We start from the raw sequence: 69582 nt of genomic DNA, 5'->3' as shown, positions 1-69582 counted from the left end.
GCAAAAGTCATGTGGGTAGAAGCAAAGGAAAAGAAAAGATGCTCTTCTCTAGTTCCCATCAGCAGGCAATGTTCGGTCACTTCCCGGGAAGCAGGGCTTCGGTACGTGTGGCGGTTGCTCTGGAAGACAGATGTCATAAATAACAAATGCTGCCCCCTTCCTCCTCCTTTCTCTTAGCTTTTATACCTGAGCAGACGTCATATGGTATGGAATATCCCACTGGTCACCTTGGGTCAGCTGTCCTGGCTGTGTCCCCTCCCAAGATCTTGCCCACCCTCAGCCTACTGGTGAGGTGGGAGCAGGAATGTTGCAGAGACAGCCTGGGTGCTGTGTCAGCCCTGCTCAGCTGTAGCCAAAACCCTGGTGCGTTATCATACCAGTACAAGCACGGCACTATAAGGGCTGCTGTGGGCGTCAGTCAAACTCAACACAATTGATAATGTCTTTATCCATAGTATCAGTAGCGCACAAGTCTTTGGGAGAATTACAGGTGTTTCTTGCAGGGCAGACAGCAAGTACCTTCTGTGCAAGTCAATGTGGGCAACACTGGCTACGCTTTGACTGTACATCAGTTTGTCCACCTGTGTTGTACCTAGGAGAGAAAAAATCTGAGAGAGATATGGTTTCCTGTTTATCCATATGTAGCCCCAACCTAGTATTTAAAATGGAGATGTAGGCATTAAAAAAATAACATTTTGAAATGATTGTGACAGCTGGAATTATCTCTGCCTCTTTTCATTTAGTTCCCAATTCAAATTTCTGTGCAGGACCTATTTGTGCTGCATAACAGTTAACACTGCAAATTGATGTGATTTCAACACAGCCTCAACCACACAGATGAAACATATACATAAACATATTCCCTACATTAACTAGGAACATCAGCCAATCACTTGCACTGTAAATTGAAAATCACAATTTTATTGTGATTGTATTGGCTAAACACTTTCTGAAAAGCACTGAACACCCTGTGGATGGCAGGCAAGGGAGTGGAAAATAGGTTTTATATTTTCTTAGGGTTTATAGAATCCCCCACCGTTGTCTCCCTTCCCAAGACTGTGTTCATTAATATAACATGTTCACAGGGGACTGAGTACTCGTTCATACCTGTCTCTTTGTACAAAAGGTCAAACAAAAAATCAAATGTGACTCAAGTTCATAGAACCGCTTCAATTTCAGATTAAGGAGACACTGTTGAAACTGGTAGGGCTGAAATGTAACTCCCTCTGTTATCATTTCTGCTCTGTAATGTTGAAATAATCTTAAGATTCCTTTTTTTAAATTATTCAGGGTTAGGGTTTTTTTTTTCCCTCTTTGGAAGCTTAAAGAGAAAATGTGAGTGACAGAAGCCCACCAGTTTTTCTCAGCAAGCCATCTTGGACACAAATTGGAGGAAAAGAATTGTAATAAAGAACAGATTCACTTTCATACTGACTGATGTTTTTTATGTAACATAGAGAAAGAACAATTTTTACAGTGATTGTCATGATTTTGAATGGTGCCCTCCTCTATCCTTTTTTTCTCTTGGGCAATTGTACTTATGGGTGTTAATAGACTTTTTCTGTGCAAATTCTCCTCCTGTAAAACCAGCTACAAACACCAATACAAATTGCCTGCAAAATCCTCTTTAAAGCTCCATTTGTGTCTATATTGAACACACTGATGTTAAAGAAAAACATGAGAATTGTGCTCATTATTACATAGAGATGTTCTTCAGGCTACAGAAATAGCTGTCCCTTGCTTCTGCCTTGGAACCTTATGTTGTTCATCACCTAATACTATTTATCAACTATATACAAATAATTTTGATATAGCTTTACATTTTAAGGCCTTTACTGAGTTTAAAAAAAGTGCATTATATTCTAAGACAGATTCATGATTAATATTTGCATTTTAAAGGTGATATTTACGTGCCATTCTTGGTACAGTATTTTTCTGCAAGTATTGCTGTAATTCACTCTGTTTTATGACAAACATACTGGAACAAACTCCTCTGCATTTCAATTTTATATTGCAGCTTTTATTGGCTCAGAAAAAGGAGCTTCAGGAACTTCAAAGCCATCTAATACATATGTCTGGACCCTTTTTCTCTGACCTTGGTATGAAGCTGTCTTTGTTCCCTCATGTCAGTCAAACCAATAAGAGCAATATGATAAATACTTATATGCATGCATCAGTTCTGGAGTTCCACAAGATGGGCAAATAACTAAATATGATTGCAAAACCCCATCTTTTTTGGCTAAATTTGAACAGCTTGACTCTGAATTCACTCATGGTTATTTGCCTGAGTAAACAGGAAAAATAGCCTGGAGGCAATGGAAAATAGTATCAACAACAAACAAGTATCAGGATCAAGTGTCTGCTCAGTCAAATCCTTTTCTTGTTTTTGTGGGTTTTTTTTTCTGGCTCTAGGAAATGCCCATTTTGAGGGAAGAGGTACTGGCCTGAGTTCAAGCCAGAAACAAATACCTGAATCTTTGAACTGGGCCTTCAGATCCAGAACACCAGGAGCTCAGCAGAGCTCCATTGTTCCTAGGGTTTCCAGACTGCCAGGATTGCAGCTCCCCATTTTGGAGTGCAACTGACAAAGTTATCTCATACACTCCATCCCAAATAATTTTCCTTTTCTATCCACATTAAGATTTCTGTTGCCAGTAGTGCTCAAGAAGCACCTCCTCCTGCTAGTGGATGGGTAGGCAGCAAGCTGCTCCAGTGCTGCTTGGTCACCAGCAGGTTTCTACAGCCTGAGTTTTCATCTGGCTGCTCAGGATTACTTGTCAGTGCGCAGGTAATGGAATGTGCAGAAATGCCCTGGAGAGTAGAGGTAGGACCATGTTTGTCTGCTTTCCAGGAAAGTCTCAGCTCTAGGATGAATGATAGGCAGGAGACAGGTGTCTGAATGACTCCAACAAGGGAACTGAAAGTAGGTTGTTATGCAAAAGATGAGTGTCCAAGCTCTCATTTCTGGAGCCAGTCTTTCTTCCTTGCTTTTTGTTCCTTTAACACCTACATACCTGACTACACAAAGGAAGAAAAAAGCTGCACTGGTCTGAAAACCAGTCTTCCTGGCCAAGCACCTTAACCATTAGAATATAAAAGAAAAATTGGCTGCTACTACTACAGTATCATCAACCTGAATCGGTTTGGATCAGACATTTAATGCTTTACTACCTGTCAGCTTCAGAGCTACTAAAATCTCTTGTCTCTTCAGTAATTATCTATATTTGCTGCTTCATTTCTTCCGCCATCCATTATGCCCTCCCCATCAGTCACACTGCATGCTTTCACTAATCTCTCTAATACTTGTTGTTGCATTCTCCGTTAGTTACAGCTATAAACTGCTAAGCTCCATCATATTTGAATAGTTCGCTTGATATCATATTGTTAAATACTTAAGTTGCAGCTCATCAGTTTAATTTTTAGGCTGCTACATCAGGATTGCTGAGTTTTCAGTGGTAGTAACAGTAGCATCCTTAGAGGATATTAATCGATGGCTATTGCTAATGGTACACCAACTTCATCAGTCTTGCGATGAGGTGAGCATATTTTTTAGAACTGCCAAAGTATCCCACAAAACATAATTTCTCTTTTTAAATCACATCTCAGCAGAAATGGCTAAAAACTTTCACTCTCATACTGACTAAGCAGCTGTGGGATTTAGAAAACCCTTGTGAATTAATCACTGTGATCCCAGGGAAAGAGAAGAATGATCCCCCCCCCTTCCCCCCCCACCCCCTCTTTTGCATTTTAATAGCAATTTTATGTCAGACTTCTTTCTTTTTTTTTCTTTTTTTTTTTTTTTTTTTTACTACTTTTCTCAATCATGCCAAATCATGTCTGGTAAAACATTTAACAGCATGATGAGCAAGTAGGAGCATCTTCCAGTAGCCCTTGAACATCCCTGATGCTTATTGAGAGGTCATCTTTTTTCAACTTATTGTAGCCTCAGAAAAAAATGCATGTAGGGTGGAAAGACTTTTCTGCAGGTGTATTGTGTTCTCTCAGGACTTCTCTCCCTACTTAGCCTTTACCTTGAAGCAATCCAGAACAGCTTTCTTTGACATCTCAATGTAGAGCAAAAATCCTGTGTTTTCTGAGGCTGTTCCTACAGAAGCTGGGAGATCTTTGCTGGAGAAATTTAGGAACGTGTCGAAAAAATATCTGTTGGAGACAGTTGCTATTCTCATTCCTGGAGAATGAGGTTTTTTGAAGGTTTTTCTCCAGTCCCCAGCTCTAGAGAAAAGGATGCTATACAGGTATCCCACCACGGCATCTTAGGACAAGGCTGCTTTGTCTAGTCTTCCCTTACAACATCTAGATGTTAAGATGTGAGAAATAGCAATATTCTGAGGAGAGAAAGAAAGGAACAACTGCTCCTACACTTCTTGTGATTATATGCAGCAGGGGAAACCAGCAAGAAAAACTAGGAACTTGGTGTCTCAGTTATACAGAACCATGTAGCAGCACCCATGAGTGACATAAAATGTCACAGTTAACAGAAATATGATAGATATATTTATACAGGGACAATGCAGCATTCATAACTGTGTATGTATTTGTGTGTGGTCAGCAGTGTCCTTAAAAAATAAAGCACTAGGGCACATGTTAATAAAATGACATTACCATTCTTAAAAGTCCTGCCACACTGAGCTGGGTTGCCCAACTTGACAATGACTCTCTAGGGTAACAAATTACTGCAGACCCTGCACGGTTGGTACAAGGAGGATGCAAAATATATTTTTAGAAATTTGCTGTCAAGCACATAAGTAAAAAAGCACAAGTGTTCTGAGAAGTATGAATTCAAATGTAACCAGTAATAACACCAGCTGAAACAGCCAACATGGCTTCACTAGAGGCAAATCATTCCTGACAAATTTGGTGGCCTTCTAAGATGGGGTCACAGCATTGGTGGATAAAGGAAGAGCAGTTGACGTCATCTAGCTGGACTTGTGTAAAGCTTTTGGCACGGTCCCACACAACATGCTTGTCTCTAAACTGGAGAAGCATGGATTTGACAGAGGGACCACTCAGTGGATAAGCAATTGGCTGGATGATTGCACTCAGAGTTGTGATCAATGGCTCAATGTCCGAGTGGAGGCTAGTGACAGGTAGCATTCCTCAGGGGTCTGTACTGGGGACCAGTGCTGTTCAGCATCTTTGTTGGCAACAGGGACAGTGGGACTGAGAGCACCCTTAGCAAGTTTACAGATGACACCAAGCTGTGTGGTGTAGTCGCCATGCTGGGGGGAAGGGATGCCATCCAGAAGGGCCTTGATAGGCTAAAAAGGTGGGCCCATGTGAATGTTATGAAGTTCAACCAGGCCAAGTGCAAGGTCCTGCACCTGGATCGGGGCAACCCCAAGCACAAACACAGGCTGGGCAGAGAATGGATTGAGAGCAGCCCTGGGGAGAAAGACCTGGGGGTGTAGGTTGACATGAAGGTCAACATGGCCCGGTGATGTGCACTCATGGCCCAGAAAGCCAGCTGAATCCTGGGCTGCATCAAAACAAACATGGCCAGCACATCGAGGGAGGCAATCCTCCCCCTCTACTCCACTCTCATGAGACCCCACCTGGAGTACTGCGTTCAGCTGTGGGGCCCCCAACAGGAGGAGGACAGGGACCTGTTGGAGTGAGCCCAGAAGAGGGCCATGAAGATGATCAGAGGGCTGGAGCACCTCTCTTGTGAAGACAGGCTGAGACAGTTGTTCAGCCTGGAGAAGGCTCCAAGGAGACCTCATAGCAGCTTTCCAGTGCCTAAAGGGAACCTACAAGAAAGCTGGAGAGGGACTTTTGGCAAGGGCATGCAGTGAGAGGACAAGGGGTAATGGCTTGAAACTGAGAGAGGGTAGATTTAGTTTGGATGAAAGGAAGAAATTCTTTACTGTGAGGCTGGTGAGACACTGGCACAGGTTGCCCAGAGAAGCTGTGGCTGCCCCATCCCTGGCAGTGTTCAAGGCCAGGCTGGATGGGGCTTTGAGCATCCTGGTCTAGTGGAAGGTGTCCCTGCCCATGGCAGGGGGGTTGGAACTGGGTGATCTTTAAGGTCCCTTCCAACCCAAACCATTCTGTGATTCTATGAAACACTTTGTTATGTGAAGGTACCACGTATTTGCCCTCTGGCTATTTTGTGAATACACAATTAGTGTAAGAGTATTCTGGTATTAATAGGCATCAATAATTTTCTTAATTGTGGTCTGCTTGCTCTGATTATCTACCAAGCAGTTAGTCCATGTCAGTCTGATATAAAAGGCACTCTAGGCATGTGGATAGAAATATATAAAAAGGTGGTACTCAGCCACAATAATGTATTAGATTGATAGTGTGGTCACTCATTTAACAGGTTGGTCTGTAAAATACTAGCAGGGCTCCCTTTGTTTTATCCAGCACATCTTTTCAGGAAAGTGATGTAGGAGATGTTAGCATTTTTAAACACCTCTTGCTGCAGCCAAGGTCCTGCTGCTTCTCCTTCATGCTGACAGCCAAGACCACTCCCCTTTCTTTCACTGTGAATGCCAATCATAGAGACTTAAGAAAAATATCTTTAGCGGCATGTATGGCTAATATGGAGAGGCATTTTTCTCAGAAGGGGTAAGGTCTTATATTTCATATGACTCAGAATTCATTTCGGTGTGTATTCGCTGTATGTGGCAGGTACAGGCTTAGAGGAGCTGCCAGTTCCTTGGGGAAAGCTGCTAACTGAGCTTTTGCTGCTTCAGCAGGGTACACAGAACATCCCACAAGTTACCAGTGCTGCAGTGCTCACTGGCATCACCTCTTCTGATTTCACCTGCGTCCCACTCCTCCCCTATCTTTGTTGACTGATACTTTGGTTATCGTTACCGGTGAACACACGGAGTAATTTCCTGACAGAGTACGTCGGGGCAGGATACCCAAGACAGCATGTGTCCCTATGTGTATGTGGGCAGGGAGGACTCCAAATGCAGCCCTGCCATGAGCATACAGTGCCTCAAGGTTCTGCCTTTATACCAGCAAGAGAGAAGGGTGCAGGCTGCCTCTGCAGTGTGTGCATGGCTCTAATGACGATGGACCCTCATCTCACATGGCTGAGATCCTCTAGTGAGAGCTGGTGCTCTGAGACAGCTGCCAGTCACTCCTCGGGGTTATGTCTCTGCCTGCATGCAGCATATATTCATGGTCTAGAAGCTCTTGGGGCAAGAACCCTTCTTGCTCCTCTCTTCCCTCTTGTGCAGTCAAAGTCCAGACCAAGCTCTTGCCACTGACGCACTGATAGCAAATAATCCAAAACAAGAGGACATTTGCCTCTGGAATACTTCTGCATCTGTGAACCAATATTTTTTGGCTGGAATAATTTCTGAGTGGAGCATTTTCTGTGTGAACCTTTTTAACATAAATACTTGTGCCTTTCTTGAGCAATTCAAGAGCTACATAGAGAGTGAGGATGCAGAGTTGCCACCTAGGCACGGAATGGGTTAACACTTAGGAGCTCTGATTTGTCCCCTGTGATTTGGTTAAGTTTTGCACAGGACTGCAGCAGATTTTTCTTTTCTTCTCTACACCTGGTGACCCAGCTCCCTTTTCCTGTGTTGGTGACTGGAAGTGATGCCTTGACCCCACTTCTTTACTTTGCTGATGTGACTGTCTGTGCATGGCAAATGATAAATTACACTGCCCTAACTTCCTTCTGGACATATGCCCATTCGGCATAGGTGTGTTTGCTCCTCCAGTACACTTTGCATTTGTGCTACACCATACTGTGTATGTTGTAACAGTTCTTCTTGTTAACTATGATATGTGGCTTTTCTGTAAGCTTGTCTCCAGCATTGTTCAGAGCTTTATCTCAAGCTCCCTTGCTGTTTCAGATCTGCATGGTCTGTCTGAATGAGAAAGTACAGAAAGCTGAAGCAAAATCAGTTGAACAGGTTTTGATTTAAGCAAGTCTGAAAATTGACAGTCTCATAATTTCCTGATCAGAAATTTTGCCCTTGCCCAACCAAAACGTGGCTGAAGCTAGGTACGCTAAACTGAGCTCCATCTTGCTCATGCTTAAAAGAAACAGTTCACTTCAAATGTTGCTTCAGAAGTCTGAAATATATGAATACGTGTGGCTGCTGCCAGGCAAAGTTTGGTAAGTTTCAGCAAGACTACATGACTGTTATAAAAAAACCTCTTATCCAAAGTGGGTCTCTTCTAGAAAGGTCAGGATTCTTCTTCTGAACTCTAGAAGCAACCTAGCATAAGAAATGGACTGTTGGGATATATGGTCAGATAAACTCATGGATAGGCAGTCATCATTTAGGTAGTTTGCTCTTTCTGAAAGTGCACATTTAAGCATGCATCCAGTTTGAAAAGGGTATTTTCAAATATCTAGATCAGAAATTTTGAGAAAAATGGAAGGCTGCTGGCAAAATAAACCTGGTTAGTTTTGCTCCCCATTCTTGTAAATATGTTAAGCAACCCAATAATGCACGGGCAATAGGTAGTTAAGAGTGGGGAAGTAGCCTTCATTCAAGTATTTTCTGACCATGCAAGATTTAAATTCTCTGAATACTGTCCACAGTAATTTTAAGTTATTAAAATGCTCAGAGTAAGGAGATCCCTCTGACAGACCCTTGATGGGAGATAACCACTTTCCTGGCACAGTTTTCTGGCCTTTGGTGGTGGGTGGCAGCAGTAGAAGGCCATTATCCTTTGTAAAGCTTTCCCATTAAAATGGGGTTCAAAAGCGGCGTTTTGGAAAGCAAATGGCTGCTGAGATTTGGGATTCTTGAGCTCAACTTCAGATTCTAGAGGTTTTTGTCCAGCCTCTTCCCATCCCATGAAGGCCTTCTCCAGCTCCTCTTTCATCTGTCAGCTCCCAGTCTCCTTTCCTACATTTCCCTTCTCCAGCCTCAGGAGCTGTCATTCTCTCAACCTCATCCTCACCCCCATCCCCTTCCACTCAGTTCCTCAACCCCTAGGTGCCTCCCCTGCAAAACTCCTGTCTTCTTTTCTTTTCTGATGCTGAGGTTCTTTTCTGATCTCTGGTTAGAGTAGGGAGGTTAGTAAGAATGTGAATGCTAGAAGAAGGAATTTCCTTCCTTTTGCTCACTGTCTCTGAAGCCAGATATATCTTCATGGCACCAGCAATTGGGATGAGCAGTTTCAAAGAAAGTCCCAATTTGGTGCTGTTCTCTTGGGATGGTGAATGTTCAGTGCACAAACACTGGTGCCAGCATCTGTGTGGCTTGGTCAGAGTGGTGGAGCATCTGCAGTGGAAGCAGGATGTGCACCAGGCATCTTGCAGGGAGAAAAAACAGCTCAGGTGGAACAACATTTCAGGGAAACAATAAAAGGGAACCTCCTCTTTCTCTGACCTTTTGCAATACATTAACTTCTGCTTAAGGGAACAGGTGGCAGTATTTCATAGCGATCAAAACAATAGATCATTTCCTTAATACTCTACCCAGGAACTTTCCAGGAAAACAACCTAAATATTCAGCCTGAAGCAAAAAATCCTACTCAGTTTTTCCAGTTTCTAGGAAAACAGAAAAACTCTGGAACTAAATTTAAAAGCAGCATTAATTATAGGAGTTATTACCTGTTCCATCCCTAAAAAAGTATAGTATTTAGATATTCCTGGATTTTAAAAATAAATAGTATTTCTAATCCGTAATTTTTCATTTTAGCAAACAGAGGAAATGGTTGGTGTTTCTAGAGCTGTTCCCCAGTAGTCTTATTCACTGCTCACTTATCTGCAGCTTGGTGCACACAAGTCCAAACAGCATTAGAACATCATGTGTCTGAAACTTTCCAGGTGTTTTGCTGCAACCCAGTCACATACCCAAAGGCCTAGAAATATCAAGCCAATTACAAGACCAGAAGTAGTGATCTTGTAAATAAAGAGAACCAAATAGTAGCCACTTGAAGCACTTGCTCAAGGGCACACTAAGAGAGCTGTCTCAGAGCCAGCTACTGAGTTTGTATCTCGCAAGGTCTTACACATAAGAACACCCTTCCTTTCCCAGCTGTCTAAAGAATGGGAGCTAACTGACTCTACTGGGTAATCATGTGTCAGAGTTAGGGAATTTGAAATGTGGCACCCTCCAAGGCTCTTTTCCTTTCCCATTCCCCATGCTGTAAATATGAAGTCTCTTGGTAAGATCATTACCGAACACAGGACAGAGTATCACCATTATGCTGACGATGCAAGATATATTTTCTGGCTTTGTAGCTACAGGACCTGCTCCATGGGAAATTTTGAAAGATACTGCTAACTGAATGCATCAGGAGTCATTCGTCCCCAAACCTGAGAGGATCCATATTCTTGGCAGAGATCACACACCTCAAGAGGGTACTCAAAAGTCCCCAGCCTATCACCACACTGCATATGCTAACAGAGCCTTTTTTATTATTTTTATTCATTTCCATTATTCCAAGACCCTATTGCAGGACTCTTGACAGGGCAGCTGACGTCATTGCAGCTGTACAGTATCTCAAGGTGATGGGCTATTGCAACACATTATGTCCACCCAGCAATTTTTTTCATCAGCTGCTGCTTATTATTTCTAAATCTTTTACCACGCTTTAGTTTGGCTATATTTAAGAACTACTTGCTGAGCTCTGAACTGGCATGCCTCTGTGCTCATACACCACCCACTGCTGAAAGTTTCTACCATTGAATATGAAGTCAGCTGGATAGCTTAATTCTGTTATGACAGCCTTCCAGAATAAAATTCCTTCCACATCACATCTGTTACCATTTATCCATTCCCAGTGTTATGACTTCAGACTGAAAATATGCCTCGAGTTTCTTGGTTTTAACATTAACACACAACACAAAATAGAAAGTGTGACATATACACTTTAATAAGTGTATGACAGAGTTTGTGTGGAGCTGTATGTGTGCATATGTGCATTCACAACATAGAGCATTTTAAAAATGTAATTAATATTAAACTGGACTATGCAAACAGTACAAAAATATATCATACATATTTCAGGATATCAGTGTTATGCATTTTTATATTCCCATAATAATTTTATAGACAGTCTATGAAATACTGTGTAACATTTCTATTTGCTCTTCTATATGCACAATTGGCATTCCAAATGCTAGTCCAGATTACACTCTCTTGTACTATACAGATGTTACAGAACATGTAAACATTTTATTGTAAAGTGCACATACTGTGACTTGTGCTCCAGAGGGTATCCCCTAATTTAGAATTGCTTGATGAAAAATGAAGATGTTTAGATTTTGTTTGATATTATTTATTTTTGATAGTATAGCAGGAAAGTTAGTGTGCAGGGGATTGATGGATTTGCTATGACAGATCTGGTGTTTTATAAAATCTTCTTCACTAAAGAAATCAGTTCTCCTGCAGTGATGGCTCACGAGAAACTCAAATTACTTCCATTAGCAATGATGCATTGGTAACATTACTGTATTCAGATGCTGGAAACTAATTTTAGCTTAAGATTTATACAGAAAGCACAGGGTTTCCTTGATTCAACTCAGAGTAGCTGATGTGCATTGCTTCCCAGCACAAAGATACATGCAATAATTATATTTTCCTTCCATTTTGCCAGTCTTCCTTCACAATTACTCAGTCACCACCCTGTATTTTTCAGGGTATAAAGCTACTCTTGCCACCAAGAACACTAGGACTCTCCAACGAGAAACGCCTTCCCCCACACATGGCCTCCAAGTCTCACATCTGTCTGTCTGAAGTCATTAATCCGAAGACTTCATTGAAGGCAAGATTCTTACACTAACAAGCTGGCATCTTGGGTTATGCTTGGTTTCCTGGCTCCAGCAGAGAGGAAACAGTCTTGGAGGTTCTCAGAGTGTGTGGAAGATAATGTCCTGACACAGCTGGTCAGTGGGCCAGCAAGGGGAGTTGCCCTGCTGGACCTGCTCTTTGTGAACAGAGAAGGACCAGTGGGTGATATGATGGTTGGAGGTCATGTTGGGCATAGTGACCACGACATGATAAGAGTTTTTAATTCTTGGAAAACTAAGGAAGGGGGTCAGCAGAACTGCTGCCTTGGACTTCCACAGGGCAGATTTTGGCCTGTTTAGGAGAATCCTTGACAGAGTCCCTTGGGAGGTGGTCCAGGAAGGCTGGACAGTATTCAAGAAGGAAATCTTTAAGGCACAGGATCAGGCCGTCCCCATGTGCCAAAAGATGAGCTGGCACGGAAGATGGCTGACCTGGCTGAACAGAGAGCTTTGGCTGGAACTCAGAGAAAATGAAAGTTTCTGACCTTTGGAAGGAGGGGCAGGCAACTCAGAAGGACTACAAGGATATTGTGAGGTTATGCAGGAAGAAAATTAGAACTTAATATATTAATTTATTAGTAATTAATTAGTAATAAGAAATTAATTAGAACCAACTAGAACTTAATCTGGCTACTGCTGTAAAAGATGATAAAAAATGTTTTACAAATACATTAACAACAAAAGGAGGGCTAAGGAGAATCTCCACCCTTTACTGGACGTGGAGGGAAACCCAGTGACAAGGGATGAGGAAAAGGCTGAGGTACTTAATGCCTTCTTTACCTCAGTCTTTAATAGTAAGACCAGTTTCCTCTGGGTACCCAGACACCTGAGCTGGAAAGACAGGGACGGGGAGTAGAACGAAACCCCCATAATCCAAGGGGAAATGGTCAGTGACCTGCCACACCACCCAGACACACACAAGTCTATGGAGCCAGAGAGGATCCACCCAATTGTACTGATGGAGCTGGCAGGAGCGCTCACCAAGCCACATCCCAGTCATCTGCCAGCAGCCCCGGCTAACCAGGGAGATCCCAGTTGGCTGGAGGTTAGCCAATGTGATGCCCATCTACAAGAAGGACCAGAAGGAGGATCTGGGGAACTACAGGCCTGTCAGCCTGACCTCAGTGCAAAGGAAGGTTATGGAGCAGGTCATCCTGAGCGCCTGCACACTCAGTAAGTTTGCAGATGACACTAAACTGGATGGCAGTGTTGATGTGCTTGAGGGCAGGAAGGTATTGCAGAGGGATCTGGGCAGGCTGCATCGATGGGCCAAGGCCCAGCATACGAGGTTCAACAAGGAGAAGCGCCGAGTCCTGCACATGGGTCACAACAACAATGCCATGCAACAATACAGGCTTGGGGCAGAGCGGCTGGAAAGCTGCCTGGAGGAAAAGGACCTGGGGATGTCAGTTGACAACTGCTCGAATATTGAGCCAGCAGTGTGCCCAGGTGGCCAAGAAGGCCAACAGCATCCAGGTTTGTATCAGAGATAGTGTGGCCAGCAGGATGGGGGAAGAGATTGTCCCCTGTACTTGTCACTGGTGAGGCTGCACCTCAAATGCTGTGTTCAGTTCTGGGCCGCTCACTACAATGAAGACACTGAGGAGCTGGAGCGTGTCCAGAGAAGGGCAACAAAGCTGGGGAAGGGTCTGGAGCACAAGTCTTATGTGGAGGGGCTGAGGGAACTGGGGTTGTTTAGTCTGGAGTAAAAAAACCAGAAGGCTGAGAAGATACTGTACCATGCTCTACAACGGCCTGAAAGAGGAGCTTATAGTGAGGTGGACCATCAGTCTCTTCTCTCAAGTAAGACACAACAGGATAAGAGGAAATGGCCTTGAGTTGTGTTAGGGGAGGTTTAGACTGGATCTTAGGAGAAATGTCTTCATGGAAAAGGGTGGTCAAGCATTGGAAGAGGCTGCCCAGGGAGGTGGTGGAATCACTATCCCTGGAGGTAGTAAACAGAGGTGTAGATGTGGTGCTTAGGGACATGGTTTAGTGGACGACTTGGCAGTGCTGGGCTAATCGTTGTACTTGATGACCTTAAGGGTCTTTTCAAGCCTAAATGATTCAATAATTCAATGTTTCTATGATTTTAAGGCAGGATTCTCACACTAACAGGCTGGGTCCTGCTCTGTGGCCTGGCTCCAGCTAGAGCCTTCCCCGCAACAGGCTAGAATGAGCAGGCCTTCATTTTAAGCAGCTGAACTACAAATGCTTCTGAAAGTGGCTTAGTCTCCAAAGCAGAAGGAAGGATCTTCATGAACATAAAAGCACGGCCCTTTCCTATTTAAAATATTAATTAAATATATTTTTTAAATTATTTACATAAATCACTCCTCCTGTCCCTTACCTTTGAAATCTTGGAGGGGACGTGATAGCAGCCTTAGCTCACAGCGAGGTACAATTCAGCCACGCTCAGGATATATGATACATGTGTGTTTCACATGAAATGCATGTTTCCCTGTACAGTAAGCTAACATTTTGCCAGCACCCGAATGAATTACAGTTTGACAGTGGCTGCTAAGAGCAAAAAACTAAGCATATCAAAACAGGTAACATTGAGTTTGTGATTAGACTATGATCATTCTTAACTTGTAGTCTGCAAGTAAAACTAGAGAGAAAAATAAATGTCATTACCTTTCTTTCAAAGCGATTCCAGAGTATTTGGGGGATTTTGAATTATTATTTTTTAAAACAATTTTAATCACCTCCTACAGTCAATAATATATTTTCCTTCTGGAAAACATACAGCTTTCTCTGTTGTTCAAGCTCCCATGGAATTAATTTATTCTGGAGGTCAATAACACATCTCTAAAGCCCTTTACAGCAACTAAACTGGACCCTTGACCTTTTTTCTGGTCCTTTTATGGTACGAAGTACACCTATTAAAAAGCAGCTAAAACAAGGCAAGTGAGATTTTTCTGATTTAAGGAACTTGCTGATTGCCAAATGCCATCTAAGATGGCTCTGTAACATCCCTCAGGAGGAAAGAGGGCTGCAGATAGCAGTCCCAAGCACTATTTCTGTGAGCATCCCTAAACCCCAAAGCAGTTTTTAGAAGCTTTAGAATCAAAGTAGCTAAAAGGCAATTTACTTTAGCTCTGTGCCTGTATCTTTGCTGGGCTGATTAGGAAAAAACAGCCACAGCCAAAAATTTGTCCCACTGTACAAGTCATTCACCCACCACTCAAGTGATAACATTTCTGGTAAGGGAAATGACCGCACTCTCCATGCCAAGATACCTTCAGTCTTGTAAAAAGCGTCCTGGAATTCATTAATGGGCACAGCTAACAAGTGCCTCCTTTTTGTATTTCATTTGACAGAGACATTCTGGTAACAAAGGTGCTTGCTTAAATGAAGGCATATTCACCGATGATTTTAAGGGAAGAATATAGTAGGTCACGCAGCAAGCTGAGGTTTTCACCTCAACAGACATGAGAGCTGATTCTATTTAGGAAGAAAAAGCACAGCTTAATATAACATGACCACAAGCAGCTCTTACCCATGCCCTCAGAAGCCTTGTGTGGTCCAGGACATCTGTGATTCATAAGACCAGTGACAGAAGAGCTGGTGTCCCTGACTGCCTCTTCTTTTCAATGACATGCTGACATTATCAGTGACTTTATAGTATGCCCTTATTAAGAGATGCTGGCAAACTGGAACAATGCTATAGAAGGCAAGAATTTCAGTCTTTAAAAAAATAAGGAAAATTATGTCAATATGGAAAGTAAAGCTACGTTAAAAGAGGCAGTGGATATGTCCCTTACAACAGCATAACATGAAAATGCACAAAAATTAACCCTCCAGCTGCTGAGATGCAGTTAGTAGATCTCCCTATTCATTGTTAACCTTCAGAAGCTATCAATTTATCATGGGATATAGAAGTGGGAGAGAGGATAAAATAAAAGAGAAGAAAAAACCAAACCAAAATAAAAAAATAGAAAAGAGGACCCCAAACTAAAACAAAATGGGAGATTTGACAACTAAGGGTGTGATCCAAATGCATTGCAGTGAAATAGAATATTCTCATCAATTTTACCATACTCTGGACCTGTTCTTAACTGAGAACAAACATGATATGAAAGGGAGAATGTGTACAAAATATATCATACAGCTTTAAATAACTCTTCTCCCACAGGGTGATATATTTACACATGAAGAAGAAAGCAAACAAAATATACAGAGTGGGCTAGTATTCAGGGAAAAGATGAACTGTAGAAGATGACTTCTATAAGCAACAGCAAAGCATAAAATCTCATGCTTAACCTGAATGTATAAATACTATCCAAAAGAGCTGCATGATGACTTCAGTGATGAAAAGTAAATATATTCTTACAAATTCGTTATACCATGGTCAAAGTGCTCAATGGCTCTCAGGATAAAGCCAAGAACAAGTTAATGATACCAAAGGGGATTTATAAAAGATATAAAATAAATGCAAACATAGTCCAATAGTAGGGCTACATTGGTAGCAGAGAGGTGGAGAAAACTCATGATTCCCAGATACATGTATTTATTATTTGTTTTTATTGAAAGCAGAAGGTTTGGCAGAAAAGAAGGAATAAAAAATTGACATTGATAGCACACAAGTAAGAAAAACAGTTGTATCCAGCCAATTAGTCCAGGTTAAAGGCATCCCTGAGTACACACTGAAAATACTAAGCCCTCAAAAATTATTTCTGAAGAGTCATATAGCACAGCAGGTATAGCTTCGAACATCAATAAAGGGAAGAAGAGTAGTTTATTAAACAAGGAGTCTATTTTCAGACATATTCTGTAATGCAACAGAACAGAACAATTGCTGAGGGGAAAAAGAAAATAAACGGAAAAAAAAACCCAGCCCCAAAACAGTCCTCTAACATCCAAAGGATAATGGAACAATAAGCAATAAGCAGCATGGGTTCATAAGGAACATGTCGCGCCAAGGAAACGTGATTGCTTTTTAGATAGAACTGCAGAAATCCTGGATGAAAAGATACACAGCATGATTTTAATAAAGGATTTAATACAGTGTCTCACTAAATCTCCCAAAATGAATTCAAATTACTTTGGACGGAAGCACTGTCATGTAAATTGAAAACCAGTCGAAGGATCATAAACACTGGCTGATGAGAAATGGCAGTGGGTCGCACTAAGTTGTGGGGGAAGTAAGCAATGGGATCTACTGCAAGGTGTAAAGTTGTTTCTTGGTTTAATAACTTCATTAATAAGCCAGAAGAAAAGGTAAACGGCATGTAAATGAGCTCTGCAGATGAAACTACAGTTGGAGTAACATTGAAGTGGCAGAAAACGCCTAACTTTAGGAGGAAAAAAAAAAAAGTAAAAAGACAGCAGCAAGCTACTGCACTGGGGAAGGGACAGATCACAGCAGAAAAACAAGTATCTTGTATAGCCGAAGCAATGGCTTACGCTTACCCTTAGGAACGAAGGGCAGCATACATATGAGGGTTTGAGTGCATTTTGTTGGACACAAAAGCTAATGTATGTTTGGGTTGCATGTTCAGTAGTTTCATGTGGCACAGGAAGGGAGAAAATCCTCTGTGCATGGAGCAAATGTAGGTTTGAAGTGTTTACAATTAAATACGTTTTAGCATTCCAAACCAGAGAAAAATCGTGAGATGCTCACAGAAGAGAGAGATTGAAACGACAACACTGGCAGGTAACAACAGGGTCTAGGGACAAATAACCTCAAGTTGTCTGCTCCATGCTTTCACGGCATGATGCAGCCTCTACACTATAGGCTCTCCTAAACTGTTCTTCTCTTCCTTATATTCTCTCAAGAGAATCCCTTCTTTCTCACTCATGACTTTTTTTCTATCGGCATTCTTGACTCCTGTCCCACTTTGTCCTTCACAGAATCTTTCTCAGCTCCCCTTCCCCACATTTTCATTTCTCCTTATAGCTGCACTGTTGCTTAAAAGCAACTGAGATGTCATTCGACTGCCTCTGCCACCCTGGGATACATGTTATTGCCCAGTCCGGGCTGGACTGCAGGTGGAGTTGGTGGAGGTGGTGCTATGCTGGACAACCAGGGCCATCCCAAGGACAGCAGTACTTCAAAAACTTTTTGGATCTACAAACTATTGCCAACTCTGGAATTTCTCAGCAGTTTCAACTGGAAATGGTGGAGCTTTTATTTTTCCATCAGGTTGTCCACACTAGTTGTGAAACCTTTGCTATGGCCTCACAGATCTTCCTTAGTTCATGGACCACAACTTAGAAGTCACCACAGTTCAGGTCTGAATTTTCCTTGAACTTTGCTTTTGCATTAAATAACAAACTGGAGCAAGTAGTGATTAACTGGAGCAACGTTCCTGATGGTTATCTGTATCACACAGAGAGTCTGACTTGAAGCTCTGAGCACTAGTTTGTACTTTTTAGGGTTTATGGCTCCAATCCAAATGAATTGAAATAGTCAGACTTGGAGATCAAGAAAATGAGAAGGATCATGGCCATTTTCCTGCATGGGGGAGGTAAAAGGACTCTAGTAAATATAGGAAAAAAATATTTTGCATAACACAGCTAGCAAAAAACCCACCACCCCTAAAACCAACCAACCAACCAACCAAATAATCTAAGAATTCTCTGAAATGTAATGATCAAAAGAATTTCACCATGGTGGAAACTTTCAAAAAATCACTGTTAGGTTGAAAGGTGACACCAGCTACCATTTTATAAGTCTGCAAAGGTTTAACCTGTGTCCATAAAACTCTTATTACCCTTCTACATTTCTTACTGATTACAGAGTGAAAAGTTTGGATAAACTTTTAAAAAGGAAAGGTTGGTTGCTTGTTTTTTTTTCCCAATCTGAATTTCATAGCCAGGCAAAGGAAAAAGAAGAAGTCTTTGCATCTCATCTCTAGTGGATTATTGCAACTCTTCATCTGTTTGAGTACTTTCTGCACAGAAAGTTGTGAATATGATCACATGTAAAATGGGATGATGCTAACATGAGAGACTGAAATGATCTGATGCAGAGGGACATGGCTCACGAGGCTTCACCATCATTGTCTTAACCTGTGGTCTGTCAAGGATACTCACTAATAATAGTCTTTCCCACAGCTCCACATCATATAAACCAGGGGTCCTCAAACTACGGCCCGCAGGCTGGATACGGCCCCCCGGTATTTACAGACCCCCCCGCCGGGGGTTCGGGGGGGGAACCAAGCAGCCGCAGATGGCTGCCTGCCGCTTCATCCGCGCTCCAGTCCCCTGGTTAAAAAGTTTGAGGACCCCTGATATAAACACAACTTATTGCCCAAATAACTCACCTTAAAAAAAAAAATAATTGATGACTTCTCTTTCCAACGACTGATGTTGTTAGAGAAGATATTGCTCTGCCTTTTAGATAAAATAGGGCAGAAAAGCAGCCGTGCAAGTATCAACCACATTTTAGTTTTCTGTGCAATATAGATATTTTATCTTTTTATTACTAATAGTAACAGAATGGTTGCTGGTACTTGTCTTGCAAAATAAGGATAACTTAAATATATTTGCACTATGCGATATGAGCACTGATGCTTACCATTTAAAACAGAAAAACTTCAGCAAAAGAGAAAGGTTAAAAGGAAAAGTACTATAATTTAAAATGTGAAACTAGACAGAAACAGCAATCTATACTCAGGAGCCATCATAAACTTTCCTAATGGACATCAATACATGCAGAATGAGAATAGCAATGACAAAAAAAATCCCAATTTTATCGTTAAACTTTTAATTCTTTCCTTAATTTCAATTTCAAACTTTTCAATTTTTATTTATTATTACAGAGCCTGACCCAGGTATATAAGCAACTGAATTCAACAACAAAAGTCCTTCCATTGATCACAAGGTTTTGGTCCGTCTGAAATAAAAATACCAATGATGCCACATGACAGAGATTAAGTTCTGTCTAAACTCAGAGTTCTATGACAAGGTAATACACATCCAAACCCAGTAAGTTGCACCAGGGGAGGTTCAGATTGGATATTAGGAAAAAAAATTCTTCACTGAAATGGTTGTAAAGCACTGGAACAGGCTGCCCAGGCAAGTTGGTTGTTGAGTCACCATCCCTGGAGGTATTCAAAAGATGTGTAGATGTGGCACTTAGGGACACAGTTTAGTGGTGGACTTGGCAGTGCTGGGTTAACGTTTGGACTCAGTGATCTTAAAGGTCTTTTCCAACCTAAATGATTCTGTAATTCTGTGAGATGTAAGAAGACAATATAAACAAATCAGTCTTTTTTTCTGTAGGAAAAGTGTTGTCTTTTTATATTTGCCTAAACAAGGGAGGAAAGTGGGGCATAAGGTAGCTGAGCCCACCATAGTTGAAAACCAAAAAAGAACATAAGTTATTTTGGGAAATACACTCTTTTTCCTCTTCATTGACAAACTGTTGAATATGAACCCTCACAAGAGGTAAAAAGGACAGCAATAATCCCTTCTTGCTGTAATACAGTAACATGTTCAGGCTAAAAACATGACTCATTCAGATAATGAATACTGGAGATGTCAAAAAACCAACATTGCAGGCATTGAAAGACTATTGATTTCTTTATGATAGTTGAAATGTCACCGAAGACCAACAAAAAAGAATGGATGTATTTGGAAACCTTTCAAATGTCATCATTTTATATTTCTTTTTCATGTAGGAACATATTTATTGGTTTTCTTCTTATAGATTTTGGCTGCAAAAAAGATCTCTTGAATTTCAGTTCCCTCATCTAACAGAGAAAAATGCTTTTGTTTTTTGGTGTTTTGTGGGTTTTTTTTTTAATGTGTTATAAATGTCTGCTTGTGGTTTGTGAGTCTATTTCTAGGCTGATGCATGAATTGGTAGAAAGACTGTCAAAACATGTACAAGTCCTTTAGAAGAGAAGTACACTGCGAGTTGTGACAGCCTGAATGAACTGGAGGCTATATCAGAACACGATCGAGTAGGAGCTTTATCCTAAAAGAATATCTTACCATAAGAAGTACAAAATTATTTGAAAGACACAGGACATATGCACCACCTCCCTTCCTCCACAAAAAACAACCACCCCCCTCCCTGCCCTCCCCCCCAAAAAAACCCAAACCAAACTCAGAAATTATGTGCACTGAAGCAAAATTTCACTGAAATATTTGAGACCAAAGAAACTGGGAAAACGCAACCTGCAGACACTTTCAGCATCTAACAAGGCAGCAACAGTAAACAGGGGACTATCATACTGGCAAATTAACTGTTTTTAAAGGCAGCAAAAGAGGACCTTTTTAGACTGGTAGAATTAGGCAGTTATGGTAAGGTTGCAGATACACCTAACTCTACACAAATCTACTCAGTGACATAAGAAACCTCTAGGAAGCATCATTCCTCTGATTCCCTTTGATGTAAATGCTTTAGCAAGACAAAAGCCCAGAACACTTCCATCATGCTCATATAAATACAACAAGCTCCTCCATTCCAGGCAGGGTGGTTAAATGGCTACAAGCTACAAAATCCAATTTTTTTTGCATGTGCTATTCTTTGTAACAAGCCAAATACTTAATGAAGTACGCAAAATGTAACAAAATGTAAGCAGAGAATAATAATTTACAAGACTATTTTTGTGTTTAGAAATCAGTTTTCTCTATTATAAAGCAGGTGAAGTGCTGGCACCGGAAAATCTATGCATGACTTGGTTCTTATCTCACCATTAAAGGACCAGTGATGTAAACCAAACACTGCTTAACCTTCTTCTTCGTGATCCATATTTCTTACAGAAGTACGCAGAAGGGCAATATGTCTGCTAACTGCTGTCTGCTCCTTCCTTATGAAAGCCAGAAGCAATATTCCTCAGTATCCTTTAAGAAGAAGCAGTGAATTTATCATATCTGTTTGTAATGCCCTTTGGGACCCTTCAGGAAGAAAGGCACAGTAAATGTAAGCTCATTATCATCATTAACTCCTTTTATACACCAGCTGAGCTCAGAAGAGACAAATGGCAGAAAAATATAAGGAAAAGAAAAAGATTAAATATATTCATCATTCCCTTACTGGTAGGTTTTGTTGGTTTGGGATTTTCTTTTTTTCATTCCTTGATACCTTTATTAGATAAAACTTATTATTTATTAGGAAGTCTTAAAATTAGCTTGATCATTTAACTCCATGAGATGCCACTTAAGAGTCCTAAGGAAGAATAACAAAATGGCTTGACTTGTATTTTAAGGGACATTCATCACAGCAGTGCCTAACTTACTACACTTGTTCTCATACACTCAGAAATGCCTCAGGGTTCCCACATCACACCTCACCCACATGGGTGAGAGAATGGTTTCAAGGAAAGGAAAAGCTTTCCATTTATCCTGTTTGTGTGTTTTCTGTGAAACTGTGATGGCCAGGGGAGTGGTGCTACACCTAGATTTGAATGGGAGAGGACTCAATAGTTTTAGACATTGAAAGGTTTTATTTTTCATCCAAAATAATACTCTAAGCTCCTTCTAAGGCAGATGTGTGTGAGCCACACCTCCAGAGCAATTTATACCACACATGTTGGACACTAATATCGAGTAACTGACCTCAGGAAGGCACTTTTTTCTCTCTATTGATGGCAAGGTCAGCCTAATTAGTACCTGCATGTAAAGCCTACCTTTTTGCTAGGTAGGTGGATTTGTGCAGCTGTGTTTTTACATATAAACAATAATTAACAATTCATATGAAAGGATGCTTTTGACACTCCAGTTTGATTCAACCCCACTCAGAAAAAGTGGTACTTGTCTCCGTTATTGCAGCTGATAGGTTTTATGCATGTATGTGATGTGTATTTCCTATTACATTACATGTTTTTCTTTGTTGATGATTAATACAAAAAAGACAGGGCCCCAGTCTGCAAGCACATCCCATGTACCTGGGTTCCCAAGACTTTAAAAACTGGCCCACAAGGTAAGAACTTACAGGAGCAACTGATCCACAGTCCTGATTTTAGTTCCTAAAATGGGAAGCTCTGGTAGCTTTGACTAAATTTGTCATCTTTCCATCAAATGGGTTAAGTTGGGGGAAGCAGGGTAGCTTCTCAAATTGCTTTATGGGGAAAGTTTAAAACTTTTAAACCTGTTGGGAATAAGCTATGCTAAAACTCTTAAAAATGGAAACAATTGCAATAAAGAAACATTAAGGCTACTTACGGTGAAATACTTCTTGTATCCGACTTTGGCAAGCCAAGAAGTCACCTAAATTAAGTAAAAATCTAAGAAACAAGGAGAAAGAATTGCAGAATTTATGTGACTGTACAAAGGCAAGAAACAAACCTGACTTTATCTGACTGTACAAAGGCAAATCGTACACACGTTCAAAACAGGAAAGAAATGCAGACCTGCCTCTCCAGGCATGGAAAATACCTGGAGACGCTTCTGACGCCGTTCGGCTGCGGGGGTGACGCTTCCAACACCACCTCCTCCAACGGCACCCTTCTGCCGCTTCATTTGGCATTCCACATGGGAACACCCCGCTCCCCCCAGCTGTTCCCTCTGCCCCCACAGCCAGGTGCCCCCACGGGCTCGTCTCCCACTCTGCCGCCGCCAGCGCCCTCGTCAGCCCTCACCCTCCCCATCGCCTGGGAATCGCGCCGGGGTGCGAGACTCGCCGCACCCGGGCAAGGCGCTTCGCTCGCCCCCCGGGCCCCGCGGCCACCGGCGAGCCGAGGCTGGCAGCCGGACCGCGCCGCTGGCAGCAGCGCGGGGAGAGACGGCGGGCTGCGAGCCGGCGGGCGGCGGCGGGCCCCGGGGGCGCCGCCAGCGGGGAAGCGGCTTTTGCCGGCGCCTGCCCGCACAGCGGGGCTGCGGGAGGGCAGGGCAGCGTGGGGCCGGGCCCGCCTGCCCCGCACCCTCCCCTCGCCCCGCCGCCCGGCTCCCCCGGCGGGCGGACAGCGGAGCGGCTCCGCAGCGCCACCGGGCGGCGCTTGCGCACTGCGGGCCGCGGCGCTGCTCGCCCGCCTCCCCGGCGCGCCCCCGGGAGCCGCGGCGGAGCCGAGCCGAGCCGGGCCGGGCCGGGCCGCACCGGGCTGAGCGGGGCCGGAGCCGCGGGGAGCGGGAGCGGAGCCCGCCGCAGAGCAGCCCCCGCCCCTGCCTGCCCGGGCGGCAGCCGCCCCGCTGCCCCCGGTGCCCGCACAGCTCGGGAGGCGGGGGCAGCCCCGAGGGGTCGGTCCCGCGGCTGCGCCCGGCCGGCCCCGGCAGAAACTTTGCTGCCCCGGCCGTTCTCGCCGCTCTCCGCCGCCGGGCGAGCGCTTAGGCGGCGCGGCGACTAATCCCGGCAAGAGTTTTGCAAAGCTCTTAAACATCCCAAGCTGCGCGCAGCAACCTGTTTTCTGCGAGGTTGCCGGAGAGGAGGTATTAGTGTTCGCAATTACCCGGAGAGGGGAGGCGTTTTCCACAGGGGACCTTTCCTCACCAATAAAGCCACCAACTGCCCGCAGCGGCGGGAGGATGTAAATAGGCAGCGCGGGGCCGGTGCGGCTGCTGGCGCGGAGGCAGCGGTCCCGGGAAAGGGCGGAGCGCCGGAGGGGGATCCTCCCGGCGCTGCACTTGCTACATTAACTCGGCGCGTCGGAGACGGAGACACAACTTTCCGAGTCTGCCCCGGGAGGCGGCGAGAAGAGCCTTCCCGCTGCTCCGCTCGCCGCGCCCCCCGCGCCGGCCGCTTCCCGCGGCGAGCCCCGGCGGCAGCGGGAGCCGCGCTCGGGGGGCAGCGGCGTGGCGGCTGCCCCCGCCCCGGCGAAGCGGGCGGCCCCCGGCGGCCGGGCGGGCATGTCTCCCGCTCCCAGCCCCGCCGAGCGGGGCGGCTGCCGCCTCTAAAAGGGAGCGGGCGACCCCCGCCGCCACCCGGCCATGCAGCCCCTCCGCGCTCCCCTCGCCCTGCTCTGCCAGGTGCTGAGCGCCTGGGCCGCTTGCGCCCTGGCCCCCGCCGCCGCCGCCGGGCTGCCGGCGCCCCCGCAGCGCGCCAGCTCGCCGCCAGCCCCGACGCCCCTCGACGCGGGCGGGCGGGCGGCCGCGGCTCTCCCCGGGCGCGGAGCCCTCCCCCGCGGGGCCGGAGCGGCGGGGCCGGGCGGCGGCTGCGCCCCCCGCGGGGCGGCGGGGGCCGGGCGGCGGCGGGCGCGGAGCAGCGAGCGCGGGGCCGGCGCGGCGGCGGGGAGGGGCGCGGCGGGCGGCCCCCGTTGGCTGCCCCTGAACGGCTCGGCCGGCGGCGAGGGCAGCGCCGGGGGCCGCGGCAACGCCACGGGGCGCCGCGCCCGCCTGCGCAACCCCTTCTACCCGCTGACCGAGGAGTCGTACGGCGCCTACGCCGTCATGTGCCTCTCCGTGGTGATCTTCGGCATCGGCATCATGGGCAACATGGCAGTGATGTGCATCGTCTGCCACAACTACTACATGCGGAGCATCTCCAACTCTCTGCTGGCCAACCTGGCCTTCTGGGACTTCCTCATCGTCTTCTTCTGCCTGCCGCTGGTCATCTTCCAGGAGCTCACCAAGAAGTGGCTCCTAGAAGACTTCTCCTGCAAGATCGTCCCGTACATCGAGGTAATGGCGGTGTGTAATAGGGATGCGCGGGCCCCGCCGCTGCTCCGCCGCCGGCCGGAGCCACGCGCGGGGCCGCCCCGGTGCGGCGGGTTCCCGGGCGCTCCCGAGGCCGAGGCGCCCCGGCGCGGCCCCGCAGCGGCAGGGACAGGGACAGGTTGTGGCCGCGCCGGGTCCAGCGGCATCGGGATTGCCGTAGCCTCGGGCAGGGCACCTCTAGCTCTTCCTTACGCTCGCGCGAGTTCTGCCGAACTTTCCTTCCTCCCTGTGATCCTGAAGGGTGAAGGATCCCCTCAGAGTTAGATTTCGGGGTTTTTTGCTTAGTTTGTCGTTTTCCTAAAGTGAAGCGAGGCGGGAAAGCGGATGGAGGGGGTGAGTGGGGACAGGTTGCAAGAAGGCGATTGTGGAAAGAACCATCAATGGGATGTACGTGCTCATATTTTATACCTGGGCGTTCAAATCTCACATTTATTTAGCTTATCGTTAAAAAAATAATAAAAAAAATATGACCCTAGCTCCATTTAAATCTCGGCTTCTTGGCAATGGTTCAGAGGCTCTGTCAAGGAAGCTGTCAGCCAGCTGGCCAGAGTCCTGCCGGCAGCGTTCAGGTTGTCTGCTTTATTTATTTACTGGAACCGAACGCTCAGGCTTGTTGGTAGGGTGGTAGCCCGTAATTCTGGCTGGCTCTGCTGTATTCCCAAAATCTTATGTTCAACATCATTCTGTAACTGAAAGCTCCGGAAATAACTGTTGATTCTCGCATCCTAAGAAGGAGATACTGGGGGGGGGGGGGAAAACCCCAACAAAACCCAACACCACCCCCAAAACAAAACCCAGCTTGTTATTAATACGTAGACTATCAGCTTCAACAGCACATTGGTACACAGTCATATGTAGTTAACTGTCAACTGATATTGTTAAGAAAATGTTTAGAAAGGTGTGTGACGTGTAGGCACTAAATTGTCGTGACTTCATTTATATGTGATACACTTTATTACCAGTGGTACCTGACAAAGGGTGGAGCTGTGCTACGCTTAGATGAATTTAAAGCCAGTAGTATACCACTGCATTTGAAAAACTCAAAGCACACTTAATCGACTTGCATTTAGGAAGACATGAAGGAGTAAGTATGTATTTGATGAGAAACTGATAGTACTAGGAGCTTTTAAAATTTCGGAATTAGGTTCTGAGGCTACTGTTTTAACCAATAAATTAAGTAGTTCTGTTTCAGTTAGAGTGTAACCATTTCAATTAAAGTAGGTAGTGTAGTTGAAGTGTTTTCAAGGACTTCCCTGTAGTGACGTTTTACGCTTCCTAGCCTTTTTTTGGTGCATCCACATACAGAGTAGAAATACCTCTTCGTAATGCTGATGCTAGTTAAAGATCAGTAATTGAAATGATTTGCATGGCCACACTGTTCTTCAAAATTTGTTGGTTATGCTGCACAGGTTTGGGCACTAAAGAGTTTGTCAAACTGAAAGTACTTGAGCTGAAATTAAAAAATGTAATCCCAAAAAAACATTCAGCTGCTGCTGTCCCCCCTTTATACTTTAATAACACCTTTTTTTTTTTTTTTTTTTTTTTTCTTTGAAGTTCTGTGGGTGTCTAGAGTTGAAGTCTTATTCAAGAACTGGTACCGATCCAGTTGTGATGGACTGGTGGTATGGTGCCCATCTTAGGCTTAATTATTACTGAGGTCTGAAAGTTAAACGTCCTCCTTGTCCCTGAGGAAATTTAATGAACTTTTTTCTAAGGTACAGATCAAAAAAGATACAACCTTGGGGTTCTGTGTTGCTCCCAGAATTGTGTATCTTTCATTCACTAGTTGTTAAATATAATACTTACGTATGTCAAGTATATTCATCACCCTGGGAGCAGTAAGTAAAAGGCTGGATTTCTCCCTCAGTAAACTGTAGCCATGAGTGGCAGATATGGAACACCACTAGCGGATTGTGGCTCTCCACAGCTCGCCTTGAGCTCGGCAAGAAGGACATTGTCCTGCAAATCAGGATTTGACCCTGCTGAGATGGAGAAGGCAGTTAGAGCAAAGGTTTGCTGCTTCCCAAGTGTTGTTCTAACCTCTCAGGCATTAACAGTGATGCGGGCACTACCAGGAGCAATGCAGATGTGGAGCATGTCATGAAATCTGCCCTGTGAGCAGCTGCTGCTTCATGCTCTGTCAAGGATTGTTCACAGCAGTGTACTCACCTGACAGGTGAACAACACCATCTTCTCCCTTGTGGTTACACCTGGGCAGACTCATTCCCTTCTCACATAGTGGGAGAAGGATGAAGCCGCCTTAGCTCCTTGAGAGGAACTCTGTAAACAGCTATCTTCAGGAGAGGTTTATGGATCTTTGTGGAATACAAATAGAAGCATCTTCCCAAAAATGGACAAACTTTAAGGTGTTATCTGTGTTTTCTGTAAGTTAGCCCAGCATTTTGTTAAGTGCCTATCTGTTCCATACTTTACATCTTTTTCTTGTGTGCCAGTTCTCCTTAATTAGTGTTTAGGGAGCTAGGTGACTCACCCAGAGGTGGGAAATACCTCACTTTCAAGCATCAAAGACCCTTATTGGGCTGAGCCCTCTGTCACACCAGCTTGTACTTTCAGAACTAGAGAACAGGGGATGTCTGATTATCCAGAGCAAGTGATACAGTGATCACAGCATTTTAACATAGCCTAAGCGTGCTCTGTATTGTGTTTGAAGGTTTCAAGTGATCCCAGTGAGGAACCTTGAGTTTTCTCAGTTTAGCCTCTGTTGGCCAATTGGTCTTTATTTGTGCTGTTTAGTGGATATTGTGCAGAATTTCAACATAGCATCTATTGCCAGTGATAACACATACGCACACAGTCAGGGGAAAATGTTTTGTGGTATCTTGAAGCACATTTGTATAGGTAAATGTTGAGCTTCCAGCTGTGGAAGGTCTCTGCAGCATTTAATTTAAAGGGCAGTTTTCTCATACCTAGTAAAGATCTGCTGTGACCAAGGACATTAAGCAGTCATTTCAGCCATATATTGTCTCACAACTTGGTCAGTTCTTACCTACCTTTTAAAACTATGTCATGGCAATGCTTGCGTAAGGAATGCTGTGCACATGACTGAGGCAGAAAGTGAGTAAATTAATTCTTCAGTGCTTCTCACGAGGTCTCTAGGTGATGAGAGGAAAACTGCTAGAGAAAAAAAGCTAGAAAGACGAATGGTTAGTAGAAGCAGATTATCTTCACCAAGAACTTTACTTGACCCTAATGATGGCACTATCCTGGAGGAGTGGTTTTGAATGCACTGAGAGGGAATCAAGAAGGGAATTGGAACAACTGGGACAGATACTCTGCCCATAAGTATGTGTGGAGGTGCACTTTTAATCCACTGCTCAACAGTTCCTAAAATTTTGCCTGATTTTGCCTAAAATTTTTCTTTAGGCATGCATGTCTGAAGTGTTTACCTGCACACTTTGTTTATGTTGTCTTCAATATACTTTTCTCAGTATTGCTCAGAATCAGGAGATACAGGGTAAATGGCAGTACAGAGATAATGGCTTTGGCCAATTCCTGTTCCACAAGCCCTGCTGATTGTGGAACCCTTTTTCTGTGTAAGTACACACAGTCTTTTCAGCAACAGGACTGCAGGGTGAGGGGAAAACAAAAAAAGGAGTACAAAACAGTATCATTCAGGTTCCCTGACTTACAGATTTATGCTAGGTCTTAATAGAAAGAAGTGTGGATGTAGACAAAATCAGTAGTTTTACTGTGCTTCTAAATATTTCACAGCTGTACAGCTGTGAAATGTAACAGTCCTGTGAAGTAGCATCTTTATTTTTATTTTAATGCTTGAAGGCAGTAGTGAAGAGGTTAGTAAGTTGTTAAAGGCGCAGAGCAGCTTGCTGCAGATGACAGATGGATTGTGCCAACTAAGACTAGAAGCTATCTTTTGGGCTTTAAAAGGAAGCTTTCTTGAGTTGTGCGCATTCTGTTCTTGGAGGTTATGATAGAAGCTTGGTGAGTTCGAGGGGGTTTGTTGGAAGTAGACATCACTTTCTATGCCAGCAGATTGAGACGAGCTACTTATAGTGGAGTAAGGATTTAGAATTGGGACAGTCTAGAATGAGGGTTTGCAGAGGCTGCTGTACTGTCCTGTGCAGTCCAGCACAGGTCAAGAGGTTGCCAAGGTCAGTGATGATACTCGGCCGTGCACTTAGTGCTAATAGACATGAGCCCTCCCTCTGCCTTTCTCATACCCCCACGACAAAGAGAAAGACCAGGTTTGCGGTGTCCTCACCTGGACCATGTTGTGCACACACTGGCTTGGCTCTAGAGCAGGCTGACAGTGAAAGCCTCCAACATCTGATGCCCAGTCCCTGCTTGTGCTTTTGGCAATCAATTTGTGGCATCACTCCTGTTTCTGGTGGGTAACTTCCAGCTTGGATAGCGATCACAATCAGTATTCTTAGTGGAAAACATAAGGATTGATTTATCCTGGAATACAAATTACTATCTTTCACAGGAGCTGATGCTCCAGGGCAATTCGAGGTGAGGCTTTTTTCCCCCTTTCTGTCTTTTAGTTGGTAGAGGCAAGTGAGAGGCACAAAGCAGAGAAAGTGGCCATTCCCTGCCTGTTCCAAAGCTGTCAGAAGAGAGGCTTATTTTAGGTTTCACTTTAAGGAGGCAAATACATTTTTTATGGGAGTTTATAAAAGCTGTGTATTATCTGCCTTTTCTGTGTCTTTTGTTGTGTGGCATCTTCTTCATGTCTCTTCTTTGACTCTACTCAGAGCTACACTCCTGAATCTCCAGTAAGACCTCTGGGTCATAGGCAGAGATCCTCAGAGAGGCTCACAGTTTCAAAGCTTCACACTGAGAGTTTTCTAGGGCAGTGGCTACATGTGTCTTTTACTGAGCAGAATATCTTCAGCGCTTATCACACAATAAATAATTACTTAAAGAAAGAAGTGTTAATATAGCTCTGCCCTTTAGGTGTTAACAGCGTGATGATAGTAGCTGCCGTGTTGGCTGTTCTGTCAATCTTTCTTTCCTCAGCAAACCTTGTCCTTAGGGGCTTATAAGTTGTCCATAAAAATTTACTTTTGGCTTAAACTTTGCGTGTGGCGTTTCGTCATGGAAATGAATTTGTGTCAGACAAGGTTTAAAATCGGGTCAGTAATATTTGAGTTACATATGTGTGGAGAGAAAAAGGCAGCATCTGCTGTCCCAGCACCGTAGACTGTCCTCTGAGCACTGGGATGTCATTTCTCCGTATGACAGGGGTTTTCCTGCAGAGGAGGAAGAAGCTGTTTTTTAGCAGCCGGTGCATGTTGTTAATATTAAGAATTAGTGCAGGATTCCCTTGTGCAGTATGATGAGAATTTAATCCTCGGTAGAGAATGGCACTCATTTCTTTATAAAAAAAAAAAAAAAAAGTAAATTAAATTTACTTATATGGTAGCTTGTCAGGTTGTAAACAGGAAGATGAACAAAAATTAACTCCCTTTGTGCTTTGCAATTTTTCCAGCCCTCTGGATAAGCATGTGGTGTACTAATGAGTATTTCCAGTGCCGTGATGTTCTGGTTGGCTTTCACTTCCAACGGAATTCAAGACCAGCTCTTGGAAGTGGATTCTGATTCCGAACACTATTACTCTTAGGATATGCAGATGGATAAGAAATGTACAAAGCACGTGCTCTATGTCTTCCTGCTATGAGTGTTGATAGTACTACAAAGGAAACAACCATATTGTACTCATTGTTCCATGTATGTAGGACATCTCCATCATAGTCATTTCCAGAACTACCATCTTGTCCTTTAGATAATTAAGGTGACGTAGATTCTTGTCCAGAATGCTTAAACTAATTACTAATGTCAGAGGAGTACCCTGGCCCCAGTACTCCTTAGCTACAGAATTACATCTGCCGCACCACAGTAGGGTTTTAATGGAGTTTTAACTTTTACCCTTACCTATTTTAAAGCATAAAGTCATTGATGTGTAATAGCACTTCATATAAGAAATACAGAGGTGTTGTATTTATTTATTTATAGTAATTCTTGGGGTTTGTTTTGTTTTTTTTGTTTGGTTGTGGGGTTTTTTTTAATTGAAAGAACAGAAACCAGAAATCTAGATAAACAATTAAATACTTGTTTGCAATGGGATGACCTTTTATTTTATGGTAGTCCAGTCTTATTACTGGACTCTGTAATGCAAGTTTAGAGTAGCACAAAAAAAGTATTGCAGTCTGTACTAACTTTGTTTATCTTAGCCAAAACTGACAAGTCTGCAAGAGCCACCCATGATATGTTGCATTAATGTGTTCTAAAGCTATCAAGTTTGATGTGAATATGGACTAGCCATAATGAGATGGTAGACTCAAATGGCTTGTGGGGAAAAAAATTAGTCGTTTATAAGATATACCAGAAATGGATATAAAGAGTCTACAGGGTGTCACTGGCAGTTCAGATACGGCTTGGCTAGTAGTAGTGAACCTTTTCTGCAGTTCAGCTTTCTTGTCACAACAGGAAAATGTTTCAAATCCCCATCCTGCCTTGTAACAAAAGAGTGCCATGTAGTTTAAGAAACACTGTGTTACAAACATAAAATATATTGTCTTAGAAAATCCAGCTTCAGCTGGTAGAAGCAGCCACTTCTTACAACTCCTTTATTTTATCTGGTTCCATATAGAATCAGTCTACATTGTTTCCTCTCCTTTCTCCATCAGAAGGCATGCTCGAGAACATGATGCCTGAGATGGTGAATGGTCACTCTCATTTCCAGCCTTGAGTTGCTCATGGCTGGTTGATTCCCATTCTGTTATATTCACTGTCCTTCAGCTTACGTAACTTTTGTATCTCAAGATAGATTTATTTGTAGATAGCAGCAATATCACTTCTTGGTCTTCACCTGATGGGACCGAGTGACCCAATATCTCTTTTATATTTGCTCACAGAATTTGGTCCTTGTTGACTTTTTCACCCAAGTCACCTTTTCTGATCTTGTTTCTGGTTTTGTTTTCATTACCTTTGTCTAGTCAAACAGATATTGGTAAGAGAGAATTCACAGTCATATTTCCACTGGCATTGCTTACTGTACTACATCTACACTGCTTCCCTGGTCAGCCAGCGGCTCTGCTCCTAGAGGCCAGGGCCAAGAGCTGTGGGACCGCAGCCAGGAGGAGAAGCAGGACAGGCCAGGGAAGGCCTGGGAACATCTCGGTAATTGTTAAAGCTCATGAAAGGGGAATTGGTATGTTGGAGGGACAGCGAGGAGAACTGATGCAATTAAGCTGAGCATTTCATGAGTTTACTGTTGTTCTCTCTGCCCTCAGTTCCTCAAATGAATTTCGACACAGTTGACTAACAGCTGGTGAGCTCATGACCAAAGGTTTATGCAGTGTCTCGAAGGAGCATCACAGTGCCCACTAACATCCCTGTCAATGCTTTTAAAGGAGCAAATGTATTAAGAGACTCCCTTGTAACAATAATGCCTTCTTTTCTGCCTGTGTGCTGTAGCTGGTGATGCCTTCAGCAGTGGCTCCGTGCCCAAAGCGTGTGAGCACCTCCCCAAAGCAGGGGTTACTGCACCACCTCCTCAAAGCAAATTGGTGGTCATTTGGTTAGACACTTGGGGACTTTTCTGGTATCATCTAGTAAGAGAAAGATGTAAACTGGTGTCATCCTGAATGTCTAGAGACTGAAGGAGAATCTTCATAGGGACCATATGGAAATAAATTGGACAACTAAGCCATGATCAAAAACTACTCAGGCTGACTCGCCCTTGTCTTGCTTCATTTCCTGCCAGGTTGTTGGAATTAAGACTGCAACAGCATATCAGCATATCAGAAACTCAGCTGTTAAAGAAGAGCACCATTAAACTCCATGCAGCTTCACACTGCTTTAGGATTTGTTAATTTGTCCTTTACCTACTCCCCATCAAATTAATTGCCTACATTCTGTTGTTATTTCAGGGCAGTGTAACAGATTAAAAAGGCAACTTTTCTGGCTTCTTTCACATTTTCAGCTTAGCCCTAATTATTAGTATGAGTGGTATGAAGAAACACCCCTAAACTGAAATTGTGTGAACATGCAGAATGCATGCCGCAGTTCTTGCCCACATAGGTTGCGAGCAGCACCCATTGATTTTTGCTGGCAATTACTCATAGTCTGCAGTGTGGGGTAAGTAACCCTTAAATTGCTATACTGCCTTTAAGCAAGTCAGCTGGAGTGAATCCCTGTTCATCTGCTTAGGAGTGTGTGTTTCTTTTTTGCAAGCTTTTCCATGGCATCACTAACTCCGTTAATCTACAGAAAATAGGAAACGGTTGCCTGTTCCAGGGGAACACTGGCTTTGTTCAGCTTGTTTCAGCAGTAAATCCATGGGAGAGTTTTCAAAGCCGACTTCCACTGTTCTTAGTTGTTTCCTCTTGCTCTATTTCACTGTCTTAAACCTCCAAGCTGTTGGTCAATTAATGTGACAGGAACCCCGCAGGTTATGTTTGTTCACGGTGGGGATGTCTTCTTTCATTAGTCCAGCCTTAACAGCTGCAGAGTTTTAATGCCTTAGCCACTGTATAACAGCCCGTTTGCAACGAAATGCTAAAGCAATGAAAGCGTGTGCATTGGGGGCGGGGGGAGAGGCTCAAATAAGAGCTGAGGGAAAATCTTAATATACAAACCCTCAGATTTTCTTCTGTTCTGCTGATTTTATGTTCTAATCTCTATTCATTCCTGCATCTCAATTATTTCCCTGTGTCCTCACCCTTTTGTTATTCATGTTGCATGTTCTGGCTAAAGGTTTTGCTGTCACTCTAAGGAATTTGAAGACTGCACACACACGTTTAAATGTTTTGGAAACAAAGTCACTAGTCTTGAGTTTAAAAATCGGACTTTTAAGCAGTGGTACATGAAAATTATCTTTCATTAGCTAAGTTTAAAACTGTTCATTAAAATTTAACTGTAATTTTTCTTTAATTTTTATTTTTCGCTGTATTTACCAAGCTTTCTCTGATTCTTTTCAGACAGTTTTTAACTTCCTAAATCAATAGGTTTGTCTATTAAAAATGTTTATGGTACTCCATTGTCATCAATAAATATTCCTGCAAGTTGATTAGTAAGACATTGCATCTTACTCATGCCATCTTTTAGGAAGCTGCTTCAAAGAATTCTCCAACTAAGCCAATGTCTGGCAGTTCTAATCCCAAGTGCCTAATATTTTTCAGTGATACTCAATTTTAGTAATCTGATATGGCCATTAAATATTGAAGGCCAAAATGAATTATATGTTGATATAATTGTGATAACTGTATTGTCTGTCTTTGCAGAACTTTTTACAGGAAATGCATAAACAGGAATATTTCAAAATTATGGTGGAAATCAGAATTATTTTTTTAAATCTACCTATATGACATTGAAATATATTACTGCACATCAAATTTGGCTAAGCAAAATTATAGTGAACTGCCTAATATTACCCTTGATTTCCCCGTTAATTGCACGGACATGTGGTTTAGTCATGATAAAAGTAACCATCCTTTACATTTATCAGGAATATTATTTAACAGTTTCTTTTCTTTTGCATCAACACATTTTCAGCATAACACAAGCATGCAAACCCCTGAAAATAAATGAATTAGAATGAAACAGGGCACCTAATCTTTCTTCAGTTGAAGTTAATGGGAGTTCTGGTTTGTATTTGAACCGAAGTTGAATTTGATGGAAATAAGATTAGGCCAAAATGCATATAGTGTTCTACAAATTTATTTTTAGGAAATTTAGTTATAAACAGGATAAAATTATAGGAAATTATATTTCATGACAGTATGAGGTTTCTGTTCATGCATAGAATGATGGTTATTAAAGCTAGAAAACATATGCATTGCTCTGTACTTGCTCCTTACAGTATATAATTGAGAACTCTGTCCAATCCATCTTTAAGTCATTTAAACAATAAAACTTCTGTCATTTCTTCTGGCCTTCAGTACACTCTCCCACAGGATGTTTCTTATGAAATTAAGCCTAGATTTTCCAGTGATTTTTTTTTTTTCTGAATGAAATGTAGAAGATGGATTATTAAAGCCTAACTGTTACAGTGAAGATGGGTTTTGCACAGGCTCTGGAAGCCTGAAGATTTCAGATACAGTCTCTTTAAACTCACAGTACAGGATGACTTTATGTGTGTACACACCATCAAAATTTCACTTAAAAACCTCAGTCCACAAAAAAAGTTGTTGGACCCTACTCCATTCAGTGGATGTCTAACCTGCAGGGTGCCTGGGTTTTGTAGATATGGAAGGTTTTGATGTTTGCCTGCATGTTTGATGAACATGTCATGTGGGCATAAATTCATACTTCTGCTGGAGGAAGACTCTCCCCTCTCTCCTCTCTTGACTTAAATTCCAGCCCTTGCGGTGGAACTGATTTTTCTGAAAAACACCCCTTAGAAAAATGGTGGGGAGGAAGTGGGTTAGTTTTACATGTTGGTCAGTTCCTCAAATTTTTTTCCCCTCAGTGTTGCACAGAAGTTTGCACGGGCATCCAGGAGAGGATGGCATCAAGCTGAAATAAGTATTTGTAGGCAGGAAAAGATCTACTCTTTTGGGATACATGCTGGATAACAGCTCTGCAAACACTGGAAGCTAAGTTCTGTCGGTGATGTTTCTTTTGAGGGTGCTTTACTGTCTTCTAGACTAATGCCCCTAAACTAGGTTGTCCTTTGCCTTTGTCAGTCAAGGGGCTAGACTTGACTGGTGTTTTAGAGTACAACTTGAGCTGTCCTTAACTATGAAAGAGTATAAGTCTCTTCCAAAGAACAGCTCAATGGTAAGAGCCTTCATCCAATATACAATAAATTAATTCCCTTAATTCTCTCTTCAGCTTGAGTGAGTCCAGGCCTTCATCTTCCTTCTCTGAGAAAACTGCCATCAACAGGGGACTAGGGGACTTTTGAAGGAGATTAAGTTTTCCCACTCTCCGCTGAATAATGGACCGTACCCTTGTAGCTGTCCTTTCCCCTCCCCCCTCCTTTTTCCTACTCCAACCCTATGCTGGCACCTGTGTTCATTTACGTTCCCTTTTCTCCTTCCCAGGTAGCCTCTCTGGGAGTCACCACGTTCACACTGTGTGCCCTCTGCATCGACCGATTTCGTGCCGCCACCAACGTGCAGATGTATTACGAGATGATCGAAAACTGCACCTCGACGACTGCCAAGCTGGCTGTCATCTGGGTGGGCGCGCTGCTGCTGGCCCTGCCGGAGGTGGTGCTGCGCCAGCTGGCACGGGAGGACCCCGAGTACAGTGGCAGCCCGCCGGGAGAGCGCTGCGTGGTGAAGATCTCCACCGCGCTGCCTGACACCATCTACGTGTTAGCTCTCACTTACGACGGGGCAAGACTCTGGTGGTACTTTGGCTGCTATTTTTGTTTGCCTACTCTTTTCACTATTACCTGCTCCCTGGTAACCGCGAGGAAAATCAGGAGGGCGGAAAAGGCTTGCACAAGGGGGAACAAGCGACAAATTCAGCTGGAAAGTCAGATGAACTGCACAGTGGTGGCTTTGACCATTTTATATGGGTTTTGCATCATTCCTGAAAACATTTGCAACATTGTGACTGCCTACATGTCCACAGGGGTCTCTCGGCAGACTATGGACCTCCTCCATCTCATTAGTCAATTCCTTTTGTTTTTTAAGTCCTGTGTTACCCCAGTTCTCCTTTTCTGTCTCTGTAAACCTTTCAGCCGGGCCTTTATGGAGTGTTGCTGTTGCTGCTGTGATGAATGCATCCAGAAGTCTTCAACAGTGACAAGTGATGACAATGACAATGAGTACACCACAGAACTGGAGCTCTCCCCTTTCAGTACCATCCGTCGTGAAATGTCCACTTTTGCCTCCGTTGGGACTCACTGTTAGTTGACCTTAGGACTTTAGTTCTTGTATCTTTTTCCTTTTTCTTCTTCTGTTGGTTTTTTTGTTGTTTTTTTTTTAATTCATATTTTTCTTGAAGCAAAATGCAAAAAAAAAATTATTGAAAGTTATTATTGAAAACTACTCTGGAAACCAATCTATTAACAGTCATGCTTTGGAAAATAGTTTGTTTATTAAAATGAAAGGTAGAGAGAGAAGGAGAGCCAGCACTAGGTTTTAAATCATGATATTTTGCATGGTGCTAGGACTTTATTGTTTGGGGAGGAAAATCCATATCAATCCACTTTATTTAATTACATAGGATTTTTTTTTATAATCGCTGTAAAATGATTATATAGACATTGTCGATTTTGCGAGGTGTTTCATGTAAAAGATGTGGTGGAAAGTATTTGAAGGTAGCTTTAATCCAATTTCTGTACACCATTGCGAGAGGGCTTGGACTTCAGAAAATTTATAAAGTAGCATAAAAATAAATGAGGTTTTATTCTTTAACTTCATTGTCAATCTGCATTTAACGAGGATGCCTATAGATAATACTAAATTCCTTCAATAAGTAAAAAAAATCTTGGCATAAAATAATTTAAATGGCCATATTTAATTTACCTTTTGTGTACTTACCCTTGGAAGCTATAATTACATTAGGGAAGATGGTTATAATGGTATTAGATTTACACAAGTGGGGTTTTTTAATGTGTATTACAAAGGTTCAATGTGCCTCATTGAAAATTTCCTTCTTAACCTGCAGGTGCACAAAACCTGAGTGATTTTGTACTACTTATGAAGAAAGATTTGCTTTCTCACTAGATTTTGTCTTCTGTGGTTTCAACATCAAGTTTATTTCCAACTTGTTATTGGTTTTACATTAAGATTATGTCCTCAGTGTCTGTGTATATAGCTCCAACTGGCTTCAGGGAGAGTCCCATTGCAGAGGAAGGCATTCTTTTGCCAGAGGTTTGCTGACAATAAATGTGAGGGACTGAAACATGTGGAGAGTGGATTCCTTCTTTTTATAAAGGGTATAAACACACTTGGACGCTTGGGGCTTGACCCAGAGCCTGTTGCAGTCAATGGAAAGCTTTCCATTAATTTCAGAGGGCTTTGGATCAGACTGGCATCTCCTATTTATTCTGGGATATGTAGCATGAATATTAATCAGGGGGGCTCTGTGTACCGATAATAAATCATGTTGCTCTCACAGAGACTGCTATTCAGTAGCAGCTCACAGCTCTGAAGCTGTTTTTGAGAACCATGGTGTGTTTTACTGATGGCTTCTTGCTGTCCGCAGAGTTATTAAAATGAGGGTACGTCAACACTGCCAGCAAAGTGCAATATAGTGAAACCTAAAGTTGTTGTAAGCAAGCCAGGCTGGAGACTGGAAAGTGCCTATCTGTACCAGCAGAGCTTATTTGCCCTACTTCTTGGCTGAAGCAGACAGGCTGTTCTTGGCAGGCAAGCTGGCTCGTATTTACACTGGGCAGCAAGCTGAAGTGTAGACACATGCTAAGGAACTGAATTTGTTATAATTAGCTTATATTTTAATACCAATTAAATAAATAATACAATTGCGCTAGTATGTGCAGTAGTAGAATCACATGCATTTGTCCTTGGAAATTAACAGTGATTGTAACTGATGTAGTCTTACTTCCCAATACCTGCCTCTAAATATGTTAAAGAACTTTCTGTAACTTCTGGAAAGGAGTCAATTTTTTATTTGTAGATTCTGGACTTGATATGTTTAATCTTTGTATCTGGTTGGGCAAGCAGTATTTCTTTTTCTTCACCATTTTAACCTATAACAATTTCAACTGAGAGGTAGTTGAAATTAAAGAATCTGAATTTGAATCTATATGCACTTGAGTTCTTTTTCTGACTTTTGATTTAGACATTGAGCCCTAGCAAAGCAATCTGCTTTAAGCACAGGCCTAAATTTAAATATTTGTTTCTGTTTAGAACTTGCTAAATTACCTAAGCTTTAAAAATCTTTTTGTAGCATAGTCTGTCACTTCTGAAGGTGGGGGAACTGTCCTTTCCTTATAAACCCTTCACTGACTTCACGTTGCTTGATTACATTCAATAAACTACGAAAGGGATTGAAAAGAAAAGATGAAAACAAAATCTCCTTACTGTGATGCCTGTGTCTCCTCAAATACATATTCCCATCTCTGCATTTTGATTTGTGCTATGTCTTCTAGGTGCCAATATTTATAAAGAATGGGAATAAAACCTCCTTTTTTTGTTCCTTGCTGAATTGTTTCTCTCAGCTGCGCTTTCAGTCACAGCATGAACAATGGCTCAAGGATCTGAGAAATAACAGCAGAATGGGAGGAAGCACCTTTTTTTTTAAAAAAAAAAAAAAAACAAAAAAAAAAGGAAACGGAGAAATTACTTGGGAACATTAAATGATTGCATTTTGCTAATTTAGGTGCAAGACTGCACCGGAGCAGGAAAAGTCCCCCTTGCCTTTGGTGTTAGGTGCTTCCAGCTCTCCAGGCTGCTGTGGGCACGTGTAAGCTCTGCTAAGGACTGCTGCTCGCTCCCAGGTTATACACTCTGCGTCCCAGAGTGGTGCAGTTTACTTCTCCATTGAAACATTTCCACAATGTATATATTGTAATCCTATGGAGGGGATGGGTGGGGGTGTGAATCAGCAAGAAGGAGATTTAAGAAGTCATTGGAGAAGGTAGAATTTGAAGATCAATAATGCTGTGTTTGGAAATACATTCTCCTGCTTGTGTGGTGGAGTGTTCTCCAGCCTTGTATTCAGTGGGGCTTCTCTGTACCCTATGTAACCTTGCCTTTTCTGCTGCTGAAAGAGCATTTTTCACAGCTATTTCGCCCCCCTGCCTTGGACTTCCATAGCAATTGGACATGCAAGACACCCTTTTATTCTAATTTGTTCTCTAAATTGGTTAAACTAATCCCATGTTAGCAGGTTTGCATGGTCGCAGCCATTCTGATGCAGGCGTGGCTTGTTAATGCATGGAAGTCTCATGATAAATGATTCCTTTTGTTAAAGATGGGGTACTGCACTGCTTTTCTTCCTACTTCTGGGACTGATGCTCTGAACTCTTGAAATTTTCCTGGTGTTTGCTTTCCTTACTTTCTTAATATTTTTAGAAGTGATTTCTGACTCTTATGGATCCGGTTCTGTAAGTCATCTGTTTGTTAACAAGAGGGCATTTAATGGACTGATGACTGAAGATTTGGAAATTATGATGGCAAAAATTTATTTCTTTCACATAAAACAGAGAAACATGCAGAGCATGGTGATCAACATAAAAGAAGAGTAATGGAATGGAGAATCAGATTGTGAGGTAGGAAAGCCTTATACCTGTCACGTATGTACACCTTTAATGCACTAACAGTTATCATCCCCTCCCTGATCCTGTTAAGAAATTAAAACCCACAAAACTCTAGTATGAGTGCAAATATCTCCAATGAGATCATGTTTCATGACCTGTATCAAAAATATGATCCTTGTGTAGACCGAAGTACAAATGGTAAATTACTGAAAAATATTGCCGAATTAGAAGAAATCTTGTACTTTACCCCATCCAAGATAAATTCCTGCATCCAACCTTAAATAACTCCTGGTTTTAAATGACCTCAGAGATTTGCTCATTTTTTGCTCCTGTTTTGTCATTGGGACCCAAATGTAAACTTCCACAGCTGCTGCTGCAGCGGCTCTGGCAATGGCTCCTCAAAATGTAGCGGTTTCCAAACGGACTGTACTACATCTCTTCATAAGATATTGCGTGATGTTAGGCTGCGTGGTGAGGCTGTCATGTTGCGCTCATGGCACTCGGAGGCAAACTAGATTCCATGAAATGTTGAGTTGCTATTGAAACTTTGAACAGCCTCTCTAAAAATCATGAAACAAGAGTAACCAAAACCTCTCCTAGGATCTGTGAGCCATTGCTTAGGCACAGTACAGATACATGCAAGCTGCCCTGTGAGTGTCCTAACTGCTGTTGATGTTCTCAGATACATCACTGAGTTGCTTCTGGGCTTTTTTGGCCAGGTGACATTAACAAAACTCCCCAAACTCTTAAATCATCCCCTGCTTACTGTGTCAGAATTAAGACTGAGGGCAATACCTGCTCAAATTAGTCTGTCTGGTTAGTTGGGCCCCGTCTTGTGTGAGTGTGGAGAGTGTATCTAAGGTGGCTGCAGACTGCCAGTAGATACAGGCTTGGCCGAGTAGCATCAGTGTATGCATCCTTGTGCGTGTCCTGATGAATCAGAAGTTTAGGTTCTGTTATTTCTAGGATGGAAGAGCTAGATTCAAAGTCCTGCTCTGCTTAATTTATATCCGAGACTTGAATTTGGTTGTTCAACATCCCATCAGAAAGACATAACTGCTGTGGTAATAGACGTGCTGGTGAAAAGGCTTTTACCTCTCCGGATGGAACTGTTCCAACTTTTTTTGGTAATTAAATATTGAAGTAGAGAGACTTCAGCCTCAGTACCAACACCACTGACCTAAGCCACTGCTGTTAATTCTCTGGTCCAGGGAGTGTTTCTAAGGGGAACAGCTACTGCCAGAGAAGTGGAGAAAACATGACTCAAGGTTAGCCAGCAAGTTGGTTGGTAAAGTGCTCCAGTGAGAAATGAGCAGTTTGCAAGTGCCTGCACTATCCTAGATATTTGAACCCAAGCTTGTTTTGGAATACATGTGCTACCCGTGGCTTTATTGGTTCTTCTGTGGTAGAAAGGTGTGGGGTTTTGTGTCTCCTGGATGGGAAACTCCCCACTTTCCTGAGTAAATTGTCTGTTTCAGTTGACTAAGGGGAGAGTAGTCACAGTGGGTGAGCTTAAGTAGAAGGAAATCTGATGCCTTGCTCATCTGCACTTCTCTCTTGCCCAGCTCTTTCTTCTCCAGCTGTTGGTTTCTGAGGGTCTTTCTTCAGATAAGGATATTTTGCAGGCAGTGTGGCAGCACTCATGAAAGTTAACCAGGGAATGTGGGCCAGATGCCCACATACACATATTTGAGTCTCTAGGCTGCAATCCCTCTGCCTTGGGAAGATTAGATCACATATGGATGAGGTTGTGTATTACCTTTGTTCTGGAGGGGAGAACCTATGTGAAGTGAACCGCCTGCAGGAAGCTGGCTCACCTCAGCTCCTTAAGAACCTAGACCTAATGATTTGTGGAGATTACAAAGGCAAATGGGAGCCTTGAGAGTAGATCTTCCATGTCCTAACTTCTTATGTCTTCATCCTAAGAATAATCCTTCTTCTTTTGCAGGCTGGAAATACAAAAAGTGGCAAGTAAGGTCCGTTTTCCTAATAGCACTGAGAAATGCGATAAGGAGGAGTCATACCAGGCATTTTCTGTGATAATGCCTCTTTTTTCTTTTTTTCCCCTTTTCTTCTTTCAAATCTTTCTTTTTCCCTGAAAAGCTCAGCCAAAGTCAATGTGGGCAGATGATGTGAATCATTAAAATTTAACCGTATCATACATGCACCATCTCATGCTTCAGGAACTGTATTTTTTCACTAATGTTTTGTATTTGATGGAGTCATTTAACACGTATGCTTAGCTGATGGCAAATTTTTAGAAGCTGGGTATGCTCTGTAGTGAGTAAGAAACAATGAAAAAGACAGGGACTGAGATGCTCCGGGACACCTAGGCATCTCTGCTATAGAAACACTGAGGCATGTTGAGGGCTAAAATTTTGTCGAACAGCTGGGAGGAGAGCTGCATTTAACCGTGCACGCATTTAACCCCTGAAGTCCAGGGTACTTGCTTTCCCCGTGGTACAGTTCAGTAGGGTCAGCGTTTGGGTTTCAGGCAATAAAAGTTAGGACAAAGCCTCCCTGGAATTTTCAACATGTCCATGGCAGCACTGAGAGCCCATACTGTGTCTCCTATTTGTGACCCATTCCCTATGGCATGTCACCTGGAGTGCCAGAATCCGTATGCCTGGAGCTGTCCCAGCCTCTTTCAAGGATGAGGTTGAAGATTTCTGACCTTACACACTGTAGCTTTACTTTTACATCACAGCTTCTTATTACTGAAAAGTAGAAGACATTATTATTATGACTGAAATGTTGGTGGGGTTATTCTTCAACTAGAAACCTGTCCTGTCAGAGTTAAAAAACTCAGGTTGGAATTTTTAATAAAAGTTCTAGTGGCAGCATTATTAATTAAAATAATAGATCATTTATAGCTAAAGGGAAAGCTTTTATTTTGGTTCCTGGCTTTTCAGGGGTTTTTGTCCTTTATTTTTGTGTGATTACAAAGTTGTTGCTTTTTCTGAAACAAAATGCAAAAAACCCACAAACACTCATTCTTTTGTCTAGTTAGAGAAATTCCATCCTTAGCTTACATCAAGCATCTTCATTTATATCCACAGTGAATTCAGCCCTTTGTTCTTTGAGAAAGCCAGAATACTCACATTAGAAACATGGTCATGACTAACTTGATCTTGAAGAGATTAAATTTGAATAAATTTTAAAGGCTGGGATGGTAAAGCGAGAACTAGATTTTTTAAATAATTATGGTCTTGTCATCTTAGTCTTTTTTAAGAGATAGGGGATACAGTTCAACAATAGCTTGCAGTTGCATTTCATAACTGTCACAAGGGACTCCAGAATACATATAATCTGGAATAAAATAATCTAATAGCAGCTGGATATGCATGTGATAATCCTTATTGAAAATAATAAAACTATTTAAATGAAGAAATATATTTTAGCCTGTTAGCTATTATACCTGAGAACTAAATTCTTCCCTAAGATTTGTTTCCAATTTGGTTTAATATGTATATATGTGTGCTAGAAGAAAAACCTGTTTAGTGTTTTAAGTGTTCTACGGAGATCACAAAAGCTTAAGAAAGAAGGTATCTGCATCTGTAACTGTAGCCAGCAGTTATACTACATTTTTTTCTTCTAAATTCTTTCCTTCCTCTATTTTGAAACAATTTCTGCGGGCTGTTCTTACCAGTCCTTTCAATGTCTTATTCCATTTACTAACTCTGCGCTGAGCAAAAGAAAATATTTTGGTTTTTTCTGATGATCAGTTCTTTTAAACTGAGCTTGTAATAAAGTCTCATTCATTTTGCACAACCTATCCTCTGGAAAACTTGCAGGTGAACAGTCCTTCTCCCTCTGGAAAGTATTTACAAATAAGGAAGCTGCAGGCTGTCTTTCTCTGAGCTAGCAGAACTAAAAAGAAATCTCCTCAATCTGTATGAGACCTGTGGCCAGAGTATCAGCACCACCACAGTGTGAGTTTCTGACTTAAAACTGGCTTACCTACATGCAAACCAGGAGGTGCTGCCAACAGACAACAGCACTGCCCCCTTGCCAAAGCACAGGAGGTTCCTGCATGAGATAATGCTGGCTCAGGTATCTTTATTTCATATGCTGTTTCTCTGTTTTCATCTATAAAGGGTCCTCTTGCAGACTGTTAGATGCCTTTGTGACCTCCGAGTAAACGCTCTCTCATGTAAGGCTTCATTTAACGGACGCCAGTCATGAGCTTAGGTTAAGGCTTGTATGATTAAGCTGGGGGTTAACATTAGTCATTGACCTACCTATGATATAAGGTATGCCTATGGATAGATGGCACTGCTTGGAGCTGGAGCTGGAAGTCCAAAGGACATAGGCAATGCAGTACATCTGCGTCCAGCCTGGTTGTTGATGACAATTGGGTGACATGTCTGTCAAATGCTGGGGTTAGTTTTGAGAGGTCTGCATAGCACTGTTTTTAAAAAGCTTTAAGGGGTAGCCAATCTCTTAAACTATTAATTCCTTCTTAAGACACCATTGTTTCATACAGAGGAAGACTTGCCTTTGGCTTTTGATAATAGAAGAGGAAGAAAGGAGATAGAAGAAAGGAAGAGATTCAGATGCAGATTAGCTTGACTTCTATCTTTTGGGATAGCATTCTGTACATACCTGTTTCTTAGCTTCCCAGGGTTAAAGCAGATAGGGCACTGAATCCTTGGCTCTAGCATAGGCCTCCACACTGCTGCTGAGGATGGAGCCAGTGCCTCTGGTAAGGGAGCCCCAAACCCCAGACAGAATCCTTGACGTTTTTTCCCCAAACGTGCAGGCCTGTTCTAGGTGGTAAGTGCATTCTGATAAATAGAGCATGGAGAGCATGCAGGTTAGCCTGCTTTTCATAATATCTCCACTTGGTGTTGAAATGGTTAACAACGTTAGCATTTACTCCAGCAGAGCCTGGTTTCAGATGAATAGGGGCAGTTTGTGCCTTCTCAGTGCCTGTTTCAGGCTGTCCTCATCCTGTACAAGGCAGCACTTGTACGTGTTCAGATCCTGAAGGATGCATTGCCTGCAGGGCTCGAGGGTTTTTTAACTTTTTTTGGTAAATAAAAGGAAAGAAATAAACTCTTTGAGTCTTGAGGACTTAGCTTTGGATACCTTCCTCCTCCTGGAGTATCGCTGCAGCATAAATCAGGATTTGCAAAGATGTCCACACCTAGCAACTACAGTCAGAAGCAACTATAGAGATTTGAACACTGCAGATCATATAAAGGAAGGCAAAATTGTGGCTTTACACTGAATCTGCCAGAAGGTAGTCAGCCAGGTCATAATACACACAAAATCTACCTCTTCCTGCTTTCAATGCACCACTCCACAATTACAGAATAATATTTGTTTCACTGTCAATCACCGTATTACTGCTTAAGGAGTCTTAAAATTTCTTATTCTTCCTTTTTGTTTGTTTTATTTTCCTCTTTCATCTTCTTCCATTCTATTCTCCATCTCTATTTTTCTTGTCATCTGGAAAATTTTAACTGTTTATGCTGCCCTCTTTACACTTCACAGTGACCCCTGTTTAATCAGAGCCTGAGTTCAGTGAGTAAAAGGTGAGTTAAAGAAGCAAATAAGCCCTTCCAGCTCACTACGTTACCATGTACATGTATGATTTGGTTCTTAACTGAAAATGACTCAATATAAAAGCCAAACAATAAAGCAGCCTGCCAGTAAACCAAAAGCTATCAGAACCTGGGGGCTGATAAAATGAGCATTACTGTGGCCGCCTTTGCTCGTGTTCAGCAGCCAGCTGCAAAAGTCTGCTTTGGGATGGACCTGCCATAAACACAGATGGGCATCCCTTGAAACTAATATTGAACACAGTGAAAATTAAAATATGAGATATTTTAAATGAAATATGCCGTGTTCAACAGAGTAGCATTTGAAAAATCAAGGTCTGTTCCGTCAAAGCATACCTGACCTGCTCTACCCCCAAGCCACTGGCAGGCTGTCAAGCCTTTGGCCCTGCTGGAGGAGAAAAACTGTTCTGTTGATTCTGGCACCTAAGCCACATATTAGTGTCAACCTAAAAGTATTAAAAGATGAGATTCCTTATGGGTAAAACTAATTCCATCTTGACACATTCCTAACAATCACTAGCTCAGGAAAGATAGTATGAGGTAAGATTTATGTTTGCCTCTAGAGAAAGCCACTTTATTCAAATTATGAAGAAAGATGAATTTGAGACAAGGTTTGAACTTATATGCTATAATATATATGCTAACTAATTTGATGTATATTATATAGGAAACAGGAATGTCTCTTGCTTTAAGAGATAAATATTCAGTGACATAAAAATATAAGGACAGTAAGGCAATTAACTAGGCCAACTCTTGCATAACAAGCCCTCACAGTTTAATCCAGTTTCTCCAGCGCAGAAGTCCTGATTTAGTTTTGGATACCAGAAATTAATCTAATTGTTCAGTCAAGATGGAGACTTTGGCACTTCTGTTTGCTTCTAGTGCTAATTATGCTCATTAAGAAAACAGCAACCCTATAACCTCAACAAACCTTTCATAATTTTGACAGTACGTATTCAAATAAATCTAGTTATTTAAATGGAGTTGGCTCAGGTTACAGGGGAATAACTGAATACAAGGTTGGACCTCTTTCACATACGATTTCTGAAGCTGAACAGTTTTCTAACCTGAGGATCCATAAGCTCATTACTGGATATTTACATATGGGGTTTGGTGACAATGAAAGATAATTACCAGTGGTTCCTTCCTCAGCTGAAACCCTGTTAGTGTTTCCGCCTCCTCCCACATAGTGGATCCTCTTACAAATGCATTAAAAAGTCTTGTGCACGTTGCTCCATTTAGCATGTGCCTCTTGTGTGATCTCAGAACAGCACATCATTGTCATTTTGGCAAAGCATTCCTTCTAACTTGAAAGCTACCAAGTAATGAAATACTTGTCCTGATTTTTTTCTTCACCTATTTTCTGTGTATAATGTTTTTTTTTTCCTACTTCCAATGTTTATTTTTGAGATGAAGATCAAAAGTAACTTTTCTTCAATCTGCTATAGGAGATTGTTTGCTGAAAGGCAACATCTGGTAAGTAGCAAAAAAGCTCTAGCTGTCAATAAGCAAGTTAATATAAATTGATCACGGGCATTTACTCTTTTTAGAACACTACATAATCTATTGCCTGCTCTCTTTAAGATAAAATTTACTGCATTTCAGCTATCATTTATGCTAATAATAGGTCTTAGAATCAGAGGCTGATCTCAGTTGTATGGGTGTAGACTGTAGGGGTATTACTCCAAGATTGTTCTGATGCAAAAGAACCTTCATGTAACTGAAGTAACAGCATCAAAAGCCCTTTGCAGAGCGTTTAGGTGACTGCAACTACATCCCTACATCAAGACCAGTCCTTCTTGCGGTACCTGACACAGCCCGTGCTGCAGCCCCTGGCAGTACTGGGTGTTGCCCTGCACAGCCTTTCTGGGCAGCACAGGCTTGCGGTTCCTGCCGATGGCAATGCTGCACGCACATGCTGTAAAGCACTTCCGTCAAAATCAGAAATACTGTTTCTACATTGTGAATATGCTAAACCGCAGCAGGGGCAAAATATTAAATTGTGCCACTCAGTCTGCATCACCGTTGGCGTTCTCTGCTTAGGACCGAGTCCAGCCCCCTAACCTATGGATATTTATTTTCAGGGAAAGAATCAGAACACTTCTTACTCAACAGGCTGAGTAATTCTGCAGTTGCTGTATTTTAGATGGTGGTGGAAACAGGTACTCAATCCTCTTTGGTTTTGACTCCTCTAATCTCCTTAGGCTATGCTGATTTATATGGGAGATCTCTGCAAAGAAGCAGGTGCCTCGTCATAGTCACCAAGAGCAGCCATAGTAAAAACAAATACATTTTCCATCAAGGAGATCCTAGGTCTCAGGGGAGGAGAAAGTGGTGCAGGTGGTCAGGAGCAAGATCGGTGCAGTGGTTTTCAGTCAACCTTCATTTGCATCATAGAATCATCACTTTCCTGAGCACAGAGGAACAGCACAGCTGGCAGCCTGCTCAGCCCCACAGCAAAAGGCATGGTACAGGTTGGGAACTGGGAGCAGTGGCTGAGCGGGTGAGGGATGTTTCACGCATTGCCTCCATCTCTGAAACACTTGGCTGTAGACAGCAGTGTTCGTCTCTCACTTTTAAGAGTGCTAAAAGGTTTTCTCTCCTCTCTGTAGGGGGTGACCAAATGCAATTTAAGTGTGTTTCTGCTGAAGCACCAATATTTTTTGGTTGCTGTTTGTCATTCTCGTTACAAAGAATGATCTTTCTGTTAACCTAATCTAAATGATCACTTGGAGGCTGCAAAGCTATATGACGTTTGTAAGCTCCTGTATCATGATGGCCTCAGGGAAATTCTACAGATGCCTTGCCACAATCCATTTCTTCCCCATGACGGGCTACCAGGCTGGCTGCTTGGATCCATTTGCCGCAGCTGTTTACCTCTTTGACCTCAAAGCTACAGAGGTATGGTGCCAATGAAATACAAAGGAGGCTGCCTTTTAAATTACTGATTATAAGAATTATTTTCTAAAGAAAAAAAACTGAACCGGAGATGGTATTCTCCCAGTCAAATGGAACTACTTGGGTGCACATTTTGTCTTTACTTTTTAACGATTTTCTCCTTTCTTTCCTTTTTCTGTTAACCTGTAGACACAGATAAATGAGCAAGACAATATTAATGTGCTTATTAGTCTGGAATAATTTAAGACAGACTAATATCTCCCTGACAGAAAATTGTCAGCTCAGGTCTATCATGGCATCAGTCACTGCAAGCTATTAAATTTCTGCAGCAGAGCTACTAGGTAGATACCTCATTTTGTTTACTTCTTCAGTTCAAACATACCCCATTTCCATTTTGACCACAGTTGTTCCTATGTGGTTGTACTTATTTATTTGAAGTTATTTATAGGTGATACTGTCCTCAGCTACCAACTCAGCACGCAAGAGCTGATGAATATTAATTTATAATTTTTCTGAAAACCAAAGGCAACAAATCTAGGTCAAAGATATTGCCTTGGGCAAAGTCCACACAGGTTCTTTTGCATCACTGAATATTACAGCTCCTGTCTTTCTGTTTAAAATGCTTATACCTGATCAGGCAGGTGCCTTTTCATGCAAGGGGCATATAATTTAAAGGCATCTCAAGAGGTAAGTGTGCAAATCCTGGGCTATGCATCACAGAGAAAACCAAAATGTTACCCCACAGTATCAATTAATCTAATGACTGATCTTTGACATGTGGGCTTGCATCTGCTGCTTGTCCTGTTTTGAGGAAGAGACTTGCTCCTAAACATTAGGTGACTGATCTAAACAAAGAACTAGGGGAATTTGAGGAGCTCCTCACATTCTCACTTGTTGAAGCTGTTACTTGGTATAAAAATCCACTAAATGCCTCTATTCCATCATTTCACTTCTATATCTGCTGAATGACTGCTAATTTCCTGGTCATTCATGCTGTGGTTATACCACACTATTCATGGTCTCTGATCTGGAGTGTATTAGTTCCCTCCTAATACAGGTTAGTTTTCTTCTGGGTCCACAGAAAGCATGGCTGAAGTCACCCTTCTGCCTGAGGTGCTAGCTTTGAACGTAAGAATGTGGGCACATCCACACAGGTGGCTCCTTCAGTCTACGAACACCCTGTAGGCACACTCGACAAACGTAAAGTGGATGATTTTGGAGCCTGATGGCAAGGATATTAATCTGGAAAATAAAAAAACTTGAGGTTCATTTTTTTAATCAGACGGCATTAATCAAGCAAGAGAGCTGCAGCAGGAAAGACTGTCCACTGTCTGCCCTGTTCCCTCTTCCCTTACAAAAAGCACTCGGTAGGTATGGTTTGGGCATTCATTTAAATAGAGAAGAAATCTGCATCCATGTGATGGATTCCTCTGTTGCAAGAGATGATTGGCACATACAAATATGCTGAAAAATTAATGCCACAATGAGGAATTCTTTCTGTTCCTTCGCATCCTCTAAAGGTGGAGGAATACATCCATGCCCTTGTATCTTATTATGGATATGAAACTTCTCTCGGTTGCATGGCTTTAGCAGTAATTCACAGCACAAGTAACTCTTTATTTTGGATTGATAACATGACTAGAACAGGCAAAAGCAGACAAAAATGACTGTAAAAGTACAGTCTAGTATTTTTTACCGCTGTAGTGATGTTTTTATGGTATGAAGCATTACCACAGTGTTGGTTTGTTCCCTCTTTGCTGAAAGGTGGGGAGAGACTATAATTTTCTTACGCCTGAATGATGTGTTGCTGCCTAGTGAAATATGCAGTAGTAAGATTCTGCAGGTCACTACAGTGACTTAGTCTTGACAATGAAAATAAAGGAACTGCAGCTCTTAAAAATATTAATACACATTTTTAAGCATCACTTTCAACAGGAATGTGTCACAAGGTGTTGTATTGTGTGACACAGGATGGCATACATTCCCATGTGTTTCATTTTAATTCCTTGGAAAGTCTTTGATTGTCAGTGGTTGCAAATGCCTTCAAGTGCTTGTAAAAGAATTGTTTATACATAGAGTTACAATACATTTATATAATAATAGCATATTTTATATTTATTTTGTATTTATTATGCATGTACTGCTAAAGTGGCACAAGCAAATGCAATCTTCAGTTCTGTGTTTAATTTCTTCTGCTTCACTTCCCATACAAGAGTTCTCTACTGTAGCTCTGCACTGTATCAGTCACCTGTATTTGTCTTACCATTTCCCTCTATTGAACTGCAAGAAAGGAGGCTGCCACTTAAAAATATTAGAAAAATCTGAGTTGTCTGACCCTGAAAAATAGATCCATATTGATTAATGACCTCAAAGATCACAACAGAATTGTAGATAGCAGTGTGGAAACAAAGTTGACAGTTTCCACAATTCTCTGATTTCATGTAATCAGTCTTCAGTCATCTTCATGTTGATTTCCTAAGAGTGAAAGAGAAATGGAGAATCCCTGTTGGTAACAACTCATAGTTGCTTGATGTGTATCATGTGTGCTTGATACTCATCAGAAAATACTCCGAAACCTTTTGAAAGCTATACTAAAGGCATGGCAGAAGGTAAGAATTCATCTAACAGTTTCACCTAGTTTTCAACATAAACCTTCTAACTTTTGGCTTTTCCTCTTGATGTTACCTTTTCACGAAGTTTTCATGCCTGGACACAAATTTAGTCATGACATGTCTCTCTAAATTTATCATCACATGTGCCAGGCTAGTGTGTATTAAAACCATACACAGTGCTACGATCAGGTATTATATCTCATCACAGACGTGGAAAATTCTTACACTACCTGATTTTTATACATGAAGTTAGGCTAGAGCAAAATATTCAAAAATCTGGTTGAGACATGCTTGAAGTTGATTATGTGAAGATGAAAACAGGAATCCTAAGTTTCTGTGATGCGTCTGAAGTGGTGGCATGTAAAGAAGGTGACTGAATTAGGTAACGGAACAATCCTTGTGTCTAAATAGGATAGCTGTGGTTTGCCCATGTGGCTCCTGATTTAAAGTAGCCATAGAAGGGAAGATGCAGAAAACAGATTCGGAAATCTCCAAACATATGAGCTATGTGTCCTAACGCATGAACCAAAGACATAATGCTGGCAGGGACTAACACTTGAGTGAATGAACCTGCAAAAGCATCAGGTTAGTTCAAGAGGACCTGATACAAAAAAACACCTAGTGTGGTGTCTGAACAACTGACAAGTGTATAAGAGTCATGAATACATTATTTGGCTATGGAATGGCTTCATCACAGTGTACATGGCACTTAATTGCTGCTCTTGCTACTCACCACCTTGTTTCTCTAAGGATAACAGACAAACTGCATGACTGAAACTGCTGGACTTCTTGAATGGTGGGAGAGGAAGACTAGAGCTGTTGATACTGGGTAACGGATAAAGAGGATTACCAGGAACAGTCAAGGAACCTGGGAGAGACAAGCCACTGCAGAGGTAAAAAGAAACCAGCAGTGGACACCACAGCTGTCCCTGGCTGATTGCAAACTCCAGCTGAAGCTTCTCCTGTGGGCAGAGCATTTATTAAGTCACCTAACTAGTGTTTCTAGCGTCTAATGAGATGAACTTACACAACAGCCCCTTTATCAGCCACAATCAATAAGGTCACTCCCATTTACAACTTATTTTCATGGCTTTGTTGCTCTGTCAAATTTGATTGAAATTATTAGATGGGTTAAAGGTTGGAACATTGGCTGCTGGGAGGAGCGAATATGTGGACAACTACATATATCCAAGCATGGTCACATGTTTTGTTGCTTAGATTTAAAAGGCTACTTAAAAAAAGGTAAACAAAGGATTTCCTTGAAGTCTGAAGTATTCTGTTATCTCCCAAGATAGCTTTCCAGTGAAAGCCTTCTTTTTAAAAGGTCATAGCTAACGTCTGCCATAGAAATTTCTGAGGTCACCAAAGGTCTCTTCAAGCTGCAAACACTGTGAATGTTTGGGTTCTTTTTAGCCAAATATACCATTTACTCACTATACTCTTTCTATAACATGGCTCTTTAGATTTTCTGTACAGTTTATTAAATCTTTCTAGATGATTTTTAAAAATTCTAGACTCCTAAACTAGCCACCATAAAGAGAAGCAGAATACATTGAACAGCAAAGAAAGACTTTGGTTGATGCTTCAAATTATACATATCATTCTGACTCTTACAAAAAGTTATATCTACGTACTCATATCTTTTCTATGCATGCAGATTAGGGAAATGTAGACATAAAGTGGAAATCTCTTGCTGAAAATTTTGACTTTTTACATAAAAAGAGTTTCTTTGTCTTTTTTTTTTCTTTTACTGAACATAACAAAGGAAGCTACAGAGATCCAATCGATCAAATTCTTGTTAATGAGAAGAAGGACCGAAGGAAACTATTTAAATGCATGTCTACAACTTTTCTGATAGTGCTTCCAATAATTTAAGGTATTTACATTCTTTGGTGATGAAACATCTTCTGCACTCATCTATCTTAGAATATCGATGCTGAACTATTTTGTGAAATAAGCAGAGATCAAATGCCTCTTAACTGCTTGTCTAATTACAGGAGTAGGTAAAAATTTGGGAGAATTGATAGACGTCAGTGCTCAATCCTTATTTGCAGGATAACCCAGAGTCATACCTGAGCGATAACAGCCTCCTTTCCTGTGAGCTAAAGCTGTGGCACTTTGCCTTTCTATTTACAGCCTGCCTCCAACATGGCAGAGCCTGCACGTTCAATCCAGATCTTACCTGTGGTCTTGAAATGTAGTCACATAGTTGTCTTCTGCAGTACCTGTACCACTACGTTGAAGAGCTGGAATATCCTATGCCCTGGCTATATGCTGACCCTTTGGTCTATCATAAATTGGTTGTTGCACAGGAAAAATCACAGGTTACATGACAGAGAAGAACTGCTCTCACTTGCTTTTCAACACTGGCTGGCTACTGTGCTACAGAGGTTGTTTTCCTTTGAAATAGTGTATTTAAAAGTTACCAAGAATGATAAAAACTCATAAATATTTTGTACTGTAGTTATTAATGATCTCAGACAGATGAAGGACATGTTTTAAGATACTTGAATATTGGCTAAGAATTTGATTTTGACTATGTATTTCTTAATTTAAAGTTATTTTTGTTATTCTAATCCCCTGCTGGAAAAAAAAATTGCATCTGTTTCTCTACAAGCCTGTTTATTAATACACCTGTCAGCCTTCTTTCTTCTAATTTATTATGTTTGTTTCCTCATTAAAACTGAAATGAACAACAATAATTATGCTGATATATTTTTTCTAATATATATTAAGAGCCGTTAGTTTGGATAGCAGATATGACTTAGTAGCACATGCACATTTTCAGAACTGTAACCACTTTACTTCCTCCATTGCCATTATTTACTAAAGCATATATTAAATTCAACATCCTAAAGAACTCACATTTTAATGAACCTAAAGCTTCATCATGCAACAAAATAACAGGTTGTTTTCTTGTATTAGACCCTTTATATGAGGAAAAACATGTAGTGTCTAAATATATCAGATGCTGATCCAGTTGTGTAGGAGAGCTATAGCTAATGAAAATCACTTTCTTAAATTTCTTGCCTCAGCAAAGGGGTTTTTTTTGTTTCATTTTGTTGTGTTTTTCTTTTTTTAATAAGGTAGAAACCAAACCACACTCAGATAACCAATGTGTTCATAATGCTGGAAGGACATAAATGTGAATTAGAGAACTATTTACTTTTACCTCATACAAGCGTAGCTGTTTATTCATTTTTACTTGTTCGGCTCATTTTTGCAATTATAATTCCTTTTACAGACTATCATTCCTGAATTGTTTAAGCACGTGATTGAATATCATTAAAAATCAATGAGACTCAAATACATAGCTAAAGTTAAATATGTTTAAGTGGTTTTTCCTAGGTAAAGCTAGATAAAAAATATACCTGTGGTAGAAAATCAAAACATCTCAGTGGCATGTATGTTTGTTTCTCTGAGTGTTGATTGCCTGAATCTGTTCCTTGCAAAATCAGCAGCAAAACTGCCACTCACTTTCATAAGGCAAGATCAAGGCCATAATTTTCACCAGAATGAACACAGTCCTTAAGAGTGTACACCAGAAGCAAAACCAGTAGCAGTTTAAATGGTTAAATCCATTAATATTTAGCAGTTATTGTGTTAAGAATGAATATGCTGGTGGAAGAGTTCATCTATCCCATGAAAGCTGCCAGAAATGCATGTGCTCTACTGGACACAGTTTTTACAGCAAAGCCACAGAATTCCAGATTGGAACGCAGCCTGCCCAGGCCCATAGGTCACAAATGCTAGCACTCAGCTGTGGCATGAAAAAATGGTGTAGGAACACATTTTTGCATATCAGAAATTTTATGTACCTAGATTATCCTGTACTCTCAAAATTCTGAATACTGAAGACTGCTGGTTTGATTCACTTAACTAAATTGCCTGTTATTTTCAAACAAAAACTCCGCTAGATGCATAAACCAAAAATACATCAGTAAACAACTTTTTGAATTAATTTTTTTAAAAAAAATATTAATGGACTACAAATCTATGTCATTTCCCTAAGAAAACCTTTGAATTGGGAAATAACGGAAAATATAAAATTTCTTTGCATAGGTGATTTCATCATAAATGGAAACAAACTTTACACATAAACTCCAAGAGAAATCTTGAAGAACAGATCTTTGTTGAAAAAAATTCTGACTCTGAAAAGACATCTGAAGAAAAAAATGTCCTATCACTGATCACACAGACTAATTTCTATCCTAACAGTAACTTGTAGGCTGACATCTGCATATTATCTGTTATAATGTGCCATGTCAGATTATTTTGATTTGAGCTTTGTTCACTTAAAATGGTATTTCTCAAAAAGTGGCTTGAAGTTTGTGAGCATTAGAAATCTTGTGACTGATTCACCGCTCTGATGTGACTCTGATTCACTACTCTTGAGGATGAAATTCTAGCACATAAAGTATTATCTTATTGATGATAATCTAGTTGTTATTTCACACTTAGGGTATATTATTAATATCAGTGTTAATGTTATTATTTTCCATATCATTGCTACTTATTGATACGTTATAACCACAATATCCAATAATGTGTGGTGATATGCAGTCACACAATAAAACAGTAGCAATAGTAATCAAGATAACTGATACATAATAGCATTTTTATAATACTCATGCGTCCAATAAGACACGAAGATTTATCATGTTCTTGAAGCATTTAGCCACAGTCTTTCTCCCAGAAAACATATATGTAAATTCTTTTTAGACAGGGAAAACCATGGCAATCTACAGAATTCCTAATCAGTGCAAGCTGGAAATTTTTTTAATTGCATGACTGTTAAGGGAAAAATATCTCTGGTGTGATGAGTGCTGTAACATTGTCATCCTTATACAGTTTCGTTTTCCTGAGAAATGGCATTAATCCTGCCCTGAGGATAAGAGAGCACTCCAGAGGGGGATGGTTCCTCAGGGCCTTTCCGGAGCACTTGTTTCTCCTGTCCAGCTGTTGCTGATAGTTTCACATGGTGTCTCTATACCAGGGAGCCTGTTGGACTGACTGAACAATTCCAATTGCTTTCTTACCATCTCTGGCTACCAAAGATAACTGGAAACAACTAAATTACATAGGTCTTGCCTTAGGAGTAAATATAAAAGCCTTTAATCAGAATTCTAGGGATTTTTAAAAAGCCTCCCGGACTCTGCCATGTCTTTAGGCAGCTAAGAAACAAAAAGCTTACAGCTTTCCTAATTGGACTACTAGAATTATTTAAAGTGAATACAGCTCCTGGGTTTCTCCTGCTTCAGAGTACGTTCCTTTGAAAAGCTCAGCCAAAGGCTTTAATAATTTCAATACTATCTTCCTTTTTTTTTTTTTTTTTTTTTTTTTAATTAATCCTGTGAGTAGCAGATCTCAAATATTACAATCAGTAAAAAAGGGCTGATGGGACTGTGCACACACAGGCCTGCCTGACCTTAAACTTCACTATTTAACATTTCATATTTGTACAATATATGAGGAGGATTCCTTTTCCCTGTTATAGGTGATTAAAATGGCTGAATGAAGAAAGGCAGGGGAAAGGGATGGTGTACCTGAGTCCAGTCATTAGCTGTTCTCTACCTCACCTCAACCAGAGCTCAACTTAAAAAGAATCAACTTTACAGTTAGCTCCCATGGGAGCACTGGGAATAAGCAACGTGGACATATATCGGTAGGCACCGGCTGTCCAGCTGGAAGAGCGCTGCACTTCAGAGAGGGGGAAAAGCTGAGATGTAAACTTCATTACTGGGGCTGTGTGGTGTTCTGATAAACTGCAGAGGACTCCTGAGAGGAAAATGTTAAAGCTGAATTACCTCACTTCCCTAATAAATTGGGCCAATAGAGGATCCCAAGCCACAACTCCAAATCTTAACTGTCCAAAAATCTGGGGGAAATTTATCCCTACATTGCAAGACTTGGGCCTGCAGGTCGATGTGATGTGAATCAGAAATACTGCCTTTCACTCGTGTGTCAGCCTGGAGAGTCAGCTCTAACTCAGGAAACCAACAAGAATTTCTAAATTAGGTTTGTTACAACTCAGCTCCAGTTCTGGGAAAGAAAATATGCCTTTATGATGGATCGATCTATCTACCTACCTACCTACCTACCAATTTTTTTTTGTGCCTATACCAGCTGAAATGTGGGCTCAGATGAAGCAAAGTAAACATTTCCATACTTACGGGAGTAAGGTGTGCCTTCTTCAGGAGCGCTTTAGGCATTAGTACCCATATGCTACACTGCTACATTTTCAGAACAGTCCTGGTCATAATTACCTTCCAAACATCTCCCTGGGATGATTAGGCAATACTGTTCACTGATCATTCCCAGATGCCTTGCACACATTTCTGCTCTGAAAATGAAGATAGTTAATAGTATGGACACAGGCTGTTCCATGCCAGTTACCCTCATTGCCAAGGTGTGCTTACCTTAGGTGTCTTTATTTTATTCACATTTTGTTGAAAGAGGCTTGCTAGTTGAGCTGATCTGGAGGCAGCCATGTCAATAGAGGTTTGGAAGGAACCAGAGCTCTAGGTTGGTGATACACGTGCAGCTTTGTGGTCACAGCTCATGACATACAGGGCTGTAGCTGAATAAGGAGCATCTTTGTCTCCAGCTTTCCAAGTTTTTAGAAAAATGCAGATAAAAATGAATAAATATCTGTTGGATCCTCTGTGGCATTTCCTTTTCTTATGAGTCATTCTGTTTTCCATGTCCAAAGCAATGCCTGGCAGCCTGACACAGGATTATGGGATGTAATTGTATTTTCTCACCCCAGCTATTTGTGATGAATCTAAAGGGAAGATCATTAGGCAGAGGAGGAGAGGCATTATGCTGGTTATGGTAAAAACAAGAGAGGCTGTATTTGTAAAAGATGGGGAGACTGAGAATGCTTTCACTACTGGGGATGTGAATGTCTCTCAGCCTTGCACATCTGTAATCCAGGAGCATAGGAAAGAAGGTTCCTCAGAGCCTTGACACAGCTGGTTGTTCTTCCACAGTGAGACACTCTGGAGATTCCAGTCCAGAGCCAATTTTACAACATCTGGGTTAGTTTGTAATTCACATGGATTCATTCTAGCAACCTTAACAGATAGCTTGGGGAGGCTTAGGAGTCTTCGTCACTGGAGGTCTCCACCACAGCTTATACAAAACACCCGTCCAGGCCTGACCTAGGTGTAACAAAGTCTGCCTTGGGCCAGCCACCGGACAGCTGATAATTTGAGATCTCTTTCAGCCCTGTTTTTCTAAGTTACTATGAATATAATGTAGCTGTGTAAGAACAGGGAAATAATGAGGCCCTGGCTAAAGTCTGAAGAGAAACTCCTTTCTTATTCATTCCAGAATCCAACCAGACTCTAATGGGTTTGTATATACACCATACAGTATATTGATAGCAAACCATTTTTAGAACATGTTGTCATTTTGTGGTATCAGCAAAGTCAGAGAGATTTGATTTACTGGAAAACAAACACTTCAGGGTTCGGTGGGTTTTGTGGTTTTTTTTTGGTTTTTTTTTTTCCTTCCCCCCTCCACTCTCTCATAAAGAGCTTACATGTGGAAAAGGAAGATAACCACAAAAATTTTAGCAGCACAGTGAAAATAGGTATTCACAAGAGTTCAAAAGACTAGTAATTAATTTGTACACTCCCTTTTCTTGCCTGTTTTATAAATGGACCCACCTTGCTTCTATTAGATTACTCTCTCCTAGCAAGTGACTTTAGACACTAATTACCTGAAAAATTCAGGTCAGGTGCCTAGCACCTACCTTATGAGACACATTGAATTGAAAACATCTTCATCCAGTATTGTCAGCTAAAGGACATGGGACAGAGATTGCATTGTGGTTCACAGAAAGAGACTGTAATATTAAGGAGCTAGAAACGTTTCTGAACACAGTTACAGATTCTCCCTGTTGTGAAAGTTACAATTGCTTTTGGCAAAGCTCTGCACCTTGGAATAGACTTTAAATCTTTAAAAGCCAAGTAAACAAGCAACAAAGTCGACAGTCGCATTATGATTAAATCATTTGAAAGTGTGCACATCTTTGTCTCCTTATCTGAGTGTGCAAATATTCTGCATTAAGAATTATCAGCATTAGAATTCAAGAGAGTGATTAAAAATGTTTGAGGATAAAGACAGTAAATAAAAAATTATATGTGTCTCATTTGGTGTGAAACATTAGTATCAGTAACAAGTTTTGTCCTTGCAGGAAGAAAATTTATTTTAGAGAAGATTAGGAGTTTTAAAATAATGTTCACTCATTGTACTAGAGTAATGAAAAAGAAAACAATGGAAACTTTGATTTGATATAACTAGAAGGACAAAGCAATCATACTGAGTTCAGCAATTCCAGCGTGTGTCCATGAAAATCTCTGGAAAGACACCTTAGGATTCTACTTCCTAGAAAGACATATATTAATGAAAGACTTGGAAATCAGTTTTGGAAAACTTACAGCCTCTGGCTTACTTCTGAACTCTATGCATATGGTGCTTACTGTCCTTTGTATCCACCATAACGACATACCTACCCTGCTGCGGAATCAAAAGCATGGCAAGCCTAGGATGAAAGACACTGATGTGGTATATACTTACTCTGCTGACTCAAGTTTATTTTAAAATTTTAATAAGCTAACTTCATATTGCCAGGCTGCCTGCCAGATCAAGTATTATCTGTCTGCATCTCTCTAACTTTATGCCAGAGCAGGCTTTTTCTCTTCTTTTCTAGTTGGCATAAAACCAGCATAAAAATGCATAGCCAGCACAAATCCTACATGGAGATGACATTTCCCATGCGTAATTCAAACCAAAGGTGAGTTGCCATGTGTGGTCGATCCAGTTCTAACACACGTATGACCATAGGCTAACAAACGTCATCTGGAAGCCTCCACAAAGTACAGACGTTAACACTGAAGGACTCCAGCAGAGCCCAGGGAGCCAGGAAAGCCCCTAAGAGCCTGTGGAAAGAGAATTCTATCCTCAGGATCCAGTTCACAGGTAGCATCCTTGTTACTCCAGATTTGAGACCCTTTATGTCATGACAAGCCAGGGACTTCTTCAATTCAAACTGTATTTCTCATGAGCACAAACCTGAGTTAGCTTCAAACCAGCCAGCCTGGATATGTCCACTCTGGCCTATGTCCCAGGCCCATAATATACCTCTTTGCAGTCTGAAGCTGTATGATAGTCCTTAACTGAGTGAGCTGGTGTAAAGAGAGCTTGGTGTGCCTCACGAGAAGCAAGTCGTCCCCCTGGATTTCAGTGAAGTACTCAATCAAGCATAAGAGAGTTGCATGACTCACTGAGGTGAGTGTGAGAGAAATGAGGTGGAAGCCCCAGATGGCCGTGAGCCCTATTTTTATTATATGGTTTGAAGCCCATGTTGCACAGAGGTAGAATCTATCGAAAGTAACATGTGTTTGGGGAAAAATTGTAAATGCTGACCTCCCACAATGTGAGATGCTAAAAGCCAGAAACCACAAAAGCATCCAAGTCACAGAAATTGTGCTGCTTGTTAACAAATTAATGTTATTACATATGAATGTAAATAGAGCTATACAAAGAAATTAGCTAATACTGCTAAGATTTAATGCCAGCATATTGAATAGCCCCATATTTAGGCTTATTTTATGAGTTATATTGATTACCTCACACTGATGATGCAAAAACTTTATGTAGCACTTTAATATTACAGTGTTTTTTATGTAATTGTTCAACACTAATAATAAAAGAAGTTTTGTCTCCAGAAACAGCTCAGGCTTCTGACTTTTTTCTCCTTTTCTTTTTTCATTGCAGTGATGATGCTAGTTAGATTCAGGGATAAACACAGTTTATGCATTCCAGGCCAGAATTGTTTTAAATTATGACTACGAAGTCTGTCATTGGCTAATGTACTAGAGTATGGGTAACTTGAATTACAAGCAATAAGAAGTCCAAAACAGTCTTAGAAAGATTTTTCTTATTTGTTTTCTTGTGCGGTAACAAAAGATAAATTCCCTGTTATTTGCCTTATGTGTTAAAACAAAAGTGTATACTTTCAAAGACAAACGTTCAGTTGGAACTGAAAACTCAAAAGTTTAGGAGGAAGTTTAACTAATGTGCATGTGCACTGGAATAAATATTGCCCTCTGGGGCTGTTGCAGAAACACAGCACTGCTGGAGGGAGAATTATTCAAGTTTAAAAGTTCTTCTTTATTCACCAGGTCTGTAAAAGAGAAGTGTGAAAATAGGTGCCTTTCAAAATGAAAAATCCTGACTAAATATTGGAGTCAATGGGAGGCGTCATAGGAATAACTCTTTTTTGGAAATAGACAGGGAAATTCCATTTTAACAAGACATCAAATATCAGATTAGAACACCATAACACCAAGGAATTCAAGTTCTTAATACTGCCAGCATTTTAATATATTCAGCGCTGTGTGACTGGCTTTTCTTTGCTGTATGGTGTGGCTGAGAATACAACATCAGCATTAAGCAACTAATGGGAGTGTTGCTATGGGCTTCGGTGAGAGCAGGCCTTAGTTTAATGCGTTAAGACATCATCCAAGTAATTTTCTTCTGCCATCTTCAATTTGGTGTAATACATTATCATAATAAAGGGAGCTGGGAGCAGCAAGACTTGATTAAGTGTCAAAATGCTCTCAGAACCTAAAAAAAAAATGAGAGTTTTAAATGTTAGTTCTTTGGTTTTCAAAGCAGACAATAGTCTTAAAGGACAAAGAAAAATGGGCAAGGATCAAGCTGGAACACTGATATTTAAAAATAAAAATACACAATAAGGTCCTTGGATTCCTGCTGTAAGGAACACAGGACTGGGAAGCAACCCTTTTGTACTGTTGAGTCTTCAGTGAAGACCCTCAGCAGTGACTAGGGGCTAGGTGTCCATCTCCTGCTTATTTCAGTATGCATTAGGCTGGTAGCTGAATGCAAGAGTTGGGGCCTTCACAAGTTTATGCCTCTGCTTATCCACATCAAAAATAATATTTTACACTTTTTTTCAACTGAAAAACTTCAGTTTTCAGACTTCTCTTGAAAACTAAAATAATGATTCTTAAATTTTTGTAAATTGAATTTTCATATTGCTTATGAAAAAATAGAGTTCTAGAGTGACAGTGACTTGCTTAAAGTTACATTCACTATTTTTTTTGACCACTACCTCTCCTGAGGAATGCTAATATCCCCTATCTGCAAGCAGCACCGGAAGGACAAATTAATTAATATTTGCAAAGAGCTTTGGAATCCTGAGCTGAAAGGTGCTAGATAAGTGCACAGAGTTACACTGTAAATTATGCATAAGTATTGTGAATGCTGCTTTTTCAGATGTGTCTGCTACAAAGATCAGTCAGTAGTTCAGAATCTAAAACATGGATGAAATAAGACTCTTTAAGAATTGATTAGTATACCTTTGGGGGTATGTCAGTCTGCAGCAATGCAGGAGACAACAGCTCCTATATAATGAAAAAAATGACATTTCAATACCATAAGAAGTTTATTATGCCTTTGAAGTTGCATCTTAATTCAAAGTCAGTCAGTATTCTTTATTTTTCATATAATTATGAATATGGTGTCATGTCAAATGAATGCTTTTTTTTTTTTTGCTTTTTTTTTTTTTTTCCCAGTGAAAACAACTTAGATGGAGCAGTTATAAATCCAAGGAAAACTTTCTTCTCTGTTGCTGTCAGCCACAATTTGGGCTGATATTCCCAGCTATCCTGAAAGCTGCTTAGGAAGCTTCTTAAACAACTGTCCACAGTCTTATTGCTTTACAACCATTGTGAACTCAATGTGAACGATAAAGTATTGTATTCTTCAAAGGTCTGGAGAAACAAGACTGTTAATGAGACAGAAATGGCAAAAGAAGGAGCAAAATGTGCATTTGGGCAGTTAATAATGAAGCTTTGTGCTACAAATGGTCAAAGAGCCCTGGTTAAAAAGGACAGATTTTGTCTGAGTCCAGGTCTGTGCAATGAGAAACTTATTGCAGATAGCCCCTGACTACGTGACTACTGGGTAGACCAGACAGCCCAAGCAAACTGGCTAGGGCCCTGACTTCGGTGCCTCTGTTGGGATTAGCTGGTACTGAAATGGAATTGACTGGTCCTGGTATGGAATTTTCATGCCACAGCAGGATGGAAAGAACTGCAGGTCTACTGATTATTCCATTAGCAAAACACATTTCAGTAAATAACCTTCAGAATATATGACATACATTAAAAGCAAGGAAAATGAAGGGGTTTACTGTTTTTTTTTTTCCCAGGGAACTGGATGTGTGAAAATACTCAGCTGACCTTTGACATACACCCTTCTTGATGAAATATCTGGATAATATCTTGTAAAAAAAAAAAAAAAAAGTAAATCATCTGCCACCAAAACAAGAAAAAATTAATTTCCCCAATTTAAAAAGATCCACCAGCAGAGCTGTCCTGTTCCCTTGACAACCTCAGTCTCTCCTTTATCGGCCATGAGCTTTCTTCATCTCCCCAATTAACACATTGGCTCCTGTGCCTACAGGGCTGTCATCTCCTGCCAGCTGACTGGCACAAATACAGTCCTAATGGGTGTATTCAAGCTAATAACAAAAGGTGACCTACTAGGCAAGTAGCAGAAGGCATGTAGACTTGGAGGACTGTGGTGGTCTGAGCTGCAGCTAAAGCCTAGATTTGAGTGGGAAAATAATATTTGTGAAGCTGAACATTAAAGCAGGGAAGAGACACAAAAGACAGAAATCCAAAACAAAAGACAGACAGAACATTACAGCAAGAGGGTGAGGTTAAAACAAAATGTTTGCAGTGGGCTAATAGGTAGGTAGGAAAGGTGGAAACAACAGTAAGTAATACTACAGAAAATGCTGAAAAAAAAACATTAAAAAGAATTAGGTGGAAGCTGGAAGGACTGCAGGAATAAGGAGTCTTCTTATGCTTTCCTTTTTAATGCAATATTCTTCATGTAATGATGTACCACTGTAGATTCAAAGAAGTGTATGTGTCTTGTTGGTTTTTTATTTCAAAACCAAAGAGAGAAAGTCTGGAAAACATGACCCTGCCTGTGAGGTTGAAGCAGCTTTGTGGTCTGCATGAAAAAGGTCACCGAGCTGAGCGTGAATTTCTCATTATGCCCTGCTGTGCCCAATAGCTTTCCACCAGCCTTCCATCAATATTGACAGTGTGTAACAACCCTTCAAATTTCTCATCTCCTACCTGTGGTGAGGTAACTTCTTCAGAGGATTTGAAAGCTAGCCCAGAAAATGAGAAGCAGCCGGAGTCCTGGGTCAGCCTTTCATCCAAACCTTGTGTGAGCACACTGGCAGAGGTGAGTACAGGTTACAAAATCCATCTTGTAAGAGAAGTTCGAACACAGCAGCATTTCAAAACTCAGGACACTCAAATTAGTGTCTATATAAGAGTTTAGGTTCCTTTTTTCAAAGGTGTCAAGCAAAGACAAGGTGGTGAAGCATTGTATCCCTGACAACCAGGCTAGTGGTCTTTAGCTTGTTAAAGGGTTGATGTCCACTTCTTTGAGTCATACTCAAATTTTCTAACTTTAGTGAGAGTTAACTGTGTTTTCAATATGAGTGTTTTAAAAGGAAAAAGAAAATACGCAATATTGTTTTGCCATGGTCTTTTCGAAACAGAAAAGAATTTGTCCCGGGATCAAATGGACGTATAGTGTTAATGGTTTGCATAATAAGGGTGACCTGAAGGAATTTAGAAGGAAAACAATGACTATGCATGAAGTTCTTTCAAATGTCCTAAGAAAACAATTAGGACAGAAAGAAAGCAACCCTCTCATTTTTATTTCCCTTCACTAACAGGAACTTTTGGATTAAATGTGACTGTGTTAGACTAGGCTACATACTAGCTACACACTGCTATTTCACACAGAAACTCTGTCATGTATCAAGTAAAAATGAAAATTGGTTGATAAAATTATAGTTAACACTAATATACTCTAATATGATGCCAGCTTAATTGTTTTTGAATCAAAGGTATAAAAAGTTACCTACATTAGTGAGCATGTTAAGAAATTATCAGCAGATGCCGAGTGAGCAAGATAGTTTTCTGTTATGGCAGATACTTCTTTGGCTTTAAACTGCAATTTGTTATTGGAGATGTGTATGTGAACTGGAAAATCACATCCCCTTGCCACTAATTTACACAGGAATTTAAAATTAATTTTTCATGCAATGCCAAATACCTTTGTGTGTTCATAAGCTATTAGGCCATATGCCACACATTATTTTGCCAGGTGTTAATATGGTACAGACAAATTACATGCCCTGTAAGATATCTGAGAGATTTTGAGGGCTAAAAGTGAAGGAAGAATATAGAATGAAAATAACAAGCTTTGGAAAACAATTATTAAAGACTTGAAAGGACTTAAAACCAATGTTCTTACAACTTCTCACTCTCACAAGAACCACTATACATATCTTAATCCACAGACTTTGAAGGATACAGCAGATGTATAGTGTTGATAAAAGATCTAATCTGACCTACCTTGTCCAAAAAAGTTCTCACTGACTTGCCAACTTTGTTCAAAATTGTCCCTCTTCAAATGCTTATAGTGGATAGTGTAGCAGAAAAGATGGTCCAAATAGATTGTACTAGCACAGTAGATTATTATATTGGGATAGTCTCTTCTCCTATCTTATGTTTTTACCTATTAAGTATTGCTGATGATTATTCAGGAGAGGGAGGGAAATGAATTATTTGTCTGTTATGTGTTAGAAATGAAGCGTAGTTCAGTAGTCTATGTCCAGTCCTAGAGAGTGACTATCAGATCCCCAGTTCTCATATAATTTCTAAATACCAAAGTCAAACAAAATATTGCTTTAATTCCTCTCTGTCTGTAGGTCAAATAAAACTATGCCCATAAATCCACAGGCAGTGATATAAAAATGCCATACTTCTATTATTTTCTCATAACAACTTGATCAGCTGAAACTCATGTATATTTGCATGAGGCCATTTAAAGATATTAAGACGAGCTTTATAGCATATCCTTAAAAAAAGGAAAACAGATAAATATAACCTTAAGGCATGCAACTGGCAACAGAAACACAACCCATCAGTAGACGTGTTAAATAGTTTGCTCAATTGAACAGATTTTCAGCCTGCTTGAACACTGTTCTCCAGATCTTGCCTAATCTTAAATTATTGTGGTCATTAACATATAATCATTTAGTTGTACCATGCTGTGTTTGCCTGCTACTGAAAAGCCAGAGAGCCACTCCATGAGCAAATAATTATTAGGACACTGGTTCACTGTTCACTTAGAAATGTCTGCTGTCAGGTTTGAATCACTTTGTCTCCAGGCAAATATTAGCGGTTAAAGGTAAGATTCACAGCAGTGTCTGAGATGCAAGTAATAAATACTTAACAGCAGGAACTCTCTTCAGCTCAGACCTCTGCTAATTATTCTGTGCATGTGTCTGCCAAGTCTCACCAGGTTCCCCCTTCTTCCCCCACTATTAGTTCGGTAGGGTTACCTTCAGTGCCATTATGAAAGTTAAAGCACACTAATCATTTCCTTTATGGCATTGGCCATACTGGTGTATTATCAGCCGCTTCAGCCCGCCTTAGGCTGTGATGCTGAGCAAATTGCTTTAGCTCAAGCAGAGGTTATGGGTATGATGCCGTTTTTCTGTGTGAAACCAGAGCCTTCTGGGTTTGCTTCTCGGAATGTCCATGCAAAAGGAGTTTCACAGTCTGTGAGCCTGATTGTTAGTCATCCTTGTGAACGCTGGTTCACAGAAGCTCCTCTGCTGGGTCCAAATGAGTACTGCTATAAATGAGTAACAGGTTGCGCAGCCAGACCCTACAAATTAGAGCAGCAGCACAGAAAAGGGCTTTACAAACACTTATTACATGATGCTTTCTCTTTGCTCTTACACAGAAATTGCAAGTAAAGGTTGGCGTGTAATAGAGACATCAGTGGTGGTGTTTATTTTCTAGGAGTCACTGAGGAGAGGACACATTAAAATCTGTGGGTGAGTTCAAGCCAATTTTTACATGGGATTTGGGAGTGCTTTATGTGCTAAGAGGCTGCCATCACCAGTGAGGCCCAGAAGCCAGTTGCTTTCCAAAGGCACAGCCTGAGAAGTGGCATGGCTCATCACCTTTACCAAGCCATGCTTCCTGCTCTGCCTTCACACATGGACTGAAAAATCCAGTTCAGACCTGGGAGGAAACAACATTTCAGGCCTGAGGCACCTTCACTGTATCTCCAAGGACAACAAGCACCACAGAAACTTTGTGAAATTTGATAAAGGCACCACAAACTAGACCAGGACAGAGTAGATATGCAACCTGTCCAAGCTTGTCAAGTAAATTGAGTTTTATCAATCAGTGATGGTGACTTTGCGGAGAATTCAAGAAAACATGAAGGGATGGTTCACTTTGAAATACCTTTTTTTCTAGCAGTGAAAGTAGCAGCAGAAGTACTATTTTTGTAGTGTGACATTCAAATCTTTCTACAGCTGGCAAGAATTTAAAGAAGAAAAATGTCAATATTCTCAATCACTTCTTACTCAGACCTGCATAGCTATTAGCTATCACTCTACCTTTAATCTGTCAATCCAATTAAAATTTATATAAAATGATAGAACATATAAGATGAAGAATAATTTACCAGGGACAGTCCCATTGATTTCAAAGAAGACTTGGTACTCTCCTTTACAGTGCAATTTTGTTCTAAAATATGTGCTTCATGAATCATAATTATACTATTTATTGGGTGAAATCCCAACCAATTTTGAATAGGATTTCAAGAGAATCACTGAAAACAAAGAGGACTAGATCGTGTCAAAGTTCTCTGTAAAGAATGAAAAGTGCTTTTCCCATATTTCATGTTTCTAATTATGATTAAAATAGCTATATGTCACATTATCTAATATTTTATTCATAAGGCCAAACTTTGCTGGGAAATCTCTGTGCTTTGACTTTAGTAGGGTCACCATAGGTATATGTCAAGGTACAATTTGTGCTATAATATTTACAGCTGAATTTTGCCCTGCATTTAAGATAATCAGGTTTTGTGTTACAATATCTTTATATCAGCAAAATGTCACTGAGAGCTAGATCATCATGCCCTTACATACAATGAACAGAATAGATGCATTCACACTGGATTTAAAAGTAAGGTACAATTAACTATGACTGCAAACTAGGAAAGTTTGAGTTGAGCCTTGGAACCATGCATCAGTGATTCTTTTTAGACTGAACATGAAATTAATGAATTTCAATAAATGCTTTTTGTAAAAGATCTTTTGGTATGTCATTATTTTCAGGCATTATCACTGAGGGGAAAAAAACCTTCAATTATTTAATATATAGTGCTGACATTGGCATCTGGAATTCAACTGCACAAACTTAGTGGTAAATCAACAACAATATCTGAATTAAATTTAATGTTGCCTTTTTTACTTTTCATCATCTCCTATCCTCAGAGAACGTTCAACAAATAGAGCACCCACTGTTGACATTTTCCTCTTCCTGTCACTATTTAATAACAATTTTAAGGCACTGCTCAATATTAAAGATAATTGAGAAACAAATATCCATCTTCAGAGATACATCTGAATAAATATTAGATATAATATAATCTTATGCATTCTTATAATCTTATAAAATTATGCATATCCCACGTACCATATTATCTAAGCTACATCTGGGTCCACAATTAAGGGAACATATTCCCTGAAACTCATGAGGCAGAAATTATGAAATATAAAATTCTGTGCATCAGAATATAAGACAACCATCAGCTGGCATACTATTAGGTAATTTTTCTGTGTGTGGTTTCTTCTGTTATTCTCTGGTATTCCTTGTTCTGGTAACAGCCAGATATGACAATATGGACTAAGACAGACCATTCTTCTGTTCTGCTTTGGCAATTCCTCCATTCTTTGGAAAATCTTGTGCTTGTTTTAGATGTCCCCTATCTGACACTGTACCCATCACTAAACTTCCTTGCTGCTGTCTTGGAGACCCCTGTGGACTTCACTTGTGATAGTCAAATTAGGAATCTTTCTGAAGGGATATGCTCTAATAGTACAAT

General features: G+C 41.2%; 1 protein-coding gene and 1 long non-coding RNA gene across 2 annotated transcripts; one reads left to right on the top strand and one right to left on the bottom strand.

Annotated features, from left to right (window-relative positions):
* Positions 1–21820: 21820 nt before the first annotated feature.
* On the bottom strand, positions 21821–23201 carry LOC308066546. The gene is made up of 2 exons (XR_013929187.1): positions 23081–23201; positions 21821–22929 (listed from the first exon to the last, which is right to left on the bottom strand). It is a non-coding gene; the product is annotated as an uncharacterized lncRNA (long non-coding RNA).
* Positions 23202–23755: 554 nt separating this feature from the next.
* GPR37 (G protein-coupled receptor 37) lies at positions 23756–39403 on the top strand. The gene is made up of 2 exons (XM_080393955.1): positions 23756–25255; positions 36322–39403. The coding sequence occupies exons 1-2, from the start codon at positions 24566–24568 to the stop codon at positions 37138–37140; spliced, it is 1509 nt and encodes a 502-aa protein (XP_080250081.1). The 5' UTR covers positions 23756–24565; the 3' UTR covers positions 37141–39403.
* The last annotated feature ends 30179 nt before the right edge of the window (positions 39404–69582 follow it).

This window comes from Falco punctatus, assembly GCF_963210335.1.
Source record: "Falco punctatus genome assembly, chromosome: 6".
Lineage (NCBI taxonomy): Eukaryota > Metazoa > Chordata > Aves > Falconiformes > Falconidae > Falco > Falco punctatus.
Note: the sequence above shows the minus strand (reverse complement) of the source record. Positions and strands in the feature narration are given on the sequence as shown.

Coding starts and splice junctions, on each gene's coding strand:
- GPR37 (XM_080393955.1), top strand. CDS start 24,566: ATGCAGCCCCTCCGCGCTCCCCTCGCCCTGCTCTGCCAGGTGCTGAGC. Junction 25,256..36,321: donor AGATCGTCCCGTACATCGAG/GTAATGGCGGTG, acceptor TCTCCTTCCCAG/GTAGCCTCTCTGGGAGTCAC.